The sequence below is a fragment of the Hyperoodon ampullatus genome (assembly GCF_949752795.1).
Source record: "Hyperoodon ampullatus genome assembly, chromosome: 4".
Taxonomy (NCBI): domain Eukaryota; kingdom Metazoa; phylum Chordata; class Mammalia; order Artiodactyla; family Ziphiidae; genus Hyperoodon; species Hyperoodon ampullatus.
The window spans coordinates 49132931-49205019 of NC_136917.1; the positions used below are offsets into that span (position 1 = coordinate 49132931).

The 72089-nt window shown below is 40.0% G+C and overlaps 1 protein-coding gene across 4 annotated transcripts; it reads left to right on the forward strand.

Moving 5' to 3' along the window:
• Window positions 1-2810: 2810 nt before the first annotated feature.
• CSNK1A1 (casein kinase 1 alpha 1) lies at window positions 2811-51246 on the forward strand (the record flags this gene model as incomplete). 4 transcript variants are annotated; one of them, XM_079704126.1, is made up of 11 exons in its annotated part: window positions 2811-2933; window positions 3549-3655; window positions 24340-24466; window positions 27493-27591; window positions 30009-30092; window positions 34200-34339; window positions 35718-35796; window positions 36778-36852; window positions 40068-40174; window positions 41243-41391; window positions 48739-51246. In XM_079704126.1, the coding sequence occupies 11 exons, from the start codon at window positions 2811-2813 to the stop codon at window positions 48744-48746; spliced, it is 1098 nt and encodes a 365-aa protein (XP_079560252.1). The 4 variants fall into 4 exon arrangements, with proteins under 4 accessions (XP_079560252.1, XP_079560251.1, XP_079560250.1 ...); XM_079704125.1 differs by lacking the exon at window positions 48739-51246 and adding an exon at window positions 45146-45604; XM_079704124.1 differs by lacking the exon at window positions 48739-51246 and adding an exon at window positions 43470-43504.
• Window positions 51247-72089: the final 20843 nt, after the last annotated feature.

The following is a 72089-nucleotide window of genomic DNA, read 5'->3' on the forward strand; positions in this document are numbered from 1 at the left end:
ACTGAGGCTGAAAGTTACCACGAATAATACATGATTTTAAGAAGAAGGCTGAATTCGTAGCCAACACCTAAAATCCCCATTTTCTACATTAGAAAACCCAACTTTTGCCCTTCTTAATCTGATAAATCTAAATCTTAAGATTTTCAACTGAAATCACATTTGAAAAGGCTACTACCACTCATATAGCATTTTAGTACATCTTGCTGGATATTGTCAATGTTGGAATAGTGATTACAGCAGGCAGGAAACAAGTGAGGAGACACACCAAAACATACACATAAAATCATAGACTCTCAGAGTTGAAAGGGCTTCTAAAAGTTATTTAGATTAGTGAGTCCCAGAGTGTGGCATTTCAAAAGCTTATAAAAGTTAAAAAAAAAAAATGGTGGGGAGGACAGACATAAAGTATCAACTTTTAGTTTTGCCAAACAAGGATATCAACAAAACAACCATCTACCATCAGGACCATATTATAAAAGGGCACTTCAACAACACATATATAGGAAGATAAAACCTCATAATAACGTGTAATTTGAAATTAGATAAATTAAAGAAAAAACGCATTATACTTCTCTTTTCTAGTTATCTCATGGAAAACTTGATTTGCCCCTGTCCACGCACAGACCTCTGGGAATCCCTAATCTAGTCCACTCCATGCACACCGTTATCCCCCAACCCTGAGTTGAGCATCTGTATCCTCACTACAACAACAACAAATCCGTTTAAATGTATACCCCATCCCTTACAGGGAACTCCTTAAGCTGAGGAATCCATTAAATTTTGGATGGCTGTGGTGGAAAATCAGCAGAACAGTAGCTATCTCTGAAAACTTGGAAACTTCAGAATGCTTAAACTTGACTTTTTTTTTTTTTTAAGACCAAACTCTAACAGCGGAGAATTTTAAATAGGCCAGACATGCTTTAGGGTCACCAAAGGAGATTGCCTAACAGTGTTGTTTTGGGAGTCAGGTGGCCTGGGTTTTGGTAGTGCCTCAAAACTTCATGCTAACCCTGAGTCTTTTCACTCTGTTTTCAAATTCAAGACATTTAGGTCAGCGCTTTATGAATACAAATATTTAAGCTAGAAACAAGAGTAACATGTAGGAATTCCAGTTATCTTCCAGGATGAACCCCATTACTAACTACTTCATCAGCTTTCAAACTTGCAGTTAAGTCTACATTTTTTCCAGTTTTAATGAAATTATTTTATTTGGGATAGATTTTGCTTAAATGTTCACAACTGAGGTTTTGATTCATTCATTCATCAGGGTTTGATTCATATTGCAGGTGATAGCATCAACACGCAGCTTTCTTCTGTGATCATTACTACCAAGCCCAATTTTCCCAGGTCAAATCTTGTAAGCCAAAATGTGCTCAAGATTTGATTCGTTGACTAATTTTTAGTAAAAATTTTACTGTGTAAAGTTTTAAACATTGTCAATTTCATTTTGTAAGAGTTATTTCTACCCTATGTTTTAGGGTCAACACTGCAGTTTTCAACACGACCAAAATATGATTCTTCAAGGTTTCTTTTGCGGGGGGTCGGGGGCGAAGAGGATAACTTGCATATGGGCAGTTTTTTCACGGCAGTAAACCTTATTTTCTATTCACCATATACGGGCCATTAACATTACTCGAATATTTTTTTTTCTTCCTTTGGGAATCAAATATCATCAGTGGGTAAACAACACAAAGACACAGAGCGGCAGGGTTAATTCCTGCTTTCCCTCTTTTTCCCCTCCTGTAAAAACAGGGAATCCAACACACCGTAAAGCGAACTCTAATAAGACTAATGAACTAGACTGCTAAAACAGGGAGCCCTGAACAAACCCAACCCGCACAGGGCTGCTTTTCTCTTTCTCTCCACTAGAGGCGATAGCCTCTTTCAAAAGAGAAATTGAGCTGGAATGGGCCGGTTGGGGGAGTAGCCCCAGTAAAGATCAAAAGGTTAAAAACCACCTCAAACAAAGAGCAAAAGTCAGTACCCAACTCCCAAGACCTGACGTATCCATCTTCCACGAAAAATGAAGGTGACTCCTCCCTAACATGTTCTCGAGACCTGGGGCCGCGTGGCCTTTCAGAAACCAGGTGGGGCTGAGGTGACTAACAAACAGGTAGTTCGCTGTGGAACAGCCAACGACCGGAAGTGGAAATGAGCCCCGGGCGGGGATGAGGCGACGCCACGGCACGCTTGCGCAGTCAGCGGGGTTGCAGTACGCGTGCGCAGTTGGATTGTGACGGGGTGACGCTCGGAGCGTGGGCCGTGACTCTCACGGATCCGGTTCCGCCCTCCCCTCTCGCTGTCGACCCTCCGGGGCTAGCGCCCGCGATCCTTTTCCCAGAGTGCTCTGCGCCGTGAAGAAGCGGCTCCCGAGTGCTGGGGGCATTTTGTGCTGGCTGGAGCCGGAGTAACAAGATGGCGGCGTCGGCGGAGTGACAGGGGTCCCTCCGGGCGGGAGCCGGCGGCAGTGGTGGCAGCGGTATCGCCGCCCTAACTCACCGCTCTCCTTTTCCAGCCCGCGACGTCGCCGCGAAAGTGAGGCAGCGGCGGCCGCCAGAAGCAAGTGGCCCAGCCTGGTTACCGTGAGAACCCTCTCAACAGTCTGCGGCCTGGCAGAAAGAAACCTGACAGCAGCGGTGATTAGGTTCTCCTTGGCCGACTCTGGGCCCTGTAACGCCAAGAAAAGAGCCAGCGTTTTCTGCTTCCTGCCGCCCTCCGGAGCCTTGCTCCGTGGACGAGCCCTAGAGATCTCCCGTTCTCCCCTTAGAGGTGTCGGGGCTTAGCCCCAGCCTCCATCTTCGTCTCTCAGGATGGCGAGCAGCAGCGGCTCCAAGGCCGAATTCATTGTCGGAGGGAAATATAAACTGGTACGGAAGATCGGGTCTGGCTCCTTCGGTGACATTTATCTGGCGATCAACATCACCAACGGCGAGGTAATCACCTGGGGTGGGGTTCACGACTACGCTGCGCCTGCCCTGCCCCCCCGCCCGCGAACTGTTCGGGCCTTTTCCCACCGCATGCCGCACTGGAAGTCCAGAGGGAGCCAGTTTTCCTGCCTTAGGAACCTCCCCCGCTTTCTTTCCCTAAAAGGGAAGAACCCAAGATAAATGTTGGGTGTACTAGGAAGTTTCCCAGCTTGTTAAAAATACACCTTAATCGAACTTTTAAAACCGTCGTTTAAGGTGAGAAGGGCAAAATCCTATTTCTGTGATCCCCATGTTTTTCTATCTATATTTTTAATTCTGCCGGCGTTCTTGTTCCCATTAGGACAGCATCCGATCGCCTGGTTTCTTCATAACCTCTTATTACGTTTTCTGGATGAATCGTTTTCCTGCACTTTAGAGGACGTGCCGCTTTCGTCACTACCCCCTGAAGAAGCCTTTGAGGCTGGTTGTCTCTTTTTATAATTACAAAGAGAGCCTTTGCCCAGCCTCTCACTTCCACCTTCTAGTCGAGAGTTGGAGCTTTGCTCGTGTTTCCCTCTCTTTTCCCAAATGACATTGAATCCATAAGGATGTTGATGCCATCATCCCCTCTTTCCCCTGCAGGAAGTGGCAGTGAAGCTAGAATCTCAGAAGGCCAGGCATCCCCAGTTGCTGTACGAGAGCAAACTCTATAAGATTCTTCAAGGTGGGGTTGGCATCCCCCACATACGGTAAGAATCCTTAAGCAAATCCTCTGAGGGAAGTATGGAAACGGGGAAGATGTGTACGAGGCAGGTGATAGGGCCAGCTGAATCCGGCTCTTGGTATTTGAGTTACCTGGGTTTCCTGTGAAGCGTAAGTCACCACAATCACAGAGTAAATTTTAGTTTGCCAACTTAGTTTAGAATTTCAGTTTGTAACACTCTGCTGCAAAGCTTCCGTCATTCTTCCCGAGGCTTTCATTTGCGGTTAAAGTATGCGGCTCATCTTTGATCCCAACGCGGAAGGGTTGCCTGCTGCTTTCTTTTCGTCTGCACCTCAGATGTTCTTGGGTTTGTCCGGTGAAGTGGATTTGAGGGTGCCGAAGTCACCGGGCTGGGCCAGTTCGGGTTGCTATTGGAGCTGGCTTGGGAAATGGCTGCTCTTTTGTTGTGTTTTTGTTCCAACATGTCTTCCTCCTCCGCTTAGAAAATGGCGGAACGACGTGACTCAACCACATATTCCTGCCCTTTTTTCTGCTTGAGTTCATAAGTTATGCTTCCTTGATTCCCTCTTTAGCATCCCTGAGTTGATTAAACCTTTGAAAAGCCAGGAATAAAGCTGCAGACAGTGGTGGGGTTCAGGGAAGGAGATGCCATAATGACAGTCTGATCTCTGCAGCAGATGCGATGTGAAATTAAATTTACTCTGCAAAATCCTTCATAGTCTTTCCAGAAGTGTTAATTAAGTCTGTAAAGAATGGTAATGTTTGCTACATTTCAGTCTGTGTACTAAATTTTGTGGGAAATGGCAAAGGCAGTTTGAACAGCGCTATGTTGAAATTGACTCAGTTGTATTAAAAGAAAACTTGATCGTGTAACCACAGTTTGACAAGTAACTTTAACCTGTTGAGTTACTTGGTCAGTAACTCCTCACATCTGGGAAATTGTGGCTTTTTTTGGAGATGTGATATTGGTGAAGGCAAGTAGTAATCAGGATAAAAGATGACCACATGAAGACACTGGGTTCTTTTAAATGGTTAACTTTAAAGGATTTTAGAAGAGTTTGATTTTTGAGATTAAAGAGCCTCTTCCCAGAATAGAGACTAAAATATAGTGTAAGACTCAACTATTTTCCAACAATTACTCAAAAATAACATTTGCAAAAAGATCCGGAGGTAGTTGAGAATTAACTGGAATGGTGTTTACTGTAGCCTCTTTTACTATCCCAGCTTTTATTCCTCAAATCTTGAATTAATGACTGGGTTATATACATTAATTCTGATGTGGAAACAACCAGAGTGACACTATCCTTAAAAAATTTCCAATACTGATAAACATTTTTAATGGAGAAATTGAATGATATGATTTTCTGTTGGTTCAAAGTCAAAATAAATTATTAGGAAGAAAATTCCAGGTTTATCTTATGAGGTAAAGATTAATGTGAAATCTGAGATAATCCAGATTTGAGATTTTTAATGGTTCTCATCCCTTTAAAAAAAAAAAAAACCCTGCTGTGTAGGGAAATAAATTTGTTATTGTGGAAAAATGAAAACCTTGATTAAAATATCTAGCTTTTTTCTTCACAAAATAAAAAATATCAATTGCATTCGCCTAAAATTTTTAAATTCCTTTCCCTTTGCATTTACTTGCATCTCTCCACCCTGGCCCTCGCTGATTTGCTTTCCATCACTAGTTTTTCCTAGAATTACATGTAAATGCAATCATACAGTATGAGGTCATTTGTGTCTGGCTTCTCTAACTTAACGTAATGCTTTTGAGATTCATCTGTGTTGGGAGGTTTTATAAATTTCACAAATCAGGTTGAACTTAATGTATTTGAAGTCATTTTCGAAAAAGCAGTAAGGGCTTCCCTGGTGGCGCAGTGGTTGAGAGTCCGCCCGCCGATGCAGGGCACACGGGTTCGTGCCCCGGTCCGGGAAGATGCCACATGCCGCGGAGCGGCTGGGCCCGTGAGCCATGGCCGCTGAGCCTGCGCGTCCGGAGCCCGCAACGGGAGAGGCCATGACAGTGAGAGGCCCGCGTACCACAAAAAAAAAAAGCAGTAAGCATCTGGCATTTTCAGTGCTAAACCCAAATTAAATACATGATACATGCACTTTTATTTGGTAGCTTTTTTTTTTTTGGCGGTACGCGGGCCTCTCACTGTTGTGGCCTCTCCCGTTGCGGAGCACAGGCTCCGGACACGCAGGCTCAGCAGCCATGGCTCACGGGCCCAGCCGCTCCGTGGCATGTGGGATCTTCCCAGACCGGGGCACGAACCCGTGTGCCCTGCATCGGCGGGCGGACTCTAAACCACTGCGCCACCAGGGAAGCCTATTTGGTAGCTTTTATTTAAGGACAACACTAATACAGACCAACAGGGGCAATAGTCAGTATACTGATTACACACATCAATAAATGTAATTGACTTGTGAGCAAAATTCTAAGAGGTTGAGTGCAGAGGGTGCTGTGGTGGTTATAAACTGGATGGAGCTAAAGAGGTTAACCTGACTTTCAAGTTAAGACTTCCTGGGAGAGGAGATGGGATTTCAGGATCTGGCTGTAAGGAAGAAAGCTTGGTGAACTGGTTGGGGAGGGCATCCAACAGTAAAGTGTGGCTTCTGGGAGTGGTGTCTAAGGCAGCATGTAGTAATTGGATGAGGGTGGGGAAAGAGTAAATTTGTTTTATGAGTAGTAGAGTCCAGGTACATAGAAACAAAAAGTGGATCATTGGTTTTAAAGTACAGTGTGAGAGGACTGTTTGTCCACTGAAGTGGGAAAGATAAGAAGGACTTACATATGCTTTCTTTATTTTGGGTGGCAACATCTTCCCGTTTGCTGTTTGTTCTCCATTATTTCCACATCAACTATATATAGTATACACTTAATAAATATTTACTTGGGAAATATTGAATTAAATTGCTCAGCTTAGCTAGATAAAAGGGCAGTCTCTTCTGTTACCCATTGTTTTAGAAATGTTGACACTAATTAAAAATTTTTAGATTTGCTGCATTTATACCACACTAATATCTCCCTCCTCCCCCAATCCACCCCACACCCTGCAATTTTCTTAAAGATACTATGGGATATTCTAAAACAAGGGCTGAAAATTACCTGGCCTATATAGCATACCTGCCTTATCAAGTCCTTAGTATGTAAGGACCTTACTAAGAGATCTATTGTGCAGAAGCATAGCATCCAGTGAGGGTAAAGAGCAAGAATGAGAGGATGGCATTCAGTCTCTTGATATTTTTAAGAAACTGAAAGTCCTTGGGCCTTGTGAATTGACCTCTGGCAGCTCATTTTAAATTACTGTGTTTCTGTTACAACCCTCCCTTTCTTTGTGTGCCACTTTGAACTGAATTAAATTGTTCTCTAAAAAAGCAGTTATGTTATAGCCAGGCTCTAAATCTGCCATGTGGTATTGGCTTAGTGATCTGGGGTTTGTCAGTCCCTTAACCTCTTTGGGCATATCAGTTTCCTCATTTTTGAAATCAAAAGAGAGTTTTGCCATGTTGGTAATTTTCTAGTTTTGCATGCTGAGCTTTTGGGTAGGGTTTTGTTTGAACCAGTTTCCCTACTTAAGTCACTGGCCTAGTTGATTCAGAACTTTCAGCTCTGAATTTTAAGATTTATTTTCAGATGGTGGTAGCTAGAAAGCATTTCATCACAGTTTGGTGTTTTGTCTAGATCTTATTTTTGAATGATATTTTAGTAGTGAGATACCACTCAGGACCTTAAAAATGCTACCTGTATCAGTTAAGCCATAGGTTACCACTTAGGAGAAAGTAAATTAATGGGATATACTTTTATAGGAAAACATGATAAAGAAGATGGGAGGGGCATAGGATAATTTTGGTTGTCGTTTTTAAATATTTATTTATTTATTTGGTTGCACCGGGTCTTAGTTTCAGCACGTGGGCTCCTTACTTGTGGCATGTGAACTCTTAGTTGTGGCATGCATGTGGGGTCTAGTTCCCTGACCAGGGATTGAACCCAGGCCCCCCTGCACTGGGAGCACGGAGTCTTATCCACTGCGCCACCAGGGAGGTCCCAGTTGTCTTGTTTCTTTAACCACTTTTTTTTTTTTTTTTTGCCCTCCTTGAATGTCAGATATTCTAGGAGATATTTATAAAGTACTAGTTAATCCTTACTGTCCAGTGTTAAAAGCAGCTTAAATTTTAATCTTAGCTTTTTGGCACTGAGCATATATCCTGTAAATAAGTTCTAATATTCTTATCAGAGGACAAAGATGATGTCTACACTGGGTATGTCTTTATTAGAGAGATAACATTACAGATCACAGGATTCATACAGTAACTGAATCCGTGGTATACTAAGAGTACTTATATTGGTTTATGCTGGATTTCTAGTAATGGAATAATGATGCTTAGATAGCATTTGGAGCTGGATGAAACCTGAGAGATAATAGCCCAACACTTCATGATATATAAATTAGACTGTTGAGTCTCAGAGGGGTTACTAGAAATCTCCTAACTTCCAGTTTTCCTGTGAGCCATTTTCACCTTTATGTCAAGGTCAAACCATGTCTGCTCACATAACCCACACCTTTTCATTTGATGCTGCAGAGCCATATTTTGCCTCCTTCACTCTATGGCGTTTGGTCTCATACAGAAAAACTGATAAATGTAAGTAATCTATTGTTTGTATTATTAGTTAATTAGATCCTTATGATTCTTATTCTCCCTTTTGAATCCATGGATTGCTGGATGAGAACTTTTATGGACATTATTAATTTGTATCTTAAAGTGGAGTAAATACTTGTAAACCCTTGTATAGTCCATGGATTTTACTACCTTGGCTTTAGTCGATTTTAGAGCTAGATTATTTTGTTTCTGAGTACATTTAATTTGTACCTAAGGTATGATTTAGTGATGTTTTCTCATGGTCTGTCCTGTTTAGTAAGAAACTTTTATGTCAAGAAGTCTATACAAGAGAAAACTAGAGTTTGAAACAAATGTTACAAATCTAATCTTTTGGTTTACTCCATTTTATTCTTAAAATCAGCCTTTGAGGTTCAACAGATGTTTTTCTGAGGCTAAATGAGTACCTTAATAGGTTTCATAATATAAATGAATAACTAGTCTAAATGATACTTTTTGTTACTGTTTGTATTTCCAATACAGTCTCAGGTGGCTCTTGAAAATTGTTAATAACTAGTAATCACATAACATGTACTTATCCATGTCTTAATGGAATTTTTTTTAATGAGATGTAATTTTCATACAGTGAAGTGTATATAGATCAATGTGCCATTGAATCAGTTTTGACAAATGCATACACTGATGTAACCCACACTCCCTAATGAGATAAAGAATATTTGATTTTTTTTTAATACTGCTAATCCTTGGTAGGCTATGTTTTGTGACAACATAGGTTTTATATATTTATTTTTTAATCGATCTTTTGAATTGTAGTAACATTATTTTTCTGGATTTGATGTTGATTTGTCTTTATGTAAGACTACAAGTTAGTGATATGTTTATTAGCATGAAGTATACTAACCTAATAAAGTGACCAAGTTGGGGTGGTGATACTCAGTGGCAATTGAGGTCTTTACCCAATTTTCCTCCTTTGAATAGCTAAAATACTGCCTTTTCCTTGTCTGAGAGTCATCAGTGGGGTATGTTTAAAGGAGACTTTGGAAGTGCTGTAGAAAAACGTTTAGTTGGACAGTACATTCTGATCCTTAATAAAAAGGGAAAAGGAAAGGGCATTATATTGAGAGTCAATACTTAGGGTTCTGTCTGTGATGTCATCTAGATTTGAACCTAGGATGAATTCCGTCATGCATGTCAACTTTGCTTTATAAAAGGGATTTTGTAAGACCAACTTGGTCTTAAGAGGTTTTTGTTTGTTTTTGTTTTTTTTTCTTGCAGTATGCGGGCCTCTCACTGTTGTGGCCTCTCCTGTTGCGGAGCACAGGAGACGCACAGGCTCAGTGGCCATGGCTCACGGGCCCAGCCGCTCCGCGGCATGTGGGATCTTCCCGGACTGGGGCACGAACCCGTATCCCCTGCATCGGCAGGCGGACTCTCAACCACTGCGCCACCAGGGAAGCCCTTAAGAGTTTTTTTAATGCTTTATATAAATTGATGGGATCAGTAGAATGAAAGGTACATCTTCCATTCTCTGCAATGACATTTTGTTTTAGTTACCTTTTATTCATAACATTGATAATGTACTTTGAAATAAGTGGGTAGTTGGTTGAACTTAGTGTGGCTAAACATTCTTCTTTCCATCTATGCGCAAGAAAAAAAGAATCAACCAATATCCAGGCATTGCACATGGTCTCATTTAATCATTACAACAATCCTGTAAGTTGAGGTTTTATATAAAGTGTGAGTCAAAATGGTTAATTTGCCTAAAGTCACACAACTGATGTGTTATTTGAATAGATCATACTGCCTCTTTCAGTGGTTCCCAAACTTTGCTGCACATTGGAATCACTTAGAAAACTTTAAAAAAAAATATTGACACCTGGCTCCTAACCTCGGATATTTTGATTTAATTGATTTGGGGGTACGACTTTTAGTATTTCTTTTTCTTTTTTTTTTTTTGGCTGCGTCATGCGGCTTCTAGGATCTTACTTCCCCAATCAGGGATTGAACCCAGGCCCCCAGCAGTGGAAGCGCAGAATCCTAACCACTGATCACCAAGGAATTCCCACTTTTAGTATTTCTTAAGTGAACTCAGCTGAACTCACTAGGCGGTATGCAATTTACCAATGGAAATATGGCTGTACTAGTTGATTTAGCTTTGAATCCTGATACAAAGATACTACCATATCAAAATGCTGTTGTCTATTAATTTCACAGTAAAGCCTTGCTAATGTGGTGGACATTTGTCAGCATAAGTATTTATCAGTGGTGAATTGGCCTTTTGGAATTTCTTTTGGTTCTGACTTGCAGTTTTTGTACAGTTTTTTCTATTAAAGGGAAACAAGATGGTGACAGTGACTAAGCATACATAGTACACATCATATGTTTCGTTTGTGCCATCTTTAAGTTTGCAATGGCAGGGTTTGCAAATTAACCTGAAATTGAGGCTGTCCTATATTTCAGGTTGTCTGGAAGCTGCTCTTGAGTACTTATCTGTTACACTTCCTTACACTGCCAGATTATTCTGTCCTTAAGGTGGCTTTTATGGCAAGGGGAGTGTGAGATCTGATTTAAAGCTGCCTTGTTGGAAAGTAGTAGCATGAAGTTTTTGTAAATTTTGTTTTAAGTTCCAAATTTTCCAAGTCTTTTAATTATATTAGAAGTGTCTAATACACTGTCCTTGGTAACACTATAGTGAAATTCTTAAAAGACTGGATTTTATACCTTTTTGTAAATACCATTCTTTTCCTTTTCCATTCTTTTACTACCCTGTTCACTATGTATTCACGTTAGGTTGTCTTGCTTTTGGCTCTTTTCACTTGATTGAAATTATTGTTACCACTAAGCTTCACTTATTGAAATCCTAGTGTTCTCATTTTTGGACCTCCATAATATTAATACTTTGTATCCTTAAGGAAGGGAGTGATGTTGGGTTTTTCTCTAAAAATTAAAGCTCTGTTGTTGGAGAGTGTCAGTGAACTTTACAGTACCTGTACAGTACCTTCTAGAGAATAAGCAGACATTTTTCATTCAGTCAACAAATACGTATATTTGAGTGCCTGCTACATACTGGGTGGGCAGTTTCAGATATTGGGCACATTTCAGTGAACAGACAAAAATTTTGTGAGGCTTACGTTCTTTTTGAGCATCTGCCATGTACTTGACATGTATATAATTGTGAATTTGTCTCTCGCTGAAAATTAGGAGCAAAGATGTCTAAATCTCCTGTGAGGACATGAACCTTCCCTTAACATCAAAGGGATAATATGAGTTTGAGCCCCAAACAGCATTCTGAACCATGCAGAGGTTGCCTTGATTGGAGAGGTCAGCAGGGACCCCATTATGTCTCCTTGTGAATCCTGCTTAGTCAGCATTTCTCAAACATCAACCATGCATAATAATTACCTACAGAGCTTGTTTAAAATGTAGGGTTTACTGCCTCACCCCCAGATTTGTTTGACCAGTACTGGAATGGGCCCCAAGAGTCTGTATTTTTAACAAGTAACCTCAGATAATTTCTGCTAAAGACCACAGAACCACGCTTTGGGAAATACTATGTTGAGGTTTTGACACTCCATTGTATTGAGCAGTTGGGGGTAGTTAGTGATTATTTTGCTGAGAGCCTCTGACTATTGTTGTCTTGGTTGTTGTCATTTCATAATTGTTGGGCAACTGCTTTTTGTAATGAAAGTAATCCTTTTGTTTGTGTAGTGCTTTTACAATCTCATAATTACTATTATATTTCTTGATAGGTATAATAGATAAGTTATATTAAGAATGTTTATCGGGGCTTCCCTGGTGGCGCAGTGGTTGAGAGTCCGCCTGCCGATGCAGGGGACACGGGTTCGTGTCCCGGTCCGGGAGGATCCCACATGCCGCGGAGCGGCTGGGCCCGTGAGCCATGGCCGCTGAGCCTGCGCGTCTGGAGCCTGTGCTCCGCAACGGGAGAGGCCACGGCAGTGAGAGGCCCGCGTACCGCAAAAAAAAAAGAATGTTTATCAATGGAACTTCCCTGGTGGTCCAGGGGGGCTAAGACTGCGCTCCCAATGCATGTGGTCCAAGTTGGATCCCTGGTCAGGGAACCAGATCCCACATGCTGCAACTAAAAGATCCTGCACCCCGCAACTAAAGCACGTCACAACTAAAGATCCTGCACTCAGCAACGAAGATGCCGTGTGCTGCAAATAATTCCTGGTGCGGCCAAATAAATAAATATTTTTTTAAAAAAAGGTTTATCAGTGAGCAAAAATGGCTTATGCAGGCAAGAAAATGGCAAAGCCAGAACTAGAACCTGTTTTTTTGGCTGCTGGTTCACTATTCTTTGCACTATATTGCATATACTGTGAGTTCAACCAGCTTCCCATTTTCAAATCCAACTTCTGGTTTACTGGGCCACTTTTTAATTGTCTAGTCACTGAAGGGCTTATTTTTATAAGTATATATTGCATAGTTCTATATTATTAGTTCAGGTTCACATAGAATTTAAATTTATGGATAGATACTCGTGTTCATTCATTGCTTTTTTTCTTTCAGGTTAGATCGTTCCTTTATAATAGCTTGCGTTGCCTCTTCCATTTTTCCCCTTTCCTATATCTTGCATTAACATTTCAAGCCCAGACTTCATGTTCTTTCTTCTGTTCTACTTTTAAAAGATTATATCAAACTTTGGAATTGTTTGTTTTCTTTTGTGTTCATTTGCTAATGCAGAGAAATTTGAGTTAAAAATTTTTTAACCTGGAATCTGTCTACTTAAGAAGGATTTGCTAAGCAAATTAATTACTGTAGAATGTGGTGGGGGGAATGTTTCATCTAGCCAAGATTATTTGTTCTCTTAAATCTTTATATGTAAAACCGTCTTAATACAGGTGATTCCTATAGTGCAAAAAGTACCCTAAAGGAAACCGTTTGGTCTCTGAAGTGTACTAAGAGATATTTTGATTTCTGTTACTTTTTTGCTCTAATATTTTTTTAAGGTATTTATTTATTTATGCATGCATGCATGCATACTGCACTGGGTCTTCGTTGCGGTTTGTGGGCACAGTAGTTGTGGCACGTGGGCTTAGTTGCCCCTCAGCACATGGGATCTTAGTTCCCCCGACCACGGATCGAACCCGCATCCCCTGCATTGGAAGGTGGATTCTTAACCACTGTGCCACCAGGGAAGTCCCTTGCTCTAACGTTTTAATATACGTTTTCTCATATTTCTCTTCTTAAGGAGTGGAGGTAAGTCATTTTAGCCTTGAGAATTTGAGATTTAAATTAGGAAGAAGGAAAAGGGGGCCCAATTTTGTTTTGGCTGCCTCATGGGGCATGCGGGATCTTAGTTCCCCAACCAGGGATCAAACCCATGTTCTCTGCATTGGGAGTGCGGAGTCCTAACCACTTTAAAAGTAGGGTGGATGGTTATAGCTTTGGACATGTTGGGTTTAAGGCACAGGGTATCCCAAGTTTAGCTCTTGTATAATTAAGTTAGCAGAAAATACAGACCTAATCCTAGGCCAGGGAACTAGGAGTGGTGTTAGATCCGAGTAAGATCAGCATAGAAGTGATAGTGGAGAAAGGAAATTGAGAAGTGAGGACTCAACCCTGTGGTGGAAATTCAGAGTTAATCAAGGCAAGAGGAGAGTTGGGATAATGGGGTGTTGCAGTTAAAGGAAGTCAGTTTTTAGGAGGAGTTAATAGCTATTCCAGAGAGAGAAAAGGAATGAGACTTTAAGGCTTTGGGCTTTGGCTGGAATAGAGCTCAGTATACAGTCATGCTTAGTAAGTCACTGTTGACTCAGTGATATGGCCTGAGGGCAGTCTGGTGGGGGAATAAGGATATAGAATTAAAGGATAGGCAGAGATCAGATTTTTGGAGTTCCTCATATATATATGAAACTTTGCTTTTTTGGTGTGTAATTAGGGAGGGGCATTGGTTTTCATAGCAGAGAAACGACACCATGAAACTGTAGAGGAGTGACTGAAAGTAGGAAACTATGTAGAGAGGTAGCGGGCATTTTTCAAAGTTTAGCTCAGATACTAACTTTTCTTAGAAGCCTTCCCTTTTATCTTTTGAATAAATTGCTTGCTCCTCTGTGGTTTTTTTTTTGTTGTTGTTGTTGTTGTTTTGTTTGCGGTACGCGGGCCTCTCACTGTTGTGGCCTCTCCCGTTGCGGAGCACAGACTCCGGACGCGCAGGCTCAGCGGCCATGGCTCACGGGCCCAGCTGCTCCGCGGCATGTGGGATCTTCCCGGACCGGGGCACGAACCCGTGTTCCCTGCATCAGCAGGCGGACTCTCAACCACTGTGCCACCAGGGAAGCCCTTTGTTTGTGTTTTTAAAATTTGCGGGTTAAGGAACATTTATGCATCTTTTAAGGCAGAGGGCAAGGAACAAGGGGACTGAGAAATGTGGAAATCCTACAGCATAATTCAAAGATCTTAGGGATGATATTGTGAGCAAAGGATTAGTAGTAGCAGTTAGGAGGGTTAGGATGAAGAAGGAAAACGAATCATGTTAGTTGACATTATTATTGCTGAGTGAAACACATATGATGCCCAAGTTTTAGATCTTATTCTGCAGTCTGTTTACCTTAAAAATCTGTTTAGAGCAGGGTTCTTAACTTGGTTCAGGGATTTACCCTCCACGAGGTCAGTGAATTGGATAGGAAAAAAATTCCATCTTTATTTTCATGTACCTCTAACTGAACCTAGTTTTTCTTTTATAAACGTAGGCAACAAGTCCCCACTAGTTTTGGCAGTACCTATGGCTTTGTCACCAATAGAAATCACAGGTACTTTAATATTACATTATTGTTGCATGTAACTCAAAATAGTCTTTATATCCAAAATTATAGTACTAGTTAGACCTGCCTCTAAATCTTATTTAATGCTTTAATAAAGAGCATGTATATTACTATATCAAGATTGATTTTAAAGTAATTTTATGGTAACTGAGTTTCTCTAAAATTGGTTTTCCTTATAATGCTATGTATTTTATTTTATGCATTTAAAATACTCTGAGAAGGGATCAGTAGGCCTCATTAGACTACCAAAGGTGGGGGATCCATGACAATGAAAAAGATTCAGAACACTTGGTGTAGAACTAGCACCTCCCACCCACTCACATACAACTTGTTTGGGCAAGTTCTTGGTTATTGTAGCTAAATACATTTGATGCAGGATTGGTCTCTGAGTTGGTGGATTTCCAGTATTTATTTTCTTTTTCCTTTCTAGTCTTGTTCAATTTTAAATTACTTCTGTGCTTATCAGTGTCCTCCCCAGGGGTGTGAGATTGTAAGGATGGGGAAATTAGCCAATTAAAAAAGGTTTGGAAGACCTAAGAAAGTTCTGGGAAAGGTTCAGTGAAGTAAAAGATAGAAATAATATCTAAAATTTCTTGAAATCATCACATTATCAGAATTATTACTCTGATCACCATACCCACAGCTAAAACTGTGGTTCTTTTCTTACTTAATGTCTAAATCAGTTTTTAGTATGGAGAAATCAGTCTAATCGGTATTTGTGTTTCTGGTTCTAGTTGCTTAATTCACCAGAAAACGTAGTGTCTGTTTTCTTTATTAAACCTGATTTTCCAGTTCCCTGCAGTAGCCAAATAGCAGCAATGAGTGTCTTTCTCTAGTGAAAATGCTCTGGATCCCAAACTATTTCAAAGATATTTCTGCAAGTTGTAAATCCAAAGCATTATGAATAAAAATTTTGTGTTACTGACCTTATAAAATATGAATTGTGTTTTAAATGAAATTGCAAGAGGAGGAAATAGATTGATGGTCTTAAAAAATTTTTTTGGCTGTATTGGGTCTTCGTTGCTGCACGTGGGCTTTCTCTAGTTGCGGTGAGCAGGGGCTACTCTTCGTTGCGGCACGCGGGCTTCTCATTGTGGTGGCTTCTCTTGTTGGGGAGCATGGACTCTAGGCACAAGGACTTCAGTAGTTGTGGTGCACAGGCTTAGTTGCTCTGCAGCATGTGAGATCTTCCCAGACCAGGGCTCGAACCCGTGTCCCCTACCTTGGCAGGCAGATTCTGAACCACTGTGCCACCAGGGAAGCCTGGTCTTAAATTTTTGATGGCAAGAGAAAAGTTTAGTTCATTAAATTCTAGGTAGCTAGGTATTCAAAGTAAAACGAAGGCCACAAATCTAAGGAGCAAATATGGGCAGAGAAGGAGAATGAGAGTTACACAGCAATCTTGTATACCAAGAGTTAATAGAAAATCAGGAGGTGACCCACTTTTTATTCCCGTATCTAGTTCTTTTTCAGAAGCACTGAAGAGTTACATGAATCAAAATGTAGTCAAAGCTGTGCATCATAGTTCTGTTTTCGTGATGAATGCCATTAATAAAATGGAGCTTAATAAGTACTAACAATTCTAGGTTAAAGGGTTACAGTGTCTTAAGACTCAAGTTCATAGATGCTTCCACCTTTCAGAAGTAATCAACTATTGAATGCAGTACTAGGAGGATTGGTGACTTCTGAGACTCAGGAGTTTAAATTGAGAATTGACGGCTTGTGTTGTGGTTGAGGGTCGCCTGCTGTTGAAGTCTGGTAATTTAGGAGGAGAGGGGGAGTAGGAAGTGCCTTTCTTAACTGTTTTAAATGAATTGTTAACCCCAACACACTCACGCCAGAAACAGAACAAAAAGAGAAAAGAAGGCAACATGCCATGATTACAATGAGAAGCAAGAAGAAAGATACAGGAAAAGATAAACAAGAATTGCCTGTAGGTGATTTTTTTTGGCCCATGGTAATTTGGGTGCTGTTGAAGGATGGGAAGAAGAGCTATCTATAGTTTTTATAATATTATGAAAGGCAAAATTCTACTGTTAAGGGTGGTGCACATAAATATTAATGTATAGGAACATTAAAAGGAATTCAGACAAAAGAGAGTAGGGTGGCTGGAACTGTTAGCAGTAGCAACCTAAAGGGGGAATTTGAGCTAGTTCTTAGAGTTGAGCGAGATTGTACTAGACCAGATCCTTAATTTCTACCCTCATAAAAAGGAACATAAAAGTTGGATGATGATAAGTTGGCAAGAGACTAAGTTTGAGATACACTGTCTTGAGAATGTAGATGCTATGAAAATGGGTATGTTACAGCACTGATTCAGTGCCCATACTTTTAGTTCAGTGAAGACTCTGACATTAATAATCTAAAGATGGGAAGATAAATGGCATAGGAAAAGACGTTTATCTGTTACGACTGTCACTTCTAAACTTTTATAATTATTTGGCTTATTTGAATCAAAGATGAGTAGATGCTTCCTGATGACTTTATACTTTCGGTACAGGTAGTATTTTTGTATTCCTTGTTTCGTTTTCCTCATCTGCCATGTCACGCATGCCCTAGCCTGGTAAAAACCTCTAATACAGCTTTTTATTCTTTAATTCAGCAAATGTTACTGAGCATTTCCTGCATGTAAGGCATTGTGCTGGATGCTGGGAATATAGAGTTGTGAACAAGACATAAAATGGCCGCCCCTATTGTACTAGGATTCTCCAAAGAAATAGAACCGATGGATCATATATACAGGCATACCTCAGAGTTATTATGGGTTCAGTTCCAGAATACCACAGTAAAGCAAAGTCACACATTAAAAATTATGTTTACACTATACTGTAGTCTATCAGGTGTGCAATAGCATTATGTCCAAAAAAATTGTACCTACCTTAATTTAAAAATACTTTATTGCCCAAAAAGTGCTAACCATCATCTGCGCTTTCAGTGAGTGGTAACTTTTTGCAATAATAAAATAAAGATCAAAATCAAAAATAAAGATCACAGATCATCACCATAACAAATATAATAATAACGAAAATATAAAAATGTGACAAAGACACAAAGTGAGCATATACTGTTGGAAAAATGGTGCCGATGGATTTGTTCAAGGCATGGTTGCCACAATTTGTAAAAAACGTGATACCTGCAAAGAGCAATAAAGCGAGATATATTTATAGGTAGACAGAAAGAGATTTATTATGAGGGATTTGCTCACACGATTATGGACGCTAAGAAGTCCCATGACCTGGAAGCAAACTAAATGCCCATCGACAGACGAATGGATAAAGAAGATGTGGTACATATATACAATAGAATATTACTCAGCCACAAAAAGGAACAAAATTGGGTCATTTGTAGAGATGTGGATGGATCTAGAGACTGTCATACAGAGTGAAGTAAGTCAGAAAGAGAAAAACAAATATCGTATATTAATGCATATATGTGGAACCTAGAAAAATGGTACAGATGAACTGCTTTGCAGGGCAGAAATAGAGACACAGATGTAGAGAACGAACATGTGGACACCAAGGGGGTAAAGTGGTGGTGGGGGGTGGTTGTGGGATGAATTGGGAGATTTTGACTGACATATATATATACTAATATGTATAAAATAGATAACTAATAAGAACCTGCTGTATGAAAAATAAAATTCAAAAAAAAAAAGAAAAAAGGAAGTCCCATGACCTGTGGTCTATAAGCTGGAAGCCCAGGAAAACCAGCAGTGTAGTTCTGGATCAAGCCTAAAGGCCTGAGACCAGGGGAGCCAATGATTTACGTCCCAGTTTGAGTCCTAAGTTCTGAAAACCAAGAGCACGGATGTCCTAGAGCAGAAGATGGAAGATGAATGTTTCAGCTCTAGCAGAGAGGGAAATTTCTCTTCCTCTGCCTTTTTATTCTGTTCAGGTACCCCACTTTAGGGAGGGTGATTTTCTTTACTTAGCCTGTCATTCAGATGCTAATCTCTTCTGGAGATACCTTCACGTACTGTTTTATGTTTTACCAGCTATTTCAGAATCCCTTAGCCCAGTCGGGTTGATGCATAAAATTAACTGTCACCAATCAAGTCAGAGGGGGAAGACCTACGTTAAACAAATGTTCTTTTTTCTCTTGTTATTGTTACAGGGATGGGCATATTTAGGTCCTTTAATCTGAACTGAGTATTTACAATAATTACACTGATTTACTATTCTTGGAAGTCCTTGGGTCTCACAGCAATACCTAAAATATTTCATTTCAGTCATTTTATTTCTTTTCTAAGGTATTTCCATTTTCATCGAGATTTATTAGAGAAAAGAAACCTCTAGCTCCACATCTCAACTATAATATAACTCTTCTAATTGGTTCTCATGTCATTGTCACTCCTTCCCCTACTCCCCAGTTTCCATATTGCATACCGATACCAAGGCCAACTCTTAATACTTAATTATATTATGTCCCAGCCATACTCCACTGATAATTCCTCAGTTATCTATAGAATTTAAAGCACATTAGCCTGGTATTCAAGAGTCTATAATATAGCCCCAAACTATCAGTCACTTTGATTCGCCCCTTTATGCGAGCCCATGGTCTATTGCCTCTCTCTGCCTAGCACATCTTTTTTTTTTTTTAATTTATTTTTGGCTGTGTTGGGTCTTCATTGCTGCACACGGGGTTTCTCTAGTTGCGGCGAGCGGGGTCTACTCTTCGTTGTGGTGCGCGGGCTTCTCATTGCAGTGGCTTCTCTTGCTGTGGAGCACGGGCTCTAGGCGCGCGGGCTTCAGTAGTTGTGCACAGTTCATGGGCTCTAGAGCATGGGCTCTAGAGCTTAGGCTCAGTAGTTGTGGCACACAAGGCTTAGCTGCTCCGCGGCATGTGGGATCTTCCCGGACCAGGGCTCGAACCCGTGTCCCCTGCATTGGCAGGTGGATTCTTAACTACTGCACCACCAGGGAAGCCCTTAGCACATCTTTTTCTACCTTACCTATCAAAATATTATCCCTCCTTCAGGATCTGGCTGGTAACAGACCATTTTCACTAGGTTTCTTTCTTTGGACAGATGTAGTTCCCACTGATTGTTTGCTTTTTCTGAATTCTGTTAGCATTTTTTGGTCAGCCCTGTTGACTGTGCATGTATTATCTTAGGCTTGTGCTTTTTATCTGTTTCTTAATTTTTTAACTAGAATTAGTTTGGATATGGGTTTAGAGGAAGGAAATAAGATCAGACAGATAGACCTTGCCTTCTCTTAGCGTCTTCTTCAGACCTTAAGGTACCTTTTTAATGCTCTCGGTAAGAAATGATGGTTTTCTAAGTTGCGAGCTCACATTCCTTGGCCTACTTCCTTGATTGGTCAGGCAACACTAAGTCTAAAGACATTGATTTGAAACAAACAAACAGTAAATGAGACCCTGCCCCCCCCCTTTTTTTAACTTTTATCCATTAAATTACTTGATTCTTCTGCATCTTTTGAAACTATTAGGAAGAATAAGGTCCAAATCAAACCAGTTTGTTTTTAATCTCGTAAGTATCTGAGTTACCTACAGTGTGCACATTACTTTACCATAGTGTACTTAGTAGCAACACATTGCTGCTTATGTTGAAAAATGTCTAAAGATAAGACCTGAGTTTCTGGTTGAAGGCACCTCGAAAGTGGAGAATAGGAGTGAAGTTTTCATGTTTATGGGTTTCAGATTGTCTGCAAACTTAAATGATCTCAGAGAATCAGCTTAGTGCTTGCTCATTACCCAGGTTCTATGAAGACATAAGACAAACAGTAGGTTTTATCTTACAGGTGTAGAGAGAGAAACGCCAAAGTAACAGTACCTGAATATTTGTACTGTCAAGGGGTTAGATCTTGGATATAAGCAGTAGTCAGTGGTTATAGGAATTCTGTGAAACGGGAGACCAATGTGGGATAGGCTACTTAAGGAAGATATCTTTGGCAGCTGGGTATTAGGATGTTGCAATTGAAAATGGAGAGTTAGCAGCTTGCAGAATAAAAGTGGAAAAGGTGGAGGTGAAGGTAGAAACTGAGTAAGTAGGATTTGGATAAGCAGAAGGCTGTTCCTGGCTCCTAATCTGTGTGTAATAATGTCGGGATGGGTTACAAAGGTGGAAAGCACAGATGGGGGGGAGGGTGTGAGGTGTTAGGTTTAGAGAAATAAGTTATATATTCCTTGAGATCAAAAGGAAGAATGAAAGAAACACCTGTCACTTAGGTTTAAAGAGTTATAATACCAATTTCTAAGAGGAAAGACCTGATTATTTTAGAAGTGCCATAGTTGCACCATGGAGGAAAATGCCTTTGAATCATTTATGTTTTAGTTGTTTTTTTATGGATTATCTTCTTGATATTGAGAATAGGGGCTATGTCTTAAACTCATACACTTAAGCAATATAGAGAAAAATGCCTAATAACTTGTTTTTTTTTTTTAAGTGTGTTTCCGAATTCATCTAATTCCCCCTTGTTTCTAATTATTATGAGAGTATTCTGTTAAAGGCTTACTTTACATATGACTTCCCACAAAGTGCTTTATGAAATTGTGTGATTGCATGAAGATGTGAAGTATGAATTTGTGCCTTTGACATTTCAAGTTTGTTGTTTGGGTTGGATGGTTGTAAAATTCACTTTATTGTAATTTTGTTAGGGAGTCATTGGTACAAATTTATTGATGTAGACATGAGATGTAGTCTTATGAGAGTTGATTTGTGCTTTCTCTTTTCCCTTTGATTTTTAGTGACTTCCCTTAGCTCTTTCTGGATTTGGTGTTTTTTTATAGAATCATTTATTTTTCTTTAAAACCTAGATAATTTAGTTTTTTTTTTTTTGTTTTTTTGTTTTTTTTTTTTTGCGGTACGCGGGCCTCTCACTGTTGTGGCCTCTCCTGTTGCGGAGCACAGGCTCCGGACGCACAGGCTTAGCGGCCATGGCTCACAGGCCCAGCCGCTCCGCGGCATGTGGGATCTTCCTGGACCGGGGCACGAACCCGTGTCCCCTGCATCGGCAGGCGGACTCTCAACCACTGCGCCACCAGGGAAGCCCCACTTATCTTTTTTTTTTTTTTTTTTTTTTTTTTTATTTATTTATTTGGCTGTGTCGGGTCTTACTTGTGGCACGTGGGATCTTTCATCATGGTGAGCGAGCAGGCTCTTCATTTCTGCTCACGGGCTTCTCTCTATTTGTGGTGCAAGTGCTCAGTAGTTGTGGCACACGGGCTCAGTAGTTGTGGCACGCAGGCTTAGTTGCCCCGTGGCGTGTGGGATCTTAGTTCCCCGACCGGGGATCAAACCCGTGTCCCCTGCATTGGAAGGCAGATTCTTAAACCCACCACTGTGAGCTTTCTTTCAAGTGTTGATAAATGTTGGAATGTTTGTGAAGGGTGTTGAATTCCTATATGGAAAATAAAGGATTGAAAAGGGATAATTGCAGCAGCTTTGAACATAGTTTTAGATACAATAAGGGCAGATCAACTCTGCCATTAGCAGATTGGTACATCTGTTGCTTTTCTTAGGCTAGTGGGCACAATCTCTATAAGGTCAAGCAGGAACTTTCCCCATCAGGCTACCTTTTTCTGCAGAGACATGTGAAAATGAATTCCTTTGTGTGTTCGATGGTAGTTATTCGTGTATCATGTTTGCGAAGTAGTAGTCCTCGGGAACAGCTGAAGCAAGAGCATAGGAAGGAATGTGAGCTTTCTAAGCCTAGTCACCTTAAGATCTTTTACATAAGATTCTAGGGAGCGTATTCATTGGATCTGAATATGAGACCATGCTTAAGTAGCTGGTTTTGCATTTTCTAGAAAAATATAGTTATTAAGATACTAAATCCCCATTCTCTAGTTTCAGTCTTAATTTTCTTTTATAACAAAATAACATACTAAAGCAAAATTTTAAAAAAGAAATAGCACTAAAAACTCTAAACAGGGGACTTCCTTGGTGGCGCGGTGGTTAAGAATCCGCCTGCCAATGAAGGCGACATGGGTTCGATCCCTGCTCCAGGAAGATCCCACATTCTGCGGAGCAACTAAGCCCATGTGCCACAACTGCTGAGCCCGTGCGCCTAGAGCCTGTGCTCCGCAACAAGAGCAGCCACCACAACGAGAAGCCCGCGCACCACAACAAAGTGTACCCCCGCTCGCTGCAACTAGAGAAAGCCCACGTGCAGCAATGAAGACCCAACGCAGCCAAAAAGAAATAAATAAACAAAATTATAAAACAAACCAAAAACACTGAACAGTTTACCACTAAACTGATACTCATTAATGCCTTCGACACAGATTTTTTTAAGCCTTTTTCCCTTTTGAATATTTTTAAAACACATAAACTTCTCAAATGGTAAATCCAGGTATCATTTCTTATTAGAGTTAACAAAGAAATCACTCCAGCCTAGCTTTAAAATAACTTCCTCGTTTTTTTTTTTTAACATTTTAAATAATGGCAAAATGCCTTTTTTTTTTCTTTTTTTGGGCTGTGCCACATGGCATAAAAGATCTTAGTTCCCTGACCAGCGATCGAACCCGTGCTGCCTGCAGTGGAATCACGGAATCCCAACCAACCACTGGACCTCCAGGGATGCCCCTCAAGCAAAATTCATAATCTAGATAAGTTTGAAATAAAAATGGTAGTGCTTATTTTCAGGAAATTACCCTTACCAGACTTACAGGCATATAGAAACTTGAAATCATTTATTGCAGTGATTTCCAGTTCTTGTAGTCTCTGAAATTAGCAGTTGATATACCTAGAGTTATTGGGGACAAATTGTATATCCACAGTAATATAGCAACGGATAATTAAAGCATGATTCTTCCAGTAAAAAGCAAATGTCATCTTTGTGGTAATATGATTGTTTTCTGTGATCGGGAACTAAGCAAAAATGTGACTCCTTATTAATACAACTTGGTAGGAAATGGAACGTGAGTTATAGTAAAAGGGATCTTTGCTTTCTGAAACGTTTTGGAATGACTAGTAGAATCTCCTTCATTTCTTCAGTTAAAAAGTAAGACCAGGTGAGGTTAAGAAACTTGCCCATGGTCTCAGGAATCAGTGGTGGATGGATATAGAATTCAGCTGCCCTGGTTAAGAAGAATGTTAAGGCTGCCACACAAGTACTGAGTTAATTGGACAATGGGTTGCTTGACAGGAAAAAATCTCTTTACCTTGTGTTGGGCAATGTAGTCAGTCAGTGAGTTCATCAACTGAACAGTGGAAAACTTAACCCTAAATAAAACCTAACCAGAGAGGAAAAACTATCTTATTCAAATTTTTTAAAATTTGATGATGTTAAGTGATAATCAGCTTTTTATAATGCCCTCCCTTTTCCCCCTTTCATTTTATTAGGTGGTATGGTCAGGAAAAAGACTACAATGTGCTAGTCATGGATCTTCTTGGACCCAGCCTCGAAGACCTCTTCAATTTCTGTTCAAGAAGGTTCACAATGAAAACTGTACTTATGTTAGCTGACCAGGTATGTGAAGCTTTTATGAGAATAAAAACTAAGGAATACTACTGTTTACCACTACTTAACTATAATTTAATTGTGTGTAAACCAGAGAATTATAGTCCTATGTGTCACTGTTTAACGTTTGGATCAGCAAAAAAAGATCCATAGTAAGGTATAGTCATTCAAGTGTATTACTCTAATATGACTTGTAGATGTTTTCCCATGAGTATAGGACAAAAACGGATTATACTGGTTTATTACTCACCTGTAGAGTAGGAGTTTTCAAGCTGCTCCCATCAGATAGAGTGTATTTGTTTTAGTGTTGAATATAGCAGGTTTCCTTATAAGATTTTGTTTGAAGAAAGGATTTGGAGTGTTTTTGTGTATATAAATATACATGAATATGTATATATCGAAATTTTGTTTAAATTAAGCAAATTGAATGCTACGTATTACGTGTTGAATCCTTATGACAGGTGTATTTTTGAGGAAAATAAGGTACTGAAGTAATTTAAGGAATAATTTTTGACCAGGTAGATGCTCTTGAAGTAAAGGATTCTCGGCCATTGGTAATAGTTAAGCAAAACCAGGGAAATTTTTATGTCATGAATTAGATTTATTCATTGGCTGGAGATTAGATGAAATTGTTTTAAAGCCAAAGATTAGACTTTTTTGAACTAAAGGAAATAAAGAAAATTAGTTTTAAAGAATTTTAAGATGGGGAATAATAGGGTCAGGAACAAGCCTTGAGGAAACAGATAATACGGTCAAAGATAATAGGTAAATGTCAAGGAATTTATGATTAAAACCTCTTAATATGACATGTGAATGAATCTTAATAAAAGAGTTTGTATTCTGTAGGCTCAGTAACACATAGGCATTCATACAGTGAACATTTATTCGGGGCCTGCCATTGTACTTAACACTGGGATGTACAAAGAAGAATAAGAACTAGTCTCTTCTCTCTAGGAGTGTAGAGTTTAGTGGAGAAAAATTGAAGGGTTCTGTCATAGAAGTCTTTATATTGGATACACTAGTAACATCAGAGAAAGAATGTAATTTAGGAAAGGGGGTTGCAGGAAAGCATTTGTTTAAGAAGGAAACAGCTGAGTCTTGCTCTGTAGATGACAGGCAACACTTGAAGTAGTCTGTAGTTTGTGCTATTAATTTGTCTTTTGCCCCACCTTTCCCCTGTGAGTTAATACTCATAGTTTAATTATGGGTATTACTTAGCTAGGACAAATATGTACATAAGTGAGCCAGCGGTTTTGTTTTACTTCTTTAATATATGAGTTGCTGCTGTACCTAAAGATGCTATTTGAGCATTGTATACATCTACTTCCTTGAGAGTATGAATAGTTTAAGCCAGAGATTACAATTTGGCTTCAAAAGACATTTGCCAAGGTAGAGGAGTAAGATTTAGAATCTGTATATCCATGGTGATGAAAGCTCTAGAGAAAATGAGGCCAAGTAAAAAATAGAATCCTAACATATACTACTAGAAGAGCAAGAACATATGGGTAGAAAGATAATGTTGGCAGCCTTTGCACATGGAAAACACTTTCAAATACAACTTGTAAGTATTTTACAGAAAAAGTAGACATAGTTGATAATTTGGAAATTAAAACTATTATAGAAGAGATGCCAGAGTTAAGACAAATTTTTCAAAATTTAAATCTATTTATATAACAAATGACTGATAAAAGATTGTTGTATGCAAAGAATTCTTAAAAATTGGCAAGAAAAGGACAAGCCAAAAGAATACTGGACGAATATAGATTGACAGTTCATAGAATAGTACTAAATCCAAAAGGTCAGTAAAAAGGAGCAGGTTTCCAAACTGTTAGGGAAATAAGCGAGGTCAGTACCTGTCAAATTGGCAAAATTTAGAAAGAACTGAAATAACTTTGCTAGTGGGAGAAAGAACACTACTGCTGAAAAAAATGAGTTGTTATAGGCTATTTTGAAGGGCAGTCTGATGGCACCTATCAAAATGAAAAAAGTACATACCTTTCAGCCCAGCAATTCTGCTGTAATAGCATGGGATTTATAACCCATAGAAATAAAAGCACTAGTAGGTATGGATATATTTGAGTATTATTAATAGCATGATTGTTTATGGTGGGAGAATATTGGAAATAATGGGAATACTGTGAGTTAGGGGATAATTGGGGAGTACTTCCATCTGTGCCATAGAATACTTATAGCCATTAAAAAGTATACTAAGACCATACCACTTGACGAGGCAGAATTTCCAAGAAATTAAGAAAAGCTTGTTAGAATGGTATGTTTATTATTCAGTTTTGGAATATGATCATACAAGTATGGAGAAAAATCATGGGAGAGTCCAAAAAGCATGCAAGAAAGGAAACCCAGCATGTGTATGTCCCCATTTGTATAAAAAGTTACATGCTTACATTGTATGGTACCAACTTCCAGGAATATTTGGGTTATAATTAGTTAAAAACAAGTGAACAAGAATAAAGTGAGTGGACTGTTTCTATTTCAATTTAAAGCAATAACAACAACTTATAGCTACTATATCAGTTGGTCAACACCCCTTACTCCCAAGCACAAGTGAGTTTATGTGTGTATGTATATAAGAGCATGGAAATAGATCTGGGCGGTAGCAGGCTGTTTTTATATAGGTACGTCAGGAGGCATAGGATTGGCTTTTACTTTATATAATTTATTACAACAACTGAAACAATTCTAAATGTATTACTTTTGTAATTTAAAAATAAAACCATTTTTTGCTATCAGGTCATGTTTTGCTACTATCATGTTTATAATCATTAATACTGAAAGAATAAGCCTAAAGAACACTTCTGGTTTATGCTTATATATCCATCAGTCTAGAGGTAAATGCAGTGCCTGGTTGCCCTTTCTTTTTAATTTTGACTAGCACTGTCTTTGTGAACTCTAAATAAAGTTAATAAAATATACCTGTGATCTTGAAAAATAATTGGCATATTGAAGTAATTGAGAAATAATGTTTTGTCACTTAATACAAATCACTTAATTTTCTCTCCTCCTCCCCTTTTTTCCAGATGATCAGTAGAATTGAATATGTGCATACAAAGAATTTTATACACAGAGACATTAAACCAGATAACTTCTTAATGGGTATTGGGCGTCACTGTAATAAGGTTAGTCACATGTTCTTTGCATGAAGGAACAAAGAGTAAAAAACTTCAAGAATTGCTTTGGTGAACTTTCAGTCTTTAAATTAAGAGTCATAGTAAGTTGAATTTGCTATTGATAATTGCTTTAAAAGATTGTACTAGAAGGATAATCTATTAACTTAATAACTTGAAATAAATTCTCTCCAACTTACCCAACCAAGGTTAGTTATTTATATGGAAATATAAAATTCCAAGGGCTTATAGTGAAATGTAATCATCTATATTATTTAACTATTGAACAGTTGTATCTATTTTTCATTCATTCGAATAGCTAGCAAACAAAAAAACAAACAAAAAACCCCATGTACTTTTCTTCCTGAATGCTAAAAATCAGATTTTAACCTTTGTCTCTGAAGTGTGGGTTTTTGTAATATATGTGCTTGTGCCAGCGTGGGAACCACTGACCCATCTGTCACCATGGTGTTAACATTTGCTGACTAAGCATGGTTGATAATGAGAATTCTTCAGTCCTTGGATTTGTGTATTCAAAAGGATAACTTTTGGGCCTGCTTCAAAAGTAGTTGACAGTTTCTTATTTGGGTGCCAAGTTGGGTGGGGTCTCCACCCCTCTTCTCCTCTCCTTTTCAAAGGGAAGTGTAGACAAGTGAAATGAACATACATACAATGAAATTAGTGTTCATTGGGGGCTGCAGAATGGTTGAATTTATGGGGTGATTGGGTTTTAGCTAGTGACGCATGATTGCAGTTAAAAACTAATTGTGTTGAATTTTTTCTGCAATGATTAGTTTTACTGAGTGAATTGCTTTTTTTATTCAATGTTGAGCTCGGGCAGACAGGCAGCATTGGCAATGCACTAAACATGTTACGATCTGATGATCTGATAGAAATTCTCAACTTCAGGACAACTTGGGGGTTTTTTGTTTTTTGTGTTTTTTGTTTTGTTTTGTTTTGGGAAGGAACATTCCCATTTGTTTTATTAAACCATTAGGGAATGTTTGGTGTTTCTAGGTCTAGCTATAAATGTTTACCTTTGTTTGCCTGTATGAATGCCAACTTGGAGCCATTACCATTAGAACTGGTGTTATTTGTTAATGCGTGAGACATTAATGTTGGTCTGACCAAGTTTTAGGAATTAAAATTTTTTTGTTGAAAGCTGAGCTTTAAATAATAGAAAGTGTTTAAATCTACATACAACCTTTCTTGCCATTCCCAATTGCATCTTTTTTTTTTTTTTTTTAATGTAATGTGGCTTCTCTCTTTGAAGCATCCAGGTTCTTAATTGTTACTCTAAAACCTGGTAATTTAATTGAAAAATTACTAGTTTTAATTTTGGGGGGCAATTTTGTCAGTATGACCCTAATCTTTTGACCATTTCCCAGCCCTTTTCTTCCCATTTTCTTCCTGCTAAAGACCCATTATCCTCATGTGATCCGTGTTCTGCATGTTGACATTGCAGTACATGGTTTTTGTCTTAAATTTAATGATGGCCTAGATAATACCTCTTTGCTTTTTCCCCCCCTTTAAAATAGCTTATTAATCACATAGTTGTGTTAGGAAATCCAAATTGACCAGTGATACGTAAACCTTTTTAGAATCTTGTATCCTCTTTTAGAGATATTAAAAAGAATATTGTGAAGTTGCTTTGCTGTTAAACAGATTCAGAGAGACCCTAGGGTTAGAAGTGCAGTGTTTTACCTAAGATACAAATTCTAAATGTTGTTCTTGAACATTTTAGATTAGTGTTTTGTTTATGTAGTTGGTTTTTAGTGTTCTCTGTATTGTAGTTTGAAATATGCCAGTTGTATGAGACTGGATTCTTTGGTCAGCTTGTTCCAGTAGTTTTCTATTTGTGGGTAAAGAGTTGGGTGGGGGGTGCTTTTGAGGTTGATTTTTAAAGTCAAATTTCTTATTTGGAAAATTGTTCTGAATTTGATATTTAGGAGTAGTCACTCCAATCATAGTGAATTTGCTCATCTCTTCCAGTAATCAGCCCTGCATGCTTATGAAAATAAATTTTAAGGTGACTAAATGCCTTCTACCTCTTCCTTACTGAAGATTTTTTTCCCCTGTACAATCTTTTTTAGGGGAAGGGCAGATTGTGGTACCAAAGATTGCAGATCCAAATTCCCTCCTTTTTTATTAATAAATTAAAGAGCCAAATGTCACCATTGCTCTCCCTGTTTCAGGCAGTGACACAATATAGTGGCATTAAAAACCTGAGTATTTTCCAGAATTCAAATGTTCTTAAGCATGTGATTCTTATTTGGAAAACTGAGAAGCTACAGTGCTTGGTGGAAGAAGGATGGCATTTGGCTACCCTGTTCTTTCTCTAATGCCTCGGTGTTGCCTGTCTGCGCCGGCCATTGTTGCAATGTAAGCAATACTGTTTGATGCACTGCCACCCTCTATTGTCTGTTTAGTGTTTAGAATCTCCAGTGGGGAAGAGGAAAAGAAGCATGACTGTTAGTACTTCTCAGGACCCATCTTTCTCAGGATTAAACCAGGTCTGAAACTGTCTCCTATTCCAACCTCAATCCCAAATTCATGTGCTTTTCTTTCTTACTGTTTTATTTTGATTATTTTTGTTTTGTTTTAATTCTGGAGAATGTAGATCTTGCTCAAGCACCTCTTACGTTGGCATTATTCAGACATACTTGGCAAACATATAACATTACTAAGATGTTTCTTTGTGGCTTTTGCTTAAAGTTTGTAAAATTTAGAGAAAACCTAAATGAAAACAGGATTATGTTTAGATCTCTAACATCCACATGAGGAAATGTGTTGGTCTACCATTGAAATTCTTTACCTAATGGTAAACTTGAGATAGACTGTTCAATTTTTAAAAATAATTTGGAGTTGCATTACTGCTGAATGATATTCTGCGTCAACTCTTCCCCTTCCCCTAGCGTACTTTAGGTAAGTGTAGATCAGATTTCAGATCTAGTTTTTCTAGAATTGATTACCTCAATATAAGAATTCTCTCAGCTTCAAACAAGTGGCATAAAATGCTTAAAGAGCATTATATGCTCTGCAACTAGAATATACTGTATTCTAACAACATAACGATAACTGAAGCACTTATCAGTTACCATCAGTAACACATAAATAAAATAAACAGATGCATAACCTGATGATTTAGTGTTTAGCAGGCTAAACACTCCAATAACTTTCCAAATATTTTTTAAATGCAAGCAGAACTCTTCATATTTACTTTTGTAGAAGTTAGATAGCTTTATTACTGTATGAATTTTCAGATAAACAAGGGAAAATAATTTTTAAAAATCACACCATTTAGGTACTTAATCTTTGAAGCTCCTGAATGAACGAATCTTTATCAATTTAGTATACACTGAGAAGTAAGTATTGACATAAGTAATCAGAAAAGGAAAAAAGTTGCATTTGATATGTGAGCATACTTTGTAGTTCCGTTATTAAACCACAAGTATCATCTGGGTAATCATTTAATCCTTTTCCATACTGCCCAGCATTATTTCAGGAACTACGTTCTCCCACTGTTAAAAGGTTTCAGGAATTCAATTTTATTTTTATTCACAAAGAAATACCAACTGTGGTAACTAGGTCTTGGTTGGGCAGAGAGGGAGGATGGTGGGTAATTAGGTACGTTGTAAGGCAACTTTACTGCCCTATTTTTACTTATCCGTATACATTCACACATTTTACTTATATTTTATAACATAGTTATTTAATAATAGGTTTTCTGGGTTATAAGGAAAAATAATATTGTGAATTTTCTGAAGGGCAGGAAAATGTGACTCCTGGTTAGGAGAAAAACTGTTGTAAATACCAAAAACTAAAATTGGCAGTAGCGTTTCTGAAGAAAATGCACGTCTGCTGAATGGAGTTATCCCAGCATACTCAACATTAACTCATTTCCACATTCCTTTGAAAAATATGCTGCATTCTTTAAAACAGCCACAAATTTTACTTAGAACATGTAGTTAAAATCCACAGAAAAGCAGCTTGACAACCGAAGAGTTTAAACGTCTCTTTGCATATGCAGACCTATAAAAACACATTATTTTATGACGTTGAATACTGACTTTTCCTTTTTTTGTTTTACCTTTACATATCTGCGGCTATTGGGTTGTATCCTTGGTATCACATGGTTTCATGTAAATATTTCCCATTTTATATGTTTTTACTCGTTTTAAATTCAGTGCATAGAGAGCGACTAAAGAAGCATGATAGGTACCAGAAGGTAATGAACTATCAAGAGATTTTAAATTTTTAAATTTTAAGTAGTTTTCAGTTGTTTGCTCTTAAAATGGGATACCTTTGTTTATCAGTGACATTACTTTTCCTGACTAATTTTCAGTTTTTATAGGAGGAGAAAATTAAAAATTTTTTTGCTTTGATATTAAGGATTGAGATAAGAAGGTAGTGTTTGTCCATTTTTGTTTTCTTAATAAGTTAGGTTTTTGTCCTTTAGAATTGTAGAAGGAAAGAACTCTAGTGAACACTGAGTTTTTATAAAGCAGTCTTTTAGTTGTAAGAAAGTGGTTATTGAGTTGCAAATGGAGCTGTTGAATCTAGACATGAATGTAACTATCAGACATAACCATGTCAGAGTTGTTCCTGTTTTCTCCTCCATTTGGAGTACTAAAGGAAGCAATCTTAGAAAATAATCCTTAGAAGAAAGTTTATGTCCTAATCACTTTTTATTCATAACCCACATAATTCTTTTTTTTTTTTTTTTTTTTTTTTGCGGTACGCGGGCCTCTCACTGTTGTGGCCTCTCCCGTTGCGGAGCACAGGCTCCGGACGCGCAGGCTCAGCGGCCATGGCTCATGGGCCCAGCCACTCCGCAGCATGTGGGATCTTCCCGGACTGGGGCACGAACCCGTGTCCCCTGCCTGCATTGGCAGGCAGACTCTCAACCACTACGCCACCAGGGAAGCCCCCACATAATTCTTTAGGAGACTTTTTAAATGCCATGAAGCTGGATGTCCTTTTGTGTTTCCTTTGTTTTCTTTTCAGCGTGAATCTGTAGAACTTAAGTCATAATTTTTGTTTTGCTTAACATAAGTATATTTTGCTCATTTTAATATTTGAGTACTGAGCCAATTTTCATACCGAAAGAAACTTAAAGAGTATGAGCTTTATTTCTCTTAGTGTTTTATAACCTTAACTTTCCTGTTCCTATTTTATAATAACTCAGTTGTTCAAGAAGTGAGTTTAATCATACTAAAGAGCTTTCATTATCCAGTTACATTTTACTGAAAATTTAATCTTCATTCTTTGTAGTAGACCAGGTTAAAATAAGTGTTTCATTGTCAACATGGTTACAGAAGCTCAAACCTCAGCCTTTCCCATCCAGTGTATAACTATAGTGCCTGCCTGAAATATGCATTTTTCATCCTCCTAAAAGAAGCACTTGGTCATATCTTTTTCACTTAAATCAGTAACTTGCTTTAGTTATTTTTTGACACAAACCCTAACAGGCTAGGTGGTCATGTTTCCCAGTACATCACAGACTGTAAACTGCAGCAGAAGGAGCCTAATGTCAGCCTAATGGGAAGAAAAACTACGAAATTTAGGTGTAACTAGAAAAGAATAGTGTAGGGCTACATAGTATAAGAGCACATAGGCCTGCTTTGCTTGATAAACTTTGTAGACATAACTTTTGATAAGTGATTTGATGATAAAGGCTAAATAAAATTTTAAGTTAAGATTATTTTGATTTAGAAGGTAGGTAAATGTGAACATACTTTGGGTTTTTCCCCCCAAAATACTTTTGTTTTTTTTCTTGTTCGTATAAAAGTTTTAATCATGGAGAGTAAACCTGAATTAATTTTAAAAATTAGCTACATTATAAATGAGTATCTTATGCCCTGTGTACCATATAAATGAAACAGCACTAAACATTATTTTGTTCTAAAATACTACTTGGTTTCTGGTTAGCTCATTTAAACACCTTTATTTAAATAAATAAATACTTAAGTGCTTTTTAAGACTTTAGATCAACTTGTTATATTTTCCAGAAGCTTAAGCTGCTCACATGCGTAAATGTCAGTTGGAAATAAAATGAAATGCATGCTTGTTTTAAAATGCTTATTTATTATAAGTAAAAATCTTGGTTTTGTTGTCAATATACAACTTTCAGAGTTGTCTTATTTTAGATAATGAGCATTCTGTTGGCATACTAAAGAGTGGCCTTTGTAGAATGAAAGAGTTCCAGATAGCTTATGTCTAGTTTTTTAAAACCCCATGCTTGTTTACCAGTATAACAGGATGTCAGGCTTCATTATGGCATACAGCACACTTGTCAGCAACTCTGCTATTGAGCATGTATACATTTCTCCACTATGTTAGAGGTTCCAAAGACAGGCTCCTGAATGTGTAATGAACTGGGCCTATGAAACTGTTCAGCTGACAGGGATCAACCGCTTGACTTAACTGTATTTTTTTAACTTGATTTATTGATGAGGACTAATAAAAGCTTATTGGAGTGTTAAGTTCATTATCTGTTCTGTTTATGATGCTTTATTTTGATATAATTGAACAAAATAGAATAGATATCATTTAATGAGTAAGAAGCAGTTTAACTGAACAAGATTGGAAACCTAATGTCTCTTTATTTTCTTTTAAAGTTATTCCTTATTGATTTTGGTTTGGCCAAAAAGTACAGAGACAACAGGACAAGGCAACACATACCATACAGAGAAGATAAAAATCTCACTGGCACTGCTCGATATGCTAGCATCAATGCACATCTTGGTATTGAACAGAGGTGAGTTTGAAAATTGAATGTGTTTATCAAATCCATAGCAAAAGCCATTGATGGGTTTTTTTAATATTTTAATTAGTTTCTTACAATATCTAAAGATGTTTCTTGGCTGAAGATTTTAAAGACACTTATTAATCCTTTTACCTGCTGCTTTGGACAGTGCAGAGAAGCCAATTAAATGAGGCCTTTTTGTTTTCTTTGTTGAAGCTTGTCTTTTGAGGAGAAAATATTGCATGATGGAAATTAGAAGTATAAATGCAACTTTATGTTTCTTTTTGCAGCTAAAGACTACTTTTTTTCTTAATACTGATCTTGGGCTTTTTAATATGTTAGTGATGCAAGTTGAGTTTAGAGGAGGAATGTATTGGTTATTTTTACAAGGAAAATGTTATCTGATTCCTAGTAAACCAAAATGTGGTTGGTGGACCATCCCCTGTTCTACTCTTCCACCCCTACATAAATGAATAGGATTTAGTTTAAACATTGTCATAATTTCTGTGGTCTCTCTATTTTCTGACTTGAATTCTAGTTTTTCATCTACTTTCATCTTTTGTCAATCATTTTTCTTTTTGCTCCTTAAAATAAGCGTAGAGGGCTTCCCTGGTGGCACAGTGGTTGAGAGTCCGCCTGCCGATGCAGGGGACATGGGTTCGTGCCCCGGTCCGGGAAGATCCCACATGCCGTGGAGCGGCTGGGCCCGTGAGCCATGGCCGCTGAGCCTGCGCGTCTGGAGCCTGTGCTCCACAACAGGAGAGGCCACAACAGTGAGAGGCCCGCGTACCGCAAAAAAAAAAAGCATAGAAATGATATGCTTCCAGGTTAGGGAACTTCATGAGAATGAGCTTTTAATAAGCTTAGGGAATAGCCATGAATATCTGAGTACCCTTGGTTAAAGTATAGTTTCACATCTTCTGTAGGCCATTACCAGTCCTTAATTACATGTATCTGTCTGAATATGTGTGTAAGTGTATATGTATGTGTGTGTGTGTTTGTGTATATATTCATATAGATGTTTAATTAGCTTTAAGTTGTAAATTTTTTCAGCGTTATCCCTAAATAATCTTTGTGAGCTTCCGATGTCCTGCTAGATGGTTCTTCCGTCTTTATTAACCTCATTTAGAAAGTTATTTAGCTAAATTCTTTTTGCTCTTTAAAAGTTAAGTTGCAGGATCGTGTTATAATTTTGGATTCTGTGAGGAAATTTTGTTTAGAAGTAACCCATTAGGAACTTTTAAAAATTACCTTAACTGAGTAACTTCTTGCACAAGATACCAAATTACTTTCTCTCCTTGCTTGGAAACATTTTTTCTTGTGTACCTGGCTTTCTTTCACATGTTCTTCACAATAATTCCAGCCTTTAAATTTACATTTTCTTTTCTAGTCGCCGAGATGACATGGAATCATTAGGATATGTTTTGATGTATTTTAATAGAACCAGCCTGCCATGGCAAGGACTAAAGGTAAACCAGACTCACATCACCAGCTTTTTGTTTTAAGAATACAAATACACATTGGAGATGACCTTTAAGGTCCCTTTCAAGTATGAGGTTTTCTGAGAGTGAATGACTTTATTTTTACCTTTTATTGGTAAAATAAAATCTGATCGTTTCAGTAATAATTAGGTTAATAGACTCTCACAGTCACACTTGAGGAACAGTTTCCTTTGGGACAATTAGCAGGTACCCATTGGTAACCAGTAGATTTACCTGGAAGGAACTTGACATGGGCTAAAAAGGTGGAGACTTTCTCATTTTGATGTTTTGCCATTATGTTGAAAATGTGTACTTTTATGTACGGTAGAACTAGTTTATCCGGTAATACTAGCTATATTATTTAATTGTCCTAACATTTTACTTGTTTCCATTAATTAGGAGTTTTACCATTACTTTTGTGAGTATTTGTATGGTAATGATAAATTACTGTGTCCAAGAATTTAATGGCTGTTTAGTTGCTTTATTGGTCCTTTAAAGGTAAATGGTCCCTATATTTATTGAGCATCTATGAGCTTGACAAATTGCTCAATGTGTGGGTAGCTTTATCCAGTGTGAATATTTTTACACTGGAAAAATAACACCAGTTATTAGTGTCACTAAATGATGGGCAGACACATGTGTTTGGTATTGATCTGCTTATTTTGCCCTTGTTGAAGATGGGTTAAGAAATTTCATTTCAAATTTGACTCCACCCATTTTTACTTAAATCATATTCCTGTTAAACTCACCCTTTACTAACAGCTAAAAACGTTCTTGAAGCAGAAAGTCATGTGAAAAGTTAACAGTTTAGGAAAAGGAGATTACATATATTATACTTTGATTTCGTTTATTCTAGGTTATGATTTCTCTTGAATCTCAAGTTTCCTTTTATGTGTAGTATGTTAAACTAGTAAGATTCTTCTCATAATACTGAGTATATCTATGTGGTTTGATTCTTATTCTCCATAGGCTGCAACAAAGAAGCAAAAGTATGAAAAAATTAGCGAAAAGAAGATGTCCACACCTGTTGAAGTTTTATGTAAGGTAAATGTACATGATGATTTTTTTTTAATATAAATGATCCAGGAACAAAAAGGAACATTTTATTTTACAGCCTCAGAACTTAAGCATTCTATTGAGTAGCTATTTACTGTTTTAAATTTACTTTGGTTGATTCTTGGTATCTTTATGAATGACTTGAGGACTTCCTTGGTGGCGCAGTGGTTAAGAATCCGCCTGCCAGTGCAGGGGACACAGGTTCGATCTCTCGTCTGGGAAGATCCCACGTGCTGCGGAGCAACTAAGCCCGCACGCCACAACTACTGAGCCCACACACCGCAATTGCTGAAGCCCATGCGCTTTAGGGCCTGCGTGCCGCAACTACTGAAGTCCATGTGCCACAAGTACTTAGCCCACACACTGCAACTACTGAAGCCCGTGCACCCCAACAAGAGAAGCCACCTCAAGGAGAATCCCACGCACCGCAACGAAGAGTGGCCCCCGCTCACTGCAACGAGAGAAAAGCCGGCGCGGAGCAACGAAGACCCAACACAGCCAAAAAAATTTAAAAGTTACTGAACATATGAGTCATTTAAAAATAATTGTTTTATGTTTCTGGTTTAGGCCCTATGATCTGTTTTAAATTGGAGGAAAAGGGCTTCCCTGGTGGCGCAGTGGTTGGGAGTCCGCCTGCCGATGCAGGGGACGTGGGTTCGTAACCCGGTCCGGAGGATCCCGTGTGCCGCGGAGCGGCTGGGCCCGTGAGCCATGGCTGCTGGGCCTGCGCGTCCGGAGCCTGTACTCCGCAACGGGAGAGGCCACGGCAGTGAGAGGCCCGCGTACAGCAAAAAAAAAAAAAAAAAAATTGGAGGAAAAATAAGAAGGAGGTAAACTTTTCTAATAGAACCTCAATTCCAAACCTCAAAACCAATTTATGAGAAAATTAAGAAATATTCCCCTTATTCTTAAACTGGTGCCAGAGAAGAAAGGATATCCACAATTGGCATATCAAGGAATTAGGGAAACAAAGGCAAGCAGATTAGAACAATCCAGAAATAAGAAGTGTTCAACAGTGTAGATGGCAGTTTGAATCTGGCTTATTTCTCTGAAATCTCAAACTTTGAAGAGAGGCACGTGAGTTGAGAGTGGAAAGATACTTGTGTCATGATGTCTCTTCCGTAGAAAGAAGACCACATGGTCATCTTTGTGACAATTGCATACCTGAAATAATTAGAAAACAATATATAATTACATATTTGGGTGGTAGAAGGGAGAAATCAGCATGAGTTGAAATAGTACTTTGGAAGGGAGTAAAAATGATGATGTCTTTATGAGTCTCCCCATCCACAAATTTGCTTTCTCTTTTTCTGCATATCTACAGAAACAGAGGGTTGGGAAATTATGATCTTTTCTGAGACTCTTTGGGGATTTGTTTTAAACTATGAAATACATTTTAGGTTAATGAATAAAATATTCAGGAAGAGAACGGGAGGATTTAGTACATTCTCTGCTTGTGTGCTGCATCTTAATTTTGATCTGGAAATTGTGAACTACATTTCTCTTTTTGGATTAGACACATATAATTGATTCAGGGTGCAGTAAACACCCAAGTATTAGGTATTACTATAAAGTAGAAGTAAGTTCATTTGATAAATGCAGAATACTATTAATACAGACTGTGAATATATATTAAAAGTTGAAAAGTCCTCTTGAGAGTTTTTTAAAAATTAAAATGTACAATATGTTTATTATGTATTTTTAACTGTCCACCAGAAAAGAAAATAGCATAAAAGTACTTTATAAGGGCTTCCCTAGTGGCACAGTGGTTAAGAATCTGCCTGCCAATGCAGGGGACGTGGGTTTGAGCCCTGGTCCAGGAAGGTCCCACATGCCGTGGAGTAACTAAGCCCATGCGCCACAACTACCGAGCTACTGAGCCTGCGCTCTAGAGCCCGCAAGCCACAACTACTGAAGCCCACGCACCTAGAGCCCATGCTCTTCAACGAGAAGCCACTGCAATGAGAAGCCTGCGCATCACAACAAAGAGCAGCCCCCACTCACCGGAACCAGAGAAAAGCCTGCGCACAGCAACAGAGACCCAACGCAGCCAAAAATAAAATAGATAAAATAAATTTTTTTAAAAGTACTTTGTAAAAATTAAATTTGTTTCCATCACTGTAATCAATAAAAAATAAATGTTGTGGATATATACATTCTGTCCTATGTTGTGGATGTGAGAAATTTCTCAAAATCATAAGATTTTGGGAAGAGACTGCCTCTTTTAACTCATCTCCCTTCACATTCACATTTACTCAAAGGGAGGAGATGTGGGGATTTTTGTTGTTTAAATACTTTGCATTTCTAGGTTCCTAATGGCAAAATCCTTTTGGTGACTAATATCTACAGCCTTAAAAAATGTCTGTATACATCTTTGAGAATCTTTGCTAAGAAACCAAACATGGAAACAGTTTATGCCACAGATGTACTTATTAGTATTGTCTATAATAGGGAAAAATGGAATCCTCTAAATGTCCAATTATAGGGAACAAGTTAATTATGATGTATTCATTAGGTCAAATAATATCCAGCCATGAACTTCTAAAAAGTTGATGCGGAGGTTAGAAATGACATAGAAGGATGCTTGCAATCTTTTAATGGAAAACGGAATATATTATGTATGCAGTATGGTAACAGTTATGGGAAAAAAAGACAAACCCAATATATTCATAGGGTGTGGTATTAGATTGATCTATATCATAACAATGGTTGCTTTGTATAATTGCACTCTTGATTTTACTTCTCTTTATATAGGTTTATACTGCTGCTTAAAAAGAAAGTAATTTCAGAATGGAGAGAGAATACCCATTCACTGTCCTGTTCTGGCAAAGAACATTACTGGCCTCGTTTTTGTTGTTTATTCTTTATTGCCATCCAGTTATTGTACATTGATAAAATAATAGGTTAACAAGTGGGATATCTAAATTATTTAAGAACCCGATACTGTAAGGAAAGGATATATATTTCCTCTACCAATATTAAAAGATATAGTACATAATAAGGTGGTTGGGACAATGAAATTTTGTCAAATTTATGAGGATACCACGCCATATTATTGTTGTTTTAGTTCTCAGATCTTCTAGCAAAGTAGTAAAATATCCTCAAATACATTTCTTGCTTGTTTTTAAATACATTGATTTTTCTGTCTTAAATAAGTTTTTTGTTGTTGTCTTAATTTTGTGTTTTAACTCTTGAACTCGTAGGGATTTCCTGCAGAATTTGCCATGTACTTAAACTATTGCCGTGGGCTGCGCTTTGAGGAAGCCCCGGATTACATGTACCTGAGGCAGCTATTCCGCATTCTTTTCAGGTCAGATTTTAAGACTATAAACTCCAATGAGGGAAATTAGTTCAGTCTGCCCAACATATCTACTCTGACAAGTAGCAAGTAAAAGTGGGTCTAACCAGTGTGAACGAAATGTTAAGAAACTGTGAGTTTGACATTTTTCCATTTCCAAATATCCTTGAAATATTTTAGTTTGGGATGGAGAAACTTAAATCAAACTCAAAGTAGAATATAAATTTTCCACAATAGTTACACAATTCACATTAGATACAAGTGACTGTTGGTGGCAGTTGGAACTCTCCAACTTGGTAGAGAACCCTGCTCAATACCAAAATGAATAGCAATTAAAATATCAGGCAATAATTGGGAGTTTAGTGGAAGTAGGCCCAAATTCTAGGATCCCTAGGTATACAACCCATAATTGGTCTTGAACAAAAGGGAAAAATAAAGTACATGTGGCTTAAAATCTTAGTTGGGAGAGAAGAATTGGGGATAATCCTCTAATCCTAGAAAAGTCTTCCCAAGTCACCAGCATAGACATTGCCCTCTCAAAGTTACAGTCTCACGTCTACTCTGATTTGTCTTTAGGGGATACCTTCTGTTAAGAATATTCCCCCATAACTGACAGCTTGACTCAGTGTTTTTGTTGTTCATGCTGCCTTTTCTTTGGCTGCACAGTGCCGCTTGTGGGATCTTAGTTCCCCGACCAGGGGTTGAACCCACGCCCTCGGCTGTGAAAGGGCGGAGTCCTAACCACCGGACTGCCAGAGAATTGCCTCGTGGCTGCCTTTCATTCCCACTCCCCTGCTCATTTCAAGAAAGTTTAAAGGCAGCTTCTTTTTGAAAAGGGAGAGGATTTATTCTTGAATACAGCAGACCAAAGCGATGACATCATTTCCCCCCAATTGAGACATGTAAAAAGTGGAATTAACTGAACAGTAAGTCATCTATAGGGAAAGAAATCTTGTAGAAGCTGCCACACTTAAGATATTCATTTCCTTAAAAAAATGCTCTCACTGTCTTGAAAGTTCTGTGGAGTATTTAATTGGACCCTATTAATAATGGGTTAACATATAATTTTATATTTTCCAGGACCCTGAATCACCAATATGACTACACATTTGATTGGACAATGTTAAAGCAGAAAGCAGCACAGCAGGCAGCCTCTTCAAGTGGGCAGGGTCAGCAGGCCCAAACCCCCACAGGCAAGCAAACTGACAAAACCAAGAGTAACATGAAAGGTTAGTAGCCAAGAACCAAGTGACGTTACAGGGAAAAAAAATTGAACACAAAATTGGGTCATCCATTTCTAACAGTGTTAGATCGAGGAGGTGGTTTTAAAATACATAAAAATCTGGCTCTCTGTTTTAAAAAAAAGACGTCCTTGGAAAATTTGACTACTAACTTTAAACCCAAATGTCCTTATTCATATATATGTATATGTATTTGTATATACATATATGTGTGTATATTATTATCATTTCTCTTGGGATTTTGGGTCATTTTTAACAACTGCATCTTTTTTACTCATTCATTAACCCTTTCCAAAATAAACATTCGGTGTTGGGAATATGGTATAATCAATCAATCCAAAATCCTAGACCTAACACTTGTTGATTTTTAATAATGAATCTGGTTAGCCATGGTATTTTGACTTTCTTTCCAACTAACAGTGTTAAGAATTTTTCTGCATGTTAATGCTTCAGAATTAAAAATGGAAAATTGTGAACATGATCTAAGTTCAAGAGGTGAGTCTGGCATTGCCCCCGAAGTGTCTATCTTCTCAGTTGCAGAGCACCTCATTTACTCTCTTTTTTTTAAATTTTTTTTTTATTTTTGCTGTGTTAGGTCTTCGTTTCTGTGCGAGGGCTTTCTCTAGTTGTGGCAAACGGGGGCCGCTCTTCATCGCGGTGCGTGGGCCTCTCACTGTCACGGCCTCTCTTGTTGCGGAGCACAGGCTCCAGAGGCGCAGGCTCAGTAGTTGTGGTTCACGGGCCTAGTCGCTCTGCGGCATGTGGGATCCTCCCAGACCAGGGCTCAAACCCGTGTCCCCTGCATTAGCAGGCAGACTCCCAACCACTGCGCCACCAGGGAAGCCCTCGTTTACTCTCTTAAATGCTCAAATAACTGAAAAGCTCGACACATCCTTCCTTATCACAAAAATAAATCTCTCTTTTAGTTGCTGCTTAGCTACATATGTTCTTAATTTCAAAATGATTTTTTTCTTAGGGCTTTACTTTTTTTTTTCTTTTTTTAACTTTTTTTTAATTGTACAAATATTCAGGGTCTAGAGGTCTACTGTAGAAATTCTGCAGTTATTCCTCGCAAATTGAAAAAAAAAAACAAACAAACTGGGGCAAATGCCACTGAGCTGCTAGTCTATTTCCTTTCTATATCTCTCTGGCACTCTTAGTGCTACTAAGGAGTAGAACTGTTAGGGCACAGTGCCATTTCTTATCACTGTTGCCATACAGTTCAACTCCTGTGTTTTATGTTTTTTGTCTGTTTTTCTTTTCCCCTTTCTGGGACTTACCTCCTAATACCTGCCTACTTCCTGGAAGTGGTGGGCAGGTAAGGTTTGTTTTTTGGTTTCTAATTACGTAATTTCTGAATCACTGCTCTAATCTGAACTTGGTCTTCTTTGGTCCATATTTTACTGTTGCAATTAAAAAATTTTATAATTTAAAAATAGGCTCTAACCTGAGGGTACTTTTCAAGTAGTATAGTTAACTGATGTCATCCTCCTCCCAGCAGCTCATCTATTAGGAATGAAGTTGAGGTACTTTGTTTCCACGTTTCTGGGAAGGATCCACGGTTGGAGGTTAATGTAGTGGAAGTTCTTAGAGGAGGAAGTTTGAACTCAAGATAACAAACACTAATGCTTGCCCAGTGCTCTACCTGTGCATCATAGTTGGAATTTAATTGTCTCTTTTGAATGTTTTAATCATTATATAACTAATCATATTGTCAACAGGTTCTTAATGAGGTAGGTGGCTAGTATTGCTGAGAAGTGGTCCTGCCATTTAGGTAAGACTACATAGACTCTCTAAACTGAGGACCTGACACCTACAGTGTATTTGCTTTTTCTCACAAAATGAAACCAGTTTTTAACTAAAGCTAGCTGGGATAATAGGATCATCACAAGTTGCAGTTTCTAGAACGAAAATTAGGTTGAAATCTCATCTGACCTAGAACATTGCACTTCAGGCATTCAGCAGCCTTCAGAAAGAATTACCTTATTTTGAGCTAGTTCCCTTGTTAGTTTACTGTGTGTCTCTTACTCAATAAACAAGCAAAATTTTTGTCCTGCCTTATCTAGGTCTTAAAGATGAGAAGTTGGATCCACTGAGTTAGTATGTTTCATTGGAAAAAACTGTAATTAAACTTAAGTTTAATCCTTATTTGGTATTGTATTTTTCATAAAAGCAACTTAAAATCTTATAAAAATTTCATAGCATTATTAGACACTGAGGTTATACAGATATCACACAGACATGAACTTGTAAAATCTTGAAAATTTGGACTTTTCATAAAACCCACCACATATCACTGACTGCTTTCAGAAATGCATTTCCAGGCAGTATGTTTTGACTCTTAAGCAAAATATTGCTTGCAATTAAAACATGCCACTCCACAGAATACAAAGAACAAAATTCTTTTTAATCTTCGACTCGTTTTATTTTGGATATAAAACTTAGTGCCCTAAACAAATCTTACACAAAACCCCCCCATATATAAAGCCATGAAAGCATAGCACAGTTGAGGGTGGTATGAAATAAGTATGGGGAGTCTATTTCCCCTAACTAACCTCTACCCCAACCCCATTATCTGGGTCATCCAGTAAGAAATCTCCTGTGAAGCCTGGAGTTTGAAAATAACTGCTCTAGCTTTACTTACTCCTGATTCCAATCTCTAAATAATAAGGGTGTTTGAAAACATATTCTCTTAGGATTCCCTACAGTAAGCTTTTATTCAAGGAAGAGCTCAATGATTCATTGATTTCAAGAAATCTTTTCCGTGGTGATGAAAAAAAATTGTATTACATTTTTCTAGTTAAAATTTTAGATGTGCTTTTTAAATATATCATTTGTTTTTCACGAGTTACCCTTTCAGGGGTTTCCACATCAGAGGATTCAGTATCTTAAATGGATCTTCAGCAAGTAAATCTCTATATTGCAGACACATACATTCCTGGGGAAAAAACCCCCCAAATGGTAGCTTTTACTAATATGTTTTCTATGATAATTTTGGAAAAATCTTTATCTGATGTTTCTTCCATTGAAAGCTATAAGTTGTTTTAGCAGTTTACTAATAAGAATGTGCAAAGACTTTAAAGTCTGACTTATTCAGCTAAGATGGACTTATATGTGATAGACTTCTGTTTACTTTTCTAAAGAAAAGATCTTTTGAAATATTCCATTTTGAAGGCCATCAAAAGACTACAAGGTGTCTCCCCTAATGCTCACTATGATCTGTACTGTTTTTAAGTGCTCAGGTGCCACAAGACTACAGTTATTGTTTTTATGCACATTAAAGAGGAAAACAAAGAGGATACACTTCCAAATTCATTTTCACTCCCTTTTCTTCAACTATATTTGATTTTAAGGAAAGTACTTTTCAAGACATTTAAGAAGTAAAGGAAAAAATATTTTTAGGACATTCAGAATTCACTTAAGTTTACCATTTCTTTAGTTGAGGGCAGAGATGGGGAGAATTGCAGAAGGTAGTGAAGCCAAAGGTGGATCCTCTCCTAATTCTACTATTCTCTTCATCTTAACCCATCTGTTCACTATTCCAGTCATTGCTACTAAGCATAGTTTTATCATAATATACATGGATGTCAAATTGTTGGCATTTAATAGATTGGAAATATTTTTTCCGTCACATTATCCTACATGTTCATGGTCTTCCTTGATTTACCTTCCAGTATTTACTGGGCTTCACTTACCATTTATATCTAGCTTAACTTTTTCTGACTTCACCAATTGCTGCTAGGAACGTGGCTGGTCATTCAGCAACGTAAACCATATCACAGGGGAAGACCTTGAAATATCTGGAGGGACTGCTCTGCTCCGAATACTCTCAATCCAAAGAGGTGCCGGGGAGCTGCATCTGTTTGCTGAAATTTTTGTGAGCTTTTTTTCACTGTGGACAATAAAGCTGGAGAGAAAAGAACCAAATAACCCAACAGGAAATAAAGATGAGTGCTTAAGAGTTGATCTGAAGTGATCTGAAGCCCACCTCTCGAAGGCTCGCTGGACCTATCAAACTTTTCAACTTGTCAGATTGCAAACAACTGTCAGAAGACCTAGAAGAGTACAGTGTTGCTGTGACTCAGTGGTGTATAATGCAGACCATCTACCAGTTGGGGAAGGAATCAGTTGTAACAGGTATTTTAAAATTCATCATCCATAGAAATCTGTAGCAGAATTAATTCTGTAAAAGAGAAGACAAAATAAATCAGGTCATCAGTCTTTTTTTTAATGCAGCTTAGGGGTGATGTGTACCTGCTATACTTAAGTTGTCATTTGTCTTATTTGTAGTGATAAAAATAAAACCTATTTGTCTTTCCCAACTAAATACTTTTTTAGTTTCTGTGGAAAAGGAAGAGTTATTTTAGTTTTTGTTTTTTCCTTCAACTTTTATACTGTCAGTCTGATTCAGAATTCTCCAAGCTTGATTCTGATTCTATACAACCAGAAAAACCATACAAGCGTATTATAGGAAAAGTTAGTTAATATAAATGGCTTTGCATAGTGAATGTAAATATTATAGTCAAAATTAATTTTTAAAAGTTATGTCTTATACTGTGAAAGGATTCTAAATTTTAAAAGCTCATCGCAAACTTCCTAGCCTTACTATTACGTAAATATATCTTTGAACTAGTTTGTGGTTCTGTTGAAAAACAAAATCAAGTTAATCTGAAGTTAATTTACAGATAGGAGTGGATACATACTTTCCAGATTTCAGACTGAGGGATAGAATCTCCTGGTTAGTTGTAGAAAAATAAACATTCTTTCTCCTTTTGCAGATTTGTAAAGAAAACTTAAATGTATCTATTAAGTCCTGAATTTGTCACATTAATTCTCCAACCCTGTTTTAACTCCTCCCCCCCCCACTCTTTTTTAGGAACAAAGGGATTCACTCCTTCATTCCTTATTTTAACTGTTGCAGTGAAGATGGGGTTTTGGACTTTAGAAACCAGGAGACACCACCTAAACTACAAGACAAACCAAGGACTAATTGCACACTGAGGAAAAGAATACTTAGTACTTGAAGATTGAATCTTGAATACCTGCTGAATGCTCCTATTGAGATTTTTCCTAAACAAGCATCTGTAACATTTTAGGACAATTCACCGGAGAAACATTGATCCCTGGGTGGAATATCCTACCATTGGCCAGTCTGAAGAGTTAAATCTGGATTTGACTGCTCTATTCTACCAGGAATATTGTTAGGCTAGCCTTTAACCAGCCCCTAAACAATTGTAATCATTAAATAACCCAGCAGTTCTTCAAATATCAGATTAAAAGATGAACAGATACAATTCTTATCCCTATTAAAGAAAAAGAGTTTTCTAATATTTTGACTGACAATGTAACTTACGTTTTCTTTTTAGTTTGTTAGTGGCAGTGGTTTTCATTTTAATGCTGTTTGGATATTCAGCATAGTACAGGTTTCCCCTGTCTGAAAGTAGGGCATTCGAAACCTTTCCTAAGCTAAAATGGCATAAAGCAAAGAAGCAGTTACCTTAGGATACATGTTGCTGATAAATTGAGATAATGCATGGATGCTGGCAGACTGCAGTTCAAAGCTGTGGCTGCTTGAGGCTGATGGTAGTTCCCAGGGAAAGAACTTGGCCGTGCCATTATCACTACTCGGTGCATGAAGTGGCATAAAGCGAACTTTTCGAAAAGTAGGGGGATACCAGTAATTATTCAGTATCGTGTAATTGTGTAAAAAAGCTACAGTAAAAGAAAACCCAACAATTTTAATGGTTGTGAGAACATTTTTATTGTATTTAATGATAATTGCAGGACTTGAAACCAAATACTTCTCAGGATAAGGGTCATTGTTATTTAGCTAATCCATAGTTTTAATTTGCTTTAAAATATTCTGTATTTTAACATTGGAACTAAGTTACAGTATATGGTCAGATTTTTAAAAATTTAATTCAGGTTTGATTTGACAGCCTTTTCTTTTTGTGGTTTTACACTGCTAATACTATTTAATAACATGCATCAGAAACGTAGTATTCCTGTGGCAAAGTACATTTTCAGAAAATTTCATTATCTTTCACTTTTGGCATTTGCTTTATGAACTTAGTGCTAGAACAGGCAGCAAAAGCCTGTTTTGCACCTACTCTGTTATTACGGCACTGTGGAGAGACAGAAGTACAACACTCACATCTTTGTCTTCGGAGCTTGTCACAATATAGTTTTCAAATGAATGAAGATGACTTTCTGCCCTCAAATGAAAAAACAAAGGCATACATGCATGAAAAGTAAATTACAGAACTATTTCATTTATCCCACAAAGCCTGCTGGAGATGATCCTGCAAATGTTGAAGTATCAAAAAAGGAGCAGCTTATGATTGACAAAAACATGGTTTGTGCTGAGGAAGTGAGTGATTAGAGTGAGCTAGAATGAGCTATATAGGTTGGCTATAAAGAGGAGGGGTTGGACCAAGGGTCATTGATGACTTAAAGGAGGCCTGTAGGTGAGAGAAGGTGCTGATGAGATTTTCATGATGTTGAGACAGCATATTCCCTTTAGCTATAGATAAAGCTTGTAGGTATTAAAAATGGGTGTATTTCCTCTGATTGCCTTCAGCTGTAGATAGAACATGCAGCTGTTATTGCCTGAGCCTCCTATTCAAACCTGCCTTTATGTGGAAGCCCTGAAGTCTAATTTGTGGAGGAGGAGAAGCGTATTTACAGGGCGGGGAGGCTTGAAAGTAAAGCCAGAAAGCCTCACTCATCTACATTTTCAAATCAGTGGTAAAAAAAAACTAGTCTTTTTAGTGTAACTGATAGACGTAAAGAACTTTTAAAGGTCTAAGGTTTCTGTATAAAAATCACATACTTACCAGGTTTGTGTTCAGTGGAATAACTCAGATAATTATGCCTTGAATACATTTATTATTAAAGCCTTTTGTTCCTCGTTTGTATCAGAAATAATGTACAGAAAAGTTCCTGCTCACAGTATGATTAAAACTACTTTCTAGTTGATAAAGCAATCTTATTTTTTATTTATTTGACTAATAAACAATGTATTATAGGTACTAGAAATACAGAAGTAAACAAAAACAGGCTTATTGGAATTACCACTAATTCTCTTGAGAACTGTATGCTGGACGGGAAGGCATTAATTCACTGTATACCACTCCTGCCTAGAGTCATCCAGTACAGAAGTTTCCGGTTTTTTAAATTTTAAACGCTAACCTGACCTAGTGATTTTCAAATAGATGAAAATAACATATGAGTTACCATTCTAAAGTAATTATTTCCCTACTTTGGGTGTGGTTAAGAAAATTTTTAACTTGGAGTTTAACATTCTTTTTTTCTGTTTTGATTTTTTTTTAATAGGTTTCTAAGCATGAATCAAGGAACAGAAGAAGCAGAGCAGATGATTGGAGCAGCATTTGTTTCTCCCCAAATCTAGAAATTTTAGTTCATTATGTACACTAGCCAGTGGTTGTGGACAACCATTTACTTGGTGTAAAGAACTTAATTTCAGTATAATAAACTGGCTCTGGGCAGCACTGGCGATGCTGTGTCCTGAGTTGTAGCCGCTGTAATTGTGAATATTAACTGAGATAGTGAAACATGGTGTCCAGTTTTCTATTGCATTTTTTCAAGTGGAAAAGTTAACTAAATGGTTGACACACAAATTGGTGGAGAAATTGTGCATATGCCAATTTTTTGTTAAGATCTTTTATTTTGAACTATACTGCTTTGAGATCTCATTTCAGAAGAACGGCATGAACAGTCTTCAGCCACAGTTGTGATGGTTGTAAATGCTCACAATTGTGCATTCTTAGGGTTTATCCATCCCTGGGGTTTGCAAGTTGTTCACTTAAAACATTCTTAAAATGGTTGGCTTCTTGTTTGCAAGCCAGCTGATATGGTAGCAACCAAAGATTCCAGTGTTTGAGCATATGAAAGACTCTGCCTGCTTACCTGTGCTAGAAATAACAGCATCTAAAGTGAAGACTTAAAAAAAACTTAGTGACTACTAGATTATCCTTAGGACTCTGCATTAACTCTATAATGTTCTTGGTATTAAAAAAACAAGAAAAAAGCATATTTGTCACAAATTTAGTTAACATCTTAAACTGAACATGTATGTATGTTGCTTAGATAAATGTAATCACTGTAAACATCTATGATCTGGGATTTTGTTTTATTTTGAAACGGGAGCTTTTTTGTTTACAAGTTCATTAAAAACTATAAACTGTTTCTGTAAGGAAATGAGATTTTTTTAAAACAAAAAAAATGCCTTGCTGACTCACTACGAAATCAAAATCTCCCCAATTTTTTAATAGACTACTTCAAGCCATTTGTTATGTAATATTCCTTTGCGAATCATTTTAGATTTAGTGTCATGACTTTTTCTCAGATTTTTTATTTAAAAATATTTTTTCCCCTGAAGCGGAAAGGCATTCTTTCATCTTTCTTTCTTTTTTTTTTTTTTTTTTTATGACTTGTAGGCACAATACCTAGTGCTGCAGCTGCAACTGCCAGGACTTGGTATTGTAACTTTTGCAGCCTCAGACTAACAGCTGGACTGATTTTGAATAAGAATGAAAGCGTTAAAGGGTTTAACTACAAAATGAAACTATTGTTTAAATTCCTTGTTGATTGGCTCTAAGCAGATTGACTCCTAACCTTGGAGAGCATCATACCCTGTGAAGTTCTTGTGATTGCTGACCCTCCCTATCCCCCACCCATTTCTATAAATTATCTGCAGTTCATCTCTCAGTCTTATGTGTGGCTCTTTTCTTTTTCTGACCCAAGAGAAAGAAAAGCTTAATAACTAATTCATTAGTGTAATTTGTTCATTTATAGCACATCAGGATAAGTTAAAAGAACTTTTGTCTAAAAATGCTGCCAGGCGCCTATTTGTGTAAATGTAGGTATTTTGTAAAATAACCTTGAAATTGTAAATTGACATGTGTTTGGTCAGATTGTGTCAGGTTTGTTTGTTTTTTTTTCTTCTCATTTGAAAACTACGTTAGCAATAATTAATTCAATGACGACCACATTCTGCCATTAAAAGATATATTAGCACCACCATACTGCAGAAATCTTAATGAGTATGAACTTTGGGGTAGGCAGCTTCTTTGTTTCCTTTCTGTCCACCCATGTTGGTTAAGGTATTTGTTTCTTGACTAATAAACCCTTTGATACTTTTAGCCAGAAATCAGTCTCATAAAGCTATTTTTGAGTATAGTTTGTGTAAAATAAAAATGTTTAGCTTTGGTAATAACTTTTCCAAGCTGAACTCCCTCTAGCAAGATATTTTTCAGTGCTTTTATTTACTATGCACTTAGACTATGCACTTTTTCTGAAATATTTTTGTAACACTTTTTTGTATTTTTGCCATTTGAAAAGGTTGTGGTGTAGTTGGTCTGTAATTAAGTTGCAGATTTAAAACTGCTGTTAGCTTTGTAAATCAAAATATAGGTGTTTTTGTCCTGGTATATTGTCATTCCATCTGCAGCTGGAGCTGGAATACCATTGATCTTCTAGCTACCATTCATTTTCTTCACAGTTCACAAAAGAAGAATGTGAAATTCAGTGAATGCTGTTACTAATCCTGTCTGGAGATGAATCTCATTTCACCAAAATTAAATTATTTTTTTCCACTAAAATGGTGATACAAGTTGAAGACACATCACTCTGAAATTGGAAGACCTCACCACTTAAGGCTCCGCAGTGGCTTACTCAGCTGAACTCTAGGTTACTGCTCTTTATTTTGTTCACCCATTGGGGGGTGCAGTTTTTTAAATGTTGGGAGATGGCCATTCTAACTACTGTTGAATGTCTCTGTTTTGGGAAGGTATAACAAGAAAATAAAAAAATATATATGAAGGGAGAGACTGGTTATCTCCTCCCATATGGTTGTGCTCATGCTCCTATGGCCTGCAAGTGGAATTATGGAGGGTTGCTTTTACTATTATTTTCTATCAACAAATATTAAGAGATTTTTCCTATTTCTACTAGTCCTTGCAATGTTTTGAGCAGATTATACTTTAATAATTATAAATTTAATTCCATTATAATAAAAATACCAAACAAAAGGATTTTAGAATCCAAGCCACTGAGCTAGTTTTCTCAACATTTGCTGAAATACTGAGATTACGTTCTTGTAACTTGAGTGAACCATGGGAGGGGGTGGCCTAGATGTTTTCAGCTTAGCTCCTAAAAATTTGCCAGTAGTTTGTGAGATAGTTGACTCTTTCTGAGCCAGACTGATAGCAGAGCAGTATTTTAGGTTTTCTCTTCGTCAGTTTTTAGACAGTGATAACCGTGTGACCAACATGTAAATAGGTCTGTGAGGTATAGTAAAATGTTACAAACATAAAAATTTTAGGTATCTCAGATGTGCTGTTCCTTTTGAAGTGAGACTATACTATAATCACGTGACGGTTGCTCACAACATTTGGGGGATCCCCCCCCAAAAAAACTTCCACTCTTCTCTGGAATATATTTGTTGACAAACTTCTAGTGCACTTCTCATCTTTCAAACAGCCTAAGATGGCGATGAAATAAATGAGTGTAACTTGATCTAATCAGGCTATGCATTTAATCATCAAATAGTACATTGTTGAAGTAAAATGATTTATATTCTGAAATGACATGTTAGGCCAGTTTTGAGGACATATGCAAATGGTATAGTGGAAATGTTGAGCAATATCAGAGCTGTTAGAGAAGCTAGCTGTCCCAAGACACATTTTAAGTTGGTCAAATTCACTGTGTCTGTTGCTTGGGGCTGTGGACCCACGGTGGAAAGGTGCAGCAAGTTTGAGACCTGGGAATTCACACTTAATTCTGTTGTTTGGTCTCTGCTCCTTTTCAGCCAGGTGGGGCAAATTGGTTCATTATACCTTTTACTTTTACCAAACGAGATCACTTAAAGAGGTTTTTCAAGAAGCTCCTACTATGTTGTTGCCTTTCATGTACCTCTGTCTGGATTGAAATTTTGAAGAAATGTTTGTAATATTAATGATTGTTTTTAGTATTGGGAGCAATGTTGAGATGTTTGGTGTCAGTACCACCCAGGACCTGAGAGTCAAAGCACCTAACTCATTAGATGACTCCTACATGAGTAGAAGAGTAAAATGGAGGTGGAGAAAGTCTTAAAGAGACCAATAGATCCATGTCCTTCATCGTGCGGAGGCTAGCCAGAGCAATATAAATCATAGTTATTCATCTGATAGTTAAATTAAGGATTTTTATCTGGCCATTTATCATTCCAATCGTACATTTTTCATAGGTAAATATTTGTAAGAGGAGTTTGAAGAAATGATTTTAGCTGTTTTCCATCACAGTGTACCTTCCAGTTTGACTTTAGGATGTCAGAAACTGCACCAGCTGCAGAATTCAAAGGTGACCAAGATAATTCCATTTTAACAACTCACGGTGTAGTAGAGGAGATAGCAATTTTGTGCCCCTGAGTTACCATTACTAAAGAGTGAGCATTTGGATGCTGTGGGAGCACTTAGCAGGGACATCTAACTCTTGGCGTTGTTTAAGTCTTTTGGAAGAGTAGGCTAGAAGTCGAAGCAAGTGTGGGAGCAGATTCGTTAGATGGGGAGCAGCAAATGAAAGATACGAACTACAGACAGGTAAGTGTGGCAGGTGAAGAGTAAAATACAGAGCCATTTAAAGAATGGACAATATTGAAAGCGCCCTTTGGAAGGACCACAAAGTATTGGTTGAGGGATAAATTGGAGGTTGGGAACCCATTTAAGTTGTTGTAAGAGACCAGGATCATTCCACAAAAGGAAAAGCATTGTGGAATACCTGTGACTGAATAGGAAACTAACCTATCCAGAGAGTCCAAGCAAAGAGAATATAGCAAGGGAGGATTAGATCGATCATTGGGACTGAAAAGAGGACAGATTGAACTCCCATTGTTCTGAGAAAATCATGAGAAATGCTGTAAAATCATGAGAAATGCTGAAGCATCTTACTTGCTGAAAGTAGTAAGAATCGTGGTTGTATTTTAGAGGAATTTGTATGGTTCAGTTCTCCAACATGGTGACTGTATTTCATTGGGAGGAAGTGGAAAGAGGTTATTCCATTTTAAGATGAAATGTAGCAGTTCTATGAGTTGCTAACCTTCAAAAACCACTCTATTTGCCTTTAGCAAAATTCAGGTGTTTCATATCTACATTTCTTTGATGCCATTAAAAATGTTAACACAGATTGCTTTATACTCAGGAGTTAAGATAAAAACTTTTTCTTTTCATTGATGAAATAAATTGCCCATTTATCTACTAAATAAATAATATAGTCATTGTTCAAACCAGCAAGACAAGCAAGAGCTTAATACTAGGTCATCTTAGTGAACCACGTCAAGACCCTGTGTTTTATATAGTCCTTTAGTTGACAAGGTGCTTTTTAAGCTTTTTCATTTTGTAATTTATCTTGATATTATTTAAAACAAAATTACAAGAAAAGTACAGTGATCCCCTTATGCTCATGACACAGATTCAACAGTTGTTAACATTTTGCACCATTTACTCTACTGTTTGTACATTTGCTCTTAAACTTAGCCATCTGAGAGTGGGTTGCAGAATCATGACCCTGTACACCTAAGTGTAATTTCCTAAGAACTAAGACGTTATTACATTAACCATGGTGCGATTATCAAAACCAGAAATTTTTAATATTGGCCCAACTTTCTAGTACAGTCTATTCAGTTTCATCAATTACCCCAGTGTCTTTCATAACTTTTTTTTTCGAGTTCTGTCATAGATCGAACAAAAGGATCATTTCTTGTGCTTTGGTTGTTTGTGTAGCGTCTTTTAATTGGGGACAGTTCCTCACCCTTTGTCTTCAATGAGTTTAGTATTTGTGTGTGTCTATGTAGTAATGTTTCATTTACTTCCCAGCTGTGTTCACTGAGGGCCTAGAATCCATGATATTACAGTAGCAGTGAGCACACCTAACACCTAGATCTTGTTTCCTAAATACTAAAAGAAATCATGGCTCCTTGGAGAGATGTTTGACTTCAGGGCTGGAGCAGAGAAAGTACAAGATGAATCTGGAACATTCTTTTGTGCCAGAAAGAAAGGAAATCTCAAAAGTGATGGGTACATGTTGCAAGGACACAGGAGTCACTTGAAGGGTTCTTACTGGCCAAATCTATCAATTACATTAGCAAAATAATGATAGCAACTTACCGAATAATAACACATGATTTACATATTGATATAAAAAATGAAAAGGGGAAGTAGAAAGTCAGCTAATAAAGGTGAAAGTAATGATGCATTAGAAAAGTCATTTAGCGAAAAGTGGCAAGCACAGGTTTGACGAGTAGAACGTTCACATTGTCTTAAAAGTGTCTCCCTACCTACTGAGTGCTTGAACACTTAGAAAATATTCTTAGCCTTTTTTGAACCTCATTCTCAGTTTGAAAGCAGAATGATTGTCCCCATTTTAAAGATTGGCGTACTAAGCTTTCATAAAAGTCCTGCAGAATTTGAATTTATGTAGAACGTTACGATTTTCAAAATTATGTACATCATCTCAGTTCTCTTAACAATCGTATGAAAGTTACTGTTATTCCCATTGGATAACTGAGGACAGTAGGACTACCTTAGGCAAGACAGTAAGTTTTGCAGAGCCAGAACCTAAAGCTGATTTTATTTAGTTTTTCATACTGTTAAGCAGTGGTGTCCCCATTTTTCACCATTTTAAACCTAGAGATTGGTAATGTTATTTATATAGTGCTAAGCACTTTTCTAAACGCTTCACCTGGATATGCCTAATTGTCACAGCTTCCCCTAAGGTAAGTCCTGTCTCCATATTACTTTTGAAGATACCAAAGCAGAGGGTCGGAGGAGGTACTTCTGTTACTCTTGATTTCATAAATGAGAACTAACTATACCCCTTTTAACATAATTTATATTGCCTGTGTGTCTTGAACGAGTACCAAACAGGATGGTAGCAGCAGAGTTAAAATCCAAAATTATATGATAGGAAGGGTTTCATAAACAAGTCATCCACTTAACTGTTGGGCTGTTAGTAGAGTCCACATTTAGGACCAAATACTGGAACGTGTATTCTCTAGTCTCTTAGAGATCAACTGATGTATGTGGAGCCCAAAAAGATGTACAGATGTGCTCAGCTTCCCACAACCAAGACTAGAACCCAGGCCAAACAGTACAGTTCACATTTTAGAAAAAAAAAAAAGGTTTTCCCAGTGGCACTTGCCATTAAGCCAGAGCAATTCTTATATATTGCGTTTATCAGCCAGTCCTTACCTAGTTATCACCAAGTACCTCATCTGTGTGTTAGGAAAAATTGTCAGCCAGTTTTGCTGCTGAAACAGTTATTAAAAACTGAAGTTAATTTTTTAAAAATCAGCTTAAAACTGTTGATTGAGGTTGTTAGTATTGGATGGGTTTAAGATGTTATCCATATCTAATATAAGTAGGATGCATTAATAAAATTCAGGGACTTCCCTGGTGGTCCAGTGGGTAAGACTCTGTGTTCCCAATGCAGGGGGCACGGGTTCAGTCCCTGGTCAGGGAACTAGATCCCACATGTATGCCACAACTAAGTCCACATGCCGCAGCCAAAAATAAATAATATTTAAAAATAAAAATTCACATTCTGCTGGATAAAAAATAAATTTGATCAAGTTATTTTTGCCTCTGGTTGTAAACATTTCATTTACAATTTTGGAGCAGTTCCATGTAATCAGGTTTATAGAGGTAGGTTATTCTAATGCACTAGTATTTTCTCACGCGCTAGTACCATAGTACATTTATAGCCTGATAATTTCATTTACGGTGTAGAATGTATTACGTAGAAAAATGTGGCCCTGTCTTACCATTACCATATTTAGTCACCATTACTGATGCAGAGAAGTGAAATAGTTTGAATAACCATTGGAAACAATTTTGTCAGGCAACCATCCATTGGTTCTCTGCCAATGGACAGTGGCACAAATCTTGGTGGTGATGAAGTGCTGTATTAGATTTTTGGGATTGGAAGAAAGGTGGGAGGTAGGTATTTTTAGAAACTGCTCTCAACAGTTGCTAAGTAAATATTTTTTTATTAATTGCAAAACATTTGCACTGTACTAACATGCAACTCCATTAAAAATGTAATGCTTTAGTCTAGATCTAGATACAGTAAAACGAATAAATTAGCCTCTAGATTTTGTGTGTGTGTGTGGCTACCAAAAAACATGAAAATACTTTGGACAATTTTTAATATCCTTGACTATCCTGCCCCCTTGCAAAATGGCGAAGAATGTTAAGTTATTGCTTTATCTTGAATGTTACATAATGGTGTGCATAATTTTTTAAGCCTGTGTACAAAAGTACAAGTTTTGAGATTAATAGATAATAGAGATTAATAGTAGAAATTAGTAATTACTAATTTAGTAGTAATTAAAATTATCAGGTAATTTTACTTGATAAAATTATAATAGGGATTAATTTTACTTGAAAACAGGTTAGTAGTTAAGGAGTATTTAATGGGTCTCTTTAAGTGCCAGACACTGCCACTCCCTGGGAATTCAGGGGTGACAGTTCACATGAGGCTATGCAATATGGGATGTTACCAAAATGGATTCAATACTAGTGGAACAGATGGAAATCGGAGAAGATAATCTCTGGATTGCATTTTGAAGGATAAGGCAAATACCTGAGTAATATGTAAATCATACTTAATTTTTTTTAAAAAAAAAAGTTGAAATAATACAGAAGTTTAGTAGGAGAAGTCCCATGCAGCCATGTCGTTATCCAGACAGTTATACAAGCCCTTGCATTGCCATCAAGGAGGAGATCTGAGAACAATAATGACATAAATGACCTTAAGTGGTAGGGGCAGAGGAGAGTGATAAGTTGAGAAAATCAAGCAGCAAGCATAAACTCAACTTTAAGGAAATGTGTTGGCAGGGTGGGCTGTTGATAGGATGGTTTTCAGAGCAGTCCCAACAATAGAGTATCTTCTTCATTCCTTTGTACCAAGTTCAACCCTCTACAATGTCCTATGCATGAAGCTAAGTTGCTTCAATAACGGTTTCATAAATCGGTGGTGAGGACTCCTTGGGTTCTATTGCATATTAAAGCAAGTCTTTGTAGGATTTTAAGGTTGATAATCTGTCCCTGTGAGATAAATACATTGTAATGTCTTAAAAATGCAACTTGTCTACAGTTTTTATCTTTAGAGGAAAATGTGCTGTATTTATAACAACATTAGAAAGGAAAATACCGTAATACTGTGCATTGTCAGCCAGGAGAATATTAAGCCTAGTGGATATATTTTGCTGCTTGCAAAATCTGGAGGTACTCAGCTCTGCTTTTTTTGTCTCTAGATACTATACATGGAGTGGTAACAGGCTAGGATGGGTAAACAAGAAAATAGCAATGCATGGAAAGTAAACAATAAGATCATTGAACCTTGAAGTTCTGACCTTCCTTTGGAATAATACCCTGTTCAAGGTCACAGAGCTGATTAGTGGCAGAGCTAGGAAAGAACCCAGCTGTGGCATCTTGTCACTAAATTGCCACTAGGCACAGGGCAGTGGTTCTCCTAAGTAGAGTTCCAGTACCAGAAGCAGTAGCTGGGAACTTGGCTAGAGATGTGAATTCTCATGTCCTGCTCCAGACTTACTTAATGGAACTCTGGGGATGGAGCCCAGCTATCTGTGTTTTTAGGAAGACCCCTTAAGTATTCTCATGGTCACTAAAGCATGAGTAACACTGCTTCATAGGTAAAAGATTTGCCACAGACCGTGGAAAGCTGAAGCATTCTCTTAGCTCACGAAAACTGTGCGTCTCTTCCCAACTCCATATTTGGTGACATGTTGGTGACTTGAAAGCTGTGGTGGGAAATTAGAAAACCCTGCATACCAGGGCTTTCCCACCACCCCCTATCAGTTTATCAGCATACCACTGGTTCCAGACTACAAAGCTTATCAAGTTTCTTTGTCCTCAGATCTTGAGTTAAAATTACTTTTATAGTGATTGAGGTAGAATCTCTTTAAGTTGGAAAGTTTAAAAAAATGTTAATTTAGGAGAGAAGTCTAATTTATACATCTTAACAGGACTTCACTTTCTATCTAAACCAATTGTCCATGAATCCTGTGAAGCACTGCACACGTGTGCACGCGCACACATTTTTGACTAGCTTTAAGGCGTGGGGCCAGCAGTGTCCCAAGCCAGAGGTGTTGATTACAGAGTTACCACTACATCAGAGATGATTGAAACTCCAAGTCTAGGTGAGTTTTTTTCATATGGATATGAAGAGGGTTGAGCACAGAACTCTGGGACGATACAAGGATAAAGAATAATGAATTACTGAAGAAAAGTGGGGAGTAGTCACAAAGGAGGACATCCAGAAAATCATCAGTGTTCTATGAAGAGGTCAAGAAGGAAGCTATATTGTTTATTAGTCAAGGTGCTTCATGCTGCTTGCTGCAACAAAGTCTAGAATAATGGCTTTATGCAAAAAAAAATTTCTCGGTGTGAGTAGAGGAGGCTTCCATCCTCCCAAGCTGATGCAGCAGGGCCCAGATGCTGGAGACACACCGGCAGTGAACTGCCTCAGCAGAATTGACATGTATCACTTTTTTTCACAGACCATTGTCCAGAACTTGTCAGGCCCACTGTATCTGCAAAGGAGGCTTATAAATGCAGGGGCACAAGTGGTTTGCAAGTACTGTAATAGAGAAAGTTGGGTGTGTCAGAGAACAGACTCTGGCCTCTGTACCTCAGGTAGCCAGGCTAGACCTTCCAGGAAGGCAGAGCCTGGAGCCAGTAAACTGATGGTTCTCTGGCACAGGTTCCTCGCTTCTCTTTCAGGGCTTGTCACATAGGAAAACACACCATGAAGTCACTGTTGCTAGGGAATACATAAACACAGCAAGAAATAATCTGCCTATCTGCTGAGGGTTTAACGCTGCAACCTTCCCATAAATGACCAACAGCTGTTTGACCTTTGCAGGGGCTGTGTCTCAATTTTGGCATAGGAATAAGGAAGAAAAGATGTATGTATCTACCCTGCTAGAACAGGAATTTCTTTTAGAGCAGAAGCCATAAGGTTTTTTCCCTTGTATTCCTAGTCTAGTACAAACGATGATCAGTAAAACCGCTGTTGAATATTAATGCAGACCAGGATAGTATTAGCTTTCTTTCAGCAGTAGAATGCTGATGATCCATTGGATTTGTGGTCAATTAAAACACATTATCGGGCTTCCCTGGTGGCACAGTGGTTAAGAATCCGCCTGCCAATGCAGGGGACACGGGTTCAAGCCCTGGTCCAGGAGGATCCTACATGCCGTGGAGCAACAAACCCATGTGCCACAACTACTGAGCCTTAGTTCTAGAGCCCGCGAGCCACAGCTACTGAAGCCTGCATGCCTAGAGCCTGTGCTCTAGAACAAGAGAAGCCACTGCAATAAGAAGCCCGTGCACCGCAACAAAGAGTAGCCCCCGCTCGCCGCAACTAGAGAAAGCCTGTGCGCAGCAATGAAGACCCAATGCAGCCAAAAATAAATAAATAAATTTATTTTAAAAAACCAAAACCCTACATTATCTCTTTTTCCAAGAGCTGTTGCCAGGCCACATCTATCTTGGACATAAAAAAAAAGAAAAAGATTTGCCTACCTGCTGATGATTTTAGAATCAGAGCTTTTAAATGACCACCATTAATCAACACTATTCCCAAAAGAGACCAGGAAAAGCTCTCGAGACTAAGCTTCTTGAAAATAGAATTATAATCTCCCTAACTGTTAAAAGGAATTTTACCGATACTTGATCTTGGGCGTGTGTGTGTGTGTGTGTGTGTGTGTGTGTGTGTGTGTGTTTTGTGTTTAAGGATGTTTTCAAAGGGTCAGTGTTGCAGGCCTGCTTAAATCTGACAATTTTAATTCTTATTCTTTCTCCAAACCATGCTGACCCTTCAAGCAGACGTGAAAACTTAAGTGCTTTCTTATGTTTGCCTAGTGTTCAAGAACCTGCCATCCCTTCTTTCCAAAAGACAGTGGAAGATGAAAACTTATTTGGACCTGTTTACTAGTGGGCTTCAGAGCCCCCAGTGAAGGTGGCTTGTTACTTTGGTAACATTGTGTGCCTAGTGATTTGCCACACATAAACTCTCACCTGTGGCTTTTGTGCAACCTGAGGTTGAAGATCCATGCATTGCAATGGCTAGCTAGTGTCAAGGTTGGCTCGTCATGTCTACAAATGAACCTACAAATTTTGCCTCCTTAAACCTGTTCTTCCTCCTATAATTATCTCTTGATGAATGGAAGCTCCCAAGCAGAATACCTGGGAGCCACCCTTGACTCATCTATCAAGTCCATCTCCTCGGTCTTCTCACTGGTGTTGCCTAAATTTGGCCTTTATCATCTCTCCTCTGTACTCTTGGCAGTAGCCTCTGATATAGTCTCCTTACCTTGAGTGTAACTTCTCCAGTCCATTCTCTGCATCATTCTTCCTGAATGTGCCACCCCTTTCCCCACTTACTTTCAGGATAATGACCAAAGTCCATGATCTGTCCCCTGCTTACCAAGCTATTCAACCTCATCTCTTGGCTTCTATCCCCAGCCCCAATCTCCATCCTAACACCTTACACTCCAGATACACTTGCAGTTTCTAGGACTCACTGTGCTGTCATGCCTTCACATACTTCTCTGTGCTAGAAATGCCTTCCACTTTCTCCTCCAATATGCCCACTTGTTCAGTTCAAACAGCTCTAGGAAGCTGTGGCACTTAGTGAGGAACTGGGGCCCACACTCTTCCAGAGCAACTCTGCTCACTGTTGTCCTTTGAAAAAAACACATGGACAAATACCAGTCAGACATTTTACATCATTCCTTTTTCTCTTTGAACTCCTATTTCCATTCCACTTTCCCCACAGGATTTAATCATACATGCAATTCATTTTCATGCCTTACTGTCTTCTAATGATTGCCATGTTGTGTTTCTTTGAAACAAAAATATGCACTTAATTTCAATTTTAATTTTTAACTTCTTGTGACCATAAACCTTGAAGTGATATTCTTCTGGTTAGAGTTGCCATTACAGTTATTACACCTAATTGATCAAAACTACATAACTGCATTACAAATTTTGATAACAATTTGAATACAGAGAGTTCAATTTTACTTAGTGAGATGGAATTCTGTAATACATATTCATGTATAAATTGATAAATGTTAATTTATTTCTAGATTGAGACAGGAATCACCATCAATACTATCCCTATTTTTTTTTTCTTTTTTTTTTTTAAGATATTGGGGGTAGGAGTTTATTAATTAATTTATTTATTTTTGCTGTGTTGGGTCTTCGTTTCTGTGCGAGGGCTTTCTCTAGTTGTGGCAAGCGAGGGCCACTCTTCATCGCAGTGCGTGGGCCTCTCACTATCGCGGCCTCTCTTGTTGCAGAGCACAGGCTCCAGACGCGCAGGCTCAGTAGTTGTGGCTCACGGGCCTAGTTGCTCCGTGGCATGTGGGATCCTCTCAGACCAGGGCTCGAACCCGTGTCCCCTGCATTAGCAGGCAGATTCTCAACCACTGGGCCACCAGGGAAAGCGCCCCTATTTTTCATTTTAATTCATGTATAAGTTAAGAAGTCTTCACAAAATTATATGCAACCGGAAGAAGTTTTGTTATTGCAATGTCACTCAATTCTTTGTATTCTTTTCAAGATATATGCCACTTAAGAGATCTTTTACTAAAAATCAGCGAACAACTCCATTAGAACTTCCTTCAATGTTGTACCATGGCAACCTCTTTTCTCTAAGGCTGTTTCCCTGAAGGAGCTCCTAGAACAAGGAAGAGCAGTTTTACAACATGCCCACTGGTTGGAGGCCCATGAGAGTAGAAGCTTGTTGGGCAGGGCTACCCTCAAGGCCTCAGGCTCCTAAGCCCACAGGGCGGGGCCACTGATAGTTTTCTTCTAGCTGTCACTCCTTTCCCTCTCCAGGTTTGAATCTCTGGAGCTGGTGCCTGAAACTCCCTTGAGCTGAGTATCAGGATTGTATTCTTCCTCCCACTCTTAGCATCCCCTCTTCCTGAGTTGACTGTCTCTGCAGGACAAAGATTCACCAGGTGTAATTAGCAAATCAACTCTGATCTAAAATGATGGTGCCGCTCTTAAAAACAACATCAACAAAGAGATAGCCTCTGAAAGCTGGCCTGCTACATTCACCTCCTGGGTTCGAAATGATGTGCTTTTTAAAAGACAAGTTTGCTGGAAGCTTTCAGTGTCAGCTTTCTGAGCCATTTACAGTCTGCTCTTACACAATGTAGGGAACTAGCACGCTCTACTCAATTCACTAAACCACTCTAGAAAATTGTGTGCTGCTGGCCCCATTTTGCCTCCGTTAGCATTTTAGTTCAGGGCATTAACTTTGCTTTTGTACCAGGGCCTACTTGGATCCGTGCCTGTTTCTGACCACATTCATTATCTCAGGTTTCGCCAGGGCCCTCTCCTTGGCTCGCTCCCATTTCTAACAAAGATGGAGTCATAACATCAAAGCTGTGTACATTGGTAACTTCCTCCTGGGTTAACCTTTGCTCTGAAACAGAATCCTCCATGCTGCTGGAAGGTGGCTTGATGCCTTGGGAATAGCACGGAAGCTAGTGGAGACAGAAGACGGAAGACCAAAGTTACACGACTTCACTCTGTCACAAACAGTGACCCTGGTTAGCTCCTTCCTGACCCCGACACTCAGTTACTGCATCTAAGCAATTGGATACAGGTTTTGCCCTGTTCTCCTACCTAGGATCAAGGGAAAGGCAAATGTTTTGCTATGTTTAGAACAGTGCCAAGCGTACAGTCGGCTGTTGAAGAATGTTAGCAGCCATTATTGGTATCCAAGAGGAAGATATTCCCCAGAATTTGAGGCCCAGTTCACAAGAAAATATTTCTCATGATCTCAGGGAACATGGATTATGTGGATTTTGATGGAGGAAGATGGAGATCCAACTGGTGGTCAGATCTAGAAAGTTAAAGCATTATCTCCTCAAGCCCATCATCCAAGTGGGAAAAGCAAGAATCGAATTGCTGAGGCCTGGGCTGGCGGGGAGAGTGGACGGATGGGCGGCCTTGCCAGCTTGGACGCACCCAGCTGGTTTCCACAGCTCTTCTTGGGGCGGGTGTGGGTGAGTCATGGTAGCTGCATGTCTGGGCAGCAGTTAGCCTACCTGCCTATTGCAGGGGATACTGGGGACACCTGGGAGAGCCAGTTCTGCCCCAGAGAGGCTGCCCGGAAGAGCCTGCACTCCCAGTCCTGAAGTGGGTGATAGGAAATGCTCCCAGTGGAGCAAGGAAAAGAGGATGTGCTGGACAACAATGGCCCACACTATCCTCAGACAACTGTAGTCCATCCAGAGCAGAGACCCACCTGTAGACAGGAGCTGGGAAAAGCAGTGTGAGTGGTCAGCGGCTCAGCACTGGAGTCTCAGGGGATCTGAGTATGGCTTCTGGCCCCACCACCTCCTGGCTGTGTGACTTTAGGCAAATCTCTCAATCTCTCAGCTGTAAAGGAGGGGATGATACCTGTCCCCTGGGGTTTTAATGAGAATTCAATAATATTTTGTAAAACACACCAGTATAAAGGTCTCTCTCTGCAGATGTCTAGCCGATGGAGTTGGAGACCTTCCAGGCAAAGCTGAATCAAGAGGGACTTCCCTGGTGGCGCAGTGGTTAAGAATCTGCCTGCCAATGCAGGGAACACGGGTTTGAGCCCTGGTCCGGGAAGATCCCACATGCCACAGAGCAACTAAGCCCGTGCACCACAACTACGGAGCCTGTGCTCTAGAGCCTGCGAGCCACAACTACTGAGCCCACGTGCCACTGCTACTGAAGCCTGCGCGCCTAGAGCCCATGCTCCACAATAAGAGAAGCCACCACAATGAGAAGCCCATGCACCGCAACAAAGAGTAGCCTCCACTCACCACTAGAGAAAGCCCGTGCGCAGCAATGAAGACCCAACGCAGCCAAAAATAAACAAAGAAATAAATAAATTTATTAAAAAATAAAAAAAGCTGAATCAAGGGCCTGAGGCTGGAAAGTGATGTCCTCCTGAGAGTCGAGGAGGCAACAGAGATTCAAGGGGCTGAGTGGGGGGATGGGGGGAGGAGGAGTGGAGGAAGGTGCCTCAACTGGGGGGGTCTTGAAGACCAGTTTACAGAGACAGACTTCTACTCTTTAGGCCACAGGGTGCTGTGAATGTGTCTGCAGGGGGTAGGTGTGCCTTCAAAACACAGGAAGGGGCTTCCCTGGTGGCGCAGTGGTTGAGAGTCCGCCTGCCGATGCAGGGGACACGGGTTCGTGACCCGGTCTGGGAAGATGCCACGCGCCACGGAGCAGCTGGGCCCGTGAGCCATGGCCGCTGAGCCTTCGCGTCCGGAGCCTGTGCTCCGCAACGGGAGAGGCCGCAACAGTGAGAGGCCCGCGTACCGCAAAAAAAGAAAAAAAAAAAACACGGGAAGGCAGACCAGTACTGTGTTTTCAAGTTCAAGTTTTGGCACATTTCCTTGGGGAGATGACGCGGGCAATGAGGACAAGGCAAGACATCAGCCTATCTGGGACACACCCACAAGCAGGTATCAGCTTCACACCTCACCCCTGGGAGAGGTAAGAAGCCACTGGGTGACCAAGGTTCAGCTCTAAGAGACTCTGGGTCTGAGCTCCTGGAGGACCAGGCCCAGTGGATAGACCAGGCGCTCAGTGGGCTCTCTGCATAGGGTGTAGAGTGAAGGACAACCAGGAGCCTCTGGCCCCGCCCTGTATTTTTGAAGGAGGGACAACCGGCCAGAGTGGGAGCTTGATGTGCACAAGCCACACAGCAGGCGGTGGGCGAGCCGAGCCTACGAATTCAGGGGCTCCTCCCTTCCTCCACTCCAGCCTCCCCCTATAAAAAGGCACCTCCCCACCCCGCAGCTGGCAGCAGTTCTCAGAGCAGGAGAGGAGGGTGCCGCCCTGCCTGCCATGGTCTCACAGTCTCCACCTCCTCTCTCCCTCTCTGGCTTCGGTCAGGAACTTCTGATAAACCTTGCCAGGCAAACTTTGCCTCCTTGGAAAGCCTCCAGAATAATCCAAGGAAACAGCCCATGCCTGCATTCTGCATTCTCCACCCTCCCTGTGCAGAGAGGCTTGGGGCCGCTTCTCACCCACTTGCAGCCTGTCCTGGTAGCCTCCACACATGGGGAGTCTCCACACACAGGGAGAAGTCCCTTCCCCTTCTCTCCACCGCCCTGGATGGAGGCCACAGTCCACTGGAGAAGCCGGGGTAGGAGAGCAGAGACGCAGTGCCGTGAGTGAGCCTCAGGACTTGCCTCTCCGTGGTCCTCCTGCAGTGTCCTCCCAGTGCAGCAGCAACAGCCTAGTTCCCCTTTACAAATATCCTGCCAGGTCATGTCAGCCCTCCGATCAGAACCCTGCCTCAATCTGGGTAAGGCCCAAAATCTACACAAGCCCTACCCTTGCTGGGCCCTCCATCACTTCCCTGACCTTATCTGTGTGGCTCTCCCTTAATCTCCCCTCCACCCTGACCCCCCACTGCCAGGCCTGCGCCCACCCATCTGGGGCATTTGCACGGTCCCCAGAGTCCTCCTTCCCACCTCTGCTGAAATGTCAGCTTCTCAGGGAGAAGGCCTTCCGGGACTATTCTCTTGGCAGATGCAGCCTGTCCGTCATTCCTCACTCCTCTCCCTGTTTTATTTTTCTCCAGCTAACATACTGGCTACTGTGACAATCATCTCAGTCCCAGCTAGGATGATAGCAACAGGAGAGCAGATGTTCTGTTCCCTGCTGTATCCCTGGGATGCAGTGCTGTGCTCAGCACACAGCAGGCCCCCACAAATGCCTTTGAACACTGAAGGGATGAATGAGGGGATGCGTAAATGAATTAAGAGAGCAATATATGCTATTTTGCCCTCCTGGGCAGGGGACGTTCCCTCCCAGCTATGGAAATCCTGAAAAGCGCCAGATGTGGACTTTTGTAAGAGAGAAGGGGCCAAGCTGTGGGTCAGGACCTTGGCTGATAAAACCACCAGGTGCAATCACCTTCTCCCCCCACCTCATCCAAACACTTCTTTTTTTAGAGAGAGCTTAATCCACCAATTGTCACTCTTGACTGAATTTTCTGCAGGTTTTTTGTTTTGTTTTGTTTTTTACATCTTTTTAATTTATTGGAGGGACCATAAAAGGCACAGATCTGAAGCATGCCGCTTGGTGACTTTTTACATATGTGCACACCTGGGTAACCACCACACAATTCAAGATCTGAGCTGTTTCATCACGAGAGGCGTCCCCAAATGTACCTACCCTCCTGACAGTATCATACAGTATGGGCGCTTTTGCGTCCGGCATTGTATCTGTGAGGTTTCCCTGATGGTCCGGTGTCACAGGAGTTTCTTTTTTCATCGTCGTTTATAGTCCTCTTCACATCTTCTTGAGTGTGGATTACATGATCTGGACCAGTTCTTTCATCGGCCTCACAAAGGACATGGGGAGCTGCTGCACACTGGCTCAGCCGTCTGGTCTCTGGCTTTCAGTGGGTACATAGGCTACAGAGAGACTCGGTTGCTCTGCTCCAGACTTGGGGACCTCATCAGACCCCACGGAAGGCAGAACGGCATCGTGGGCAAGGGCTCAGGCCTTGGAATCAGGCTTGGGTTCAAATTGCTCATTGTCATTTCTTGGCAATGTGACCTTGGGCAAGCCCCTAACCCTTTGTTTCTTTTCTTCATCTGTAAAATGCAAATATAGTTAAACTACTGGCTGTGTGTCACTGCTGTGAAGACTAAAGAAAATGACCCATGAATGTGGTGCTCAGGGCATGGTACGTGCTTGATAAATGCTAGTTATTCTTATTACAGCTTATACCACCAGACACTCTTCCAGAATTGTCTTTGTCAGGATCTTTGCCCCACGGGCCAATTCAGAGCTATTTCCTGGCCATCTCCCCTCACCCCTACTGGGCTGCCTGCTCAGCCTCAAGTTCCCCAACTTTCAAAGCACTTTTATAAATGGGCACAGGGGAGCAATTGGAAACCAGAAGAAACACGAGGAAGCACACATATACATTTACAAGCACCATAATGAAAGCTTTGTATCCTCAGTGGCTAAGATTCATTATCAGGTCTTTCCTGCCACACTTTGAACTTGAGCTTCACAAAGCGCTGAGTGAAGAGGTAGCTTAAGTGCAGGAGGCAGGCACCAATCTGAGATTCAATCTGCCCCCGACCCGTCCATGGATATGCCTGAGCAGCTCACAACCACCCATGAGGGGCTGGCTGTTGCCTCCCAGCTAGGGAGCTGCGGTCCGCACCAACACGGCCACACACGAAGGAGGCCTGGGCACATTGTGGGATTCCCAGTGTCACCCCATGACAGCCCCTGGGGCTTCCAGCCTGTCCAGAACACAGAGACATGGCACACGCCGTGGTTTTGTCAAGGGTACCTTGGGAGCACTTAGTCACCCCACCCACCATCTGTGATGACCTAGGAACCATCATGAAGGACTGATAACAACTGCAATTATATTTGACATGGGTGACAATTGACAGTCTCTCAGTCACAGATGAAGTAGGACTCGGAGCGTTGCCAGAATCATCGCTGTCCTTGTTGGGGAGAGATCTCAGTGCCGTCAGAAGGCGCTGAGCCCCTTCATCCTTAAGGTCCTCCTTGCAGTGAAATTCTGGAGCCACATTCCAGGGGTACGCTTGCACCGTCCCTATGGCAGTCGCCCTGCAGGACACGCTGCAGCACGCTGGCAGCCACTGTGCAGCAAATAACAATATGATAATAATGAGCATTTGTTGAATGATGATTCTGTGGCAGGTGCTTCATGCCTTAGCTCATTTAATCCACTCAGCGATTCTGTGAGGTGGTGCTGTGGGTTGAATTGTGTCTTCCTCAAAAAGATGTTGAAGTCCTAACCCCCAGTACCCGGGCATGTGACCTTATTTGGAAACAGGGTCATTGCAGATGATGAAGTTAAGATGAAATCATAGGGTGGGCCCCCTCATCCAGTACAATCAGTGTCCTTATAAAAAGGGGAAATTTGGACACAGAGACTCTCACACATGGAGAAGGTCATGTGCAGATGAAAGCAGAGATTGGGGTGATGAATCTAAAAACCAAGGAATGCCAAAGACTCCCAGAAAACCCCCAGGAGCTAGGGGAGAGGCCTGGATCCAATTCTCCCCTACAGTCCTCAGAAGGAACCAACCCTGCTGACACCTTGATTTCAGACTCCCAGCCTCCAGAAATACACTTTTGTTATCTAAGCCACCCAATTTGTGGTACTTCGTTGCAATAACGCTAACAAACTATCACAGGTGGGTACTGTTTTTATCCACACATTACAGACTGAGGCTTGACCCTGCCGGGGCTTTAGAGAGGGTTGGGATGATGGAGGAACTGAGGTGGGACCAGCAGAGTTCCCGAGGGGCTGTTTGTTCCCTGACAGCTGGCCAGGTGCTCCCTCTCCCCACAAATGGGCGTCCACTCCTATACCAGGGGGAAGTTTCACACCCAAGCTCAGCCTGGTGGCTTCTCTCTGTTCCTTCCCGTTCTTTCTTTCTTTTTTTTTTTTTTTTATAATTTATTTATTTATTTTTGGCTGCGTTGGGTCTTCATTGCTGCGCTCGGGCTTTCTCTAGTTGCGGCGAGCGGGGGCTACTCTTTGTTGCGGCGCGCAGGCTCTAGGTGCGCGGGCTTCAGTAGTTGTGGCTCACGAGCTTAGTTGCTCTGCAGCATGTGGGATCTTCCCAGACCAGGGATTGAACCTGTGTCTCCTGCATTGGCAGGCGGATTCCTTTTTTTTTTTTTTTTTTTCGCGGTACGCGGGCCTCTCACTGCTGTGGCCTCTCCCATTGCGGAGCACAGGCTCCGGATGCACAGGCTCAGCGGCCATGGCTCACGGGCCCAGCCGCTCTGCGGCATGTGGGATCTTCCCCGACCGGGCATGAACCCGTGTTCCCTGCATCGGCAGGCGGACTCTCAACCACTGCGCCACCAGGGAAGTCCCCCCTCCCGTTCTTAAGGCCTAAAGATGGAAGTCAGTGTCTGGGGAAGGGAGCTGCCAACACAGGCCAGAGGCTGCAGGGTGGAGGGGGAGGGCCTTACACACACAGCAGGAGGGTCTGGCTTGAGGATGCAGGGGCCACCAGAACAGCCTGTGCCCACCTTTCCTCTCTTTCCTCTTCAGAGTCCTGAACAGACTTCTGGTGGAGGTGAAGACCCTGCCAAGGCCACAGAGCAGGACAGCAAGGGCCCAGCCAGGAAAGGAAAGGGTTGCCATGCCTGGAGGGTGTGGAGATGTGGTGAAGAGGGAACAGGTGCCCCTGAGTTCAAACTCTGTATTCTTCACTCATTGGCTGGGGGAAGTTGGTCTGACCTCACTTGGCCTCAGTTTCCCCACCTGTAAAATGGAGATAATAATGTTATGGCCTTACCTTATAAAGTATTGGCAATAAAAAAAAGAAACCCTCACGGGACTTCCCTGGTGGTCCAGTGGCTAACACTACGCACTCCCGATGCAGGGGGCCCGGCTTCAATCCCTGGTTGGGGAACTAGATCCCGCATGCCGCAACTAAAAGATCCTGCACGCTGCAATTAAGACCCGGCGCAGCAAAATAAATAAATAAATATTTAAAAAAACCCTCACTTAGCACAGCCCCTGGAAACAGTAAGGGCACAGTGTTATTGGTTGTTCTCATAATTGTTATAGGAACGACCCTGAACCAATCCTGAGAATAAACATGGTGCGGAGGGAAAAAGGTGTCCTGTGTCCTGTACGGAGAGGTAGAGCATGGGGCAGTGAGCTGCCAGGCCTGGGTTCCCGCCTGGCTCTGCCACAGTTCCTTGGGTGAACTTGAGTGAGTTCTCTGGGAGAACCAGTGTTTGGAGGCTCTGTATTAGGAGGCCGGGAGAAAAAAGGGGGCCCCTGTCTCTTCTCGGATGTGCATCTTTAGTGCCAGGGCTGTGCCGGCACTGGGGGTTCTGAATAGCTACTTGGCTGCCAGCTGCATGTAATGCAGAGGCTTTCCTCTGGGTGCCAGAAAGAGTGGGGTTTTCTGGGAGTCATCATTTCTGGGTTTGGCTTGTTCCCCATAAGGGGTGTGTTGGGAAGGGCTGAACTTGGCAGATGACCTGGGCTCTGGGTTTGGCTCATCCTGGACTCGCATTGGAACCCTTTGCTTCTTTGGGCCTCTATCTCCCCATATGTAAACTAACTGTTCCTTTCCAGTGATGAAATTCTGGATTTTCTTTCCTACCTCGAATGACAGTAGGTACTTGAATGACTACTGGGTGCCAGGGGCAAAGCTTTCCACCCACCTTATCAACTTAATCCTCACAGCTCTACGAGGTAGCTACTATTATTCTTCCACTCTGCAGATGAGGAAGTGGGGGCTCCGAGAGGCAGGTGGCTTCCCCGAGATCACACAGCTCATAACCGACAGAGATGGAATGTATGCTCCCGTAGCTTTGTGTAAGAACTTGCTCACCGCTTCAGCCCTCACTGCTCTCCCATCCTCACACACCACGTGTCACTGGGCCACTCCCCTGGGCACATTCTCCAAAAGTGCCTCCACTTCAATTAATTTTTAAAGATGACGTTAAGAACAAGATGGAAGGAAGGGATGACACAGCCATGACTCATCATGGAGAGAAGGCAGTCGAGGGACGTGCTGCTTTAACATGTCTGCTGCCTCACCAGGTGCAGGTGTCACTCCCTTCGTGCCCTTCCCCCACCCCTACCCTGCCCTGTGCACTGGCCACAGCCCTGACTGGCCTGGGAAGGGACGCAGCTCTGGCTGTAACTCGGGCCCTCCCACGACCAGGGCCAACCCGGTGCTCCAGCTTCCCAGGACAGTCCCCCCCATGGTCGCAAGCTCCTCATCAGCTGCCTAATGCTGTATGCTTACCTGCCACCAGACTCTCCTGAGACCCTCTGATGCCTTCAGGTATGGTCTTTCTGGAAGGGCCGGCCCATCCTGGAGGTGTGTCTGGTATCTGGCCCCCAGCCCAGCTTGCCCAGCCCTGCACTGGGCCGTCTCTCTAAAGCAGGTTTCCTGCACTGGGTTCCGCAGTGGGTCCAAGCTAGTTCCACAGTGCCCTGTCCAGAGCCACACTTGTCGGCCTGCTCTGTGCGCTAGGCTCATACTTTGATTTATTGAAGATGCTATGAACTGTTTGAAGTGACCAGCACACCCTGTGCTGGCCCCACGTCACCCTCTTCCCAGGCCACTTCCTGGAGCCATTGCCACAAGCGTATGTGTGGGCATCCTGGCTAGTCACTCAGGACTCCAAAAAGACCAAGAAGGGAAGCCATGCCCTAGGCTGGTCAGGAACTGCCTGGTTTCTATGGTGATGAAGCAGGTGGCACTGGATAGTGTGAGCACCCAGCAGGGCAAGGCTCTGGGAAAGCCTCTCCGGTCCTCACGGGCATCGAAACACAGTGACGTGGCAGCCCAAAAGCCTGGCACAGCTCAGAGCTCTGGCCAAAGGGTGCGAGAATCCACAGTTTGGTTTCTCGGAGCTGACGTCTTCAGCCCTCATCGTGAAGGAAGCTTGTGGAAAACACTGGAGGGAAAAACCTGGGATTCTTCCTCCTGGGATATTAAACACACATACAAATCAAATGCTGCAAGTGAAAATGCATTTTCTGAATTAGTTGCCACAATTTAAAAGTAAAAATAATTCACATCAAAATCTGGATTTTTG